The 72,089-nt window shown below is 39.7% G+C and overlaps 1 protein-coding gene across 2 annotated transcripts; it reads left to right on the top strand.

Moving 5' to 3' along the window:
* The first annotated feature begins 29,522 nt into the window (after positions 1-29,522).
* Positions 29,523-70,463, top strand: LOC150076155 (uncharacterized). 2 transcript variants are annotated; one of them, XM_090387630.1, is made up of 8 exons: positions 29,523-29,682; positions 30,447-30,608; positions 31,003-31,061; positions 33,561-33,650; positions 42,993-43,019; positions 61,484-61,528; positions 67,443-67,551; positions 70,306-70,463. In XM_090387630.1, the coding sequence occupies exons 2-7, from the start codon at positions 30,464-30,466 to the stop codon at positions 67,521-67,523; spliced, it is 447 nt and encodes a 148-aa protein (XP_090243756.1). In that variant the 5' UTR covers positions 29,523-29,682; positions 30,447-30,463; the 3' UTR covers positions 67,524-67,551; positions 70,306-70,463. The 2 variants fall into 2 exon arrangements, with proteins under 2 accessions (XP_090243756.1, XP_090243757.1); XM_090387631.1 differs by lacking the exon at positions 33,561-33,650.
* The last annotated feature ends 1,626 nt before the right edge of the window (positions 70,464-72,089 follow it).

Genomic DNA, 72,089 nt, shown 5'->3' with positions numbered 1-72,089 from the left:
CCAAAGCTCACAATAATTGTAAAACATTTATTAATCAGTCCAAACTAGATTTTGAACAGGCTAAGAGTAGAAAACTTGCTTCTTGTCCGAATGGTAGCGAAGCTTTCTGGTCTCTTGAAAAAGCTATTGGCCCCAAATTTTGCCGTCTCTATTCCCACCTGTGTCAAAACCAGATGGTTCTATTGCCACTTCAGCTAATGATAAAGCTGACCTGCTAGCATCCTAGTTAAAATTTAATGATCTCGGTAAACCGCCTCCCACCATTCCCAGAACGCTCCATTCAATGCCTCCTGTGGTCATCTATCAAAAGGATGTCAGAAGGATTTTAAACAGTCTTGATGCGAAGAAAGCTGCAGGTCCTGATGGTATTTCTCCACTTGTTCTCAAAACCTGTGCTCCTGAACTTACTCCTGTTCTGTGTCGCGTTTTTTCACTTTTTTATTCCAAAGGTGTTTTTCGTTCTGCTTTGAAACTTGCTCATATCCAGCCAGTTCCTAAAAAGTGTGACAAATGACTCCCATCCAATTATCGTCCCATACAGTTACGTCAACTCTTTCTAAAGTAATGGAAAAATCAATTCACAACCAACTCTTAAACAATCTAGAAATTTTCAATCTCATCTACGATTGTCGGCATGCATTCCGTCAGCATCAATCCACTGATATTTTAGCTTATGTTACCCATCCATGGACAAATTCAATGGAAACGTTGGGTGAAACTCAAGCAGTTGCTCTTAACATTTCAAAGCCTTTTGATCATATTTGGCATAAAGTTCTTAGGCTTCCGTCGTATGGTTGGGCAGCTGTTTTTTGTAATTGGGCAGCTAGTTTTCTCCGTCTTCTAACTCTCCACTAATGCTGGTGTTCCCCAAGGTTCATTCTTTTTTCTCTTGTACATTCATTACCTTCTTACATTGACTGGAAATCCTATCCACAGTTTTGCTGAAGCTAGTACATTGCATTCCACCTTCCAGTTTAACAAATGAGAAGTTGAAGCTGGTCGAACAGCTGCTTCAACTTCTCGAATATCCATTACAAATTCCTAATTCTCCAGTGGAACAAAGATAACTTAAATGATTTCAATCCTTCTAAAACTCAGCCCTGTCTTATATTTCGCAACAGGATTCTTCTACTCCTATTCTTATCTTCAATGACACTCAGATTTCTAGGGAAGATGATATGTCTCTATTGGGGATTACCCTGAGTTCTAATCTCTCTTGGAATAAGCACATTATAAATATTGCTTCCTCTGCATCTAAAAAACTTGGTTTTCTTTTTCGCTCTCGGCGTTACTTTTCTTCCGAACAACTATTTACTCTGTGCAAATCGCAAATCCGTCCTACCATGGAATATTGTTCCCACATTTGGTGCGGCGCCTCAAAACCTCTCTCAGACTTCTATATTCCATTCAGAAGAGGGCAGTTAGGTTAATTAAGGACTCGTCTCTAACAGAGTCTGTCCACTATCTGTGTCTGCGCGGGTAACGCAGTGGTATCGTAGCTGTCCTCCTCACACCGAGTAGAGAAGGCCCGGGTTCGAATGCCGTCGATGACGCGCGGAACTTTAATGGGCTTTTTTCACTCCATGGCTGAGTTAGTCGGTCTAGGCGAAGATAGCAAGGTTTTTTTCTCCAGAACTGTGGTTTTTCGTCCAGTAAAACAGGCAAATCGACCAGAGAACACACGAATTTTACCCACAAAAAATTTACACACAAAAAACACATGGGTAGATGAAATCAATTACGGGTGACCCTAATAAATATATATATATATTACGTTTCTTATTCTTCATTTATTCCCTCAACTCGGGTTTTATCGAACAACCTTCCTTTATGTACATATTTCTTGAAAATTACAATCTACAGAAGTTCAAATCTAATGTCAACAAATATCTTCTTTCATCTTCTGAACCTCCAATCAACTCATGCACAGTCCTAAGTAGTATAGGTTCTAATACCTCTCATGTTTTGGTTTTCCATAAAAAAAAAAAAAAATACCGCGTATGATCCCTCCAACGGACCAACAGGCTTAACAGTAGTGAACATGCTCGATATAAGGTTCTGGGTAACAGATATAGATGTTATGTCTATAAGGTGCTGGGCAATAAATACCATTCTGCCACCAGCGAAGAACTTAGATCACCAAGTAACCGAGAAGTTAATTATCGGCGTGCAATTCGGCTCCAAAAGGCGTCCCACACATGTTCAATTGGATTTAAGACTGATGATCGTGCTGGCCGTGGCAGTCATTGGATATCTTCAGTTTCAAGATATCCAACGACTTGAGATTCCACGTGCTCTGACGTTGTTATGCATGAAAGTATAATCTCAGCCAGCAGCATCCCTGAAAAGTCGCACGTAGAGTTCGAGGATCTGTTCTCGGCACCTCTGCTCAGTTACGGTACCCGTATCAAAAACAGAAAGTGGTATACAGCCATTGATCATTATTCCATCCCACACGAGAACACCGCCTTCACCGTAAATATCCCTTTTACTGATGTTGGGGGGATGGTACAGTATTCCTCGTTGTATCCAGATAAAATAACGTCTGTATTCTGTTCGTACGCTAAAACGGAACTCATCAGAGAAAGAATTGTACCCCATTTGTCAGGGAATTAAGTCAGATGTTCATGGCACCAGTTTCGACGAGCCCTTCGGTGGTTTGGGGTTAATGTCATACAAACCACCAGCTTTCTTCTTAACACAGTCCGGTTGAAAATGTTTTCATCTGTGACCGCAGCAACCTCAAGAGATAGTTGATGACAGGAAATCGCAGGATTCTCTCTTGCTATTACAGCCAGATAGAGGTCTCTTCTGGTTGAGGTAACATTCGGGCGATCTTGGCCAGCTGTTTTTCTAATAGTTCCTTTCTCCTAAAACTGCTTCCATTGTGCCGAGACGGCACTGCGTGACACATTAAGCCAATGTACCACCTCTGCATGCTACTGCCCGGTTTCAAATAGTCCAATGGCTTGCCATCTCAAAGAATCATCTTAACTACGATGACTTTGCCACCGATGACTTTGAGTACTGGAGATGTGGCTGTTTCACTGAGCAAGCCAAAAACCGGGAATGAAGTTATTTGGTCGCAACCCGTGTTTTTATAGGCATGAATAATTTACGTAAGGTGCGGCTCTGTAAGGTGGTAGATCGATTTCTATTGGTTACTCGAAATTTGCATGCTAGGATGCCTATTACATCAAATATTCGCCTTAGGCGATACTGTTCACAATAAAATACTCATGAAAAACATTTTGTAACTAGGGAAGATATATGTAATGTATGAACCATATGTAGAGAACCATAAATATATGAACCATATGTAGAATTGAAAAAAGATGTTCTGCTGTGCTCTATAGATTATGACGACTCCTTCGACAGGATCAACCATGGGAACCTAATAAAGTGTCTACAAGACATAGGAATAAGTGGAAAACATCTATTCATCCCACAGCGCCAGTTCTGCTTACCAAAAGTGGCCCATTGGGCACTCACATCCTTTCGTCTGGGCTTCGAGTCAAGCAAGCCAGACTTCTCACCCATTTAAAGTTTGAGAATAGGTTGATGTCGTTTCTGCCCCAAGGTCTCTAATCATTCTCTTTACCGGATGAGACTGATTTCCTCGAGCGCCAGCTATCCTGAGGGAAACTTCGGAGGGAACCATCTACTAGATGGTTCGATTAGTCTTATAATTTATAAGATAAGAAGTTCGATTTTGTAATTGTAATCTAAATTTTGTAAAAACATTTAGAAATTATTCTTGCATTGCCTCATAATTTATTCATTGTTATTGAGCAAATCATTGTATTCCATTTTCTGATTTCTTTCAAGTGCGCAATACATAGAATTATGTCAACAAATAACGAATTTGTGATAAGGCACATTTTGTTTATGCGTTTTATTTATTTTTAGAATTTAAGTCAAAAGTTCACAGTAGATGATTATGCAGCCTCCACACTCCGTGATTTCGCACTCGGTCTTCAGTTGAAGGTTGTTGTCTGGCTGAAACTTGCTGTTTTGCAGATTCATATTTAACAGTATAAAAGCAGAACTAAAACTTTCACATCCAACAAATCGATCCACGGACAAGATGAATTCCTCTAAGAAAACAATTTTTTGCCTGCTTTCTGCACTTCTCTTCACTTTCGCCGTACCTAATTCCGAAGCAGCAGCATTCAGCGGGGAAAGAGACAAAAGGGACACTTTGGGAATTTTGACAGAATATAGCAATCTGTGTGGTAAGTTTTATTTTCTTTCTGCAAGATCCACACATAATGAGAAGTGAATGAGTCGGGTAATCAGATATTGTGCGACTGGTTAGGAAACTCTACTAAAGATAATCAAGTATTTCATTAACTTAGATAATCGAGTATTTGATTAACTTAGTAGGAACTGATGATCGCTATGATTGATAATTGATAAATTGATAACAATATATTTGATATCGCAATAGAATTTTATTTTGGTCATATTGTAAACTGACCTGGCTTTTTAACTACAGCCGAAGTGAACATGTTAATACTGTATTGATGATATCTTACGGTAATTTTAAGTAATAAAATTGCAATACTTGCAATCCATTTTACTTTTACAGTCATTGGCTTACTTCAAAACAATTTCGAACGATTGGTATGTGTGGAGGACAGGATTTCTGCTGAGGTAATTATTTTTATCTTTATTTATAATTACAATATGCAAAACACACAGCTAGTTTCCAATAATTATGAATCTTAATATGAAAATATTTATTTATTTGCATAACACATCACAGGGTTCCCAATCAAAACAGCAAACTGTGGAAGGTGAAATGTCTATGAGTTAAATGACAGCAAATAAGGAACAGTCAAGATTGTAATGAAGTATGTATTACACCTCAGATATAGTTATCTTTGCATTTTAAAGACATCGGAGCTTGTTGCTCATGTCCCTATAGTGGATTTCGTTTATAGACGGGGTGTATTTAAGGCCGAATTGCCTGTTGAGCAAACTGAAAATCCTATCTCTATCCTCGCTGAAGAGGACTTTAGAAGTTCCTTCGATTCATCAACGGAATCGAACTCAACGTCTCCAAAAGAGAGACAGAGGACCATCTATCGAGGCGACTGAACTGTCGCGAACATTTGTGGTAGAAGTCATCAAGGTTCAGCTAATCAATACGGTGATATATACTGAGTGTGAAAACACAAATATTTATCAAACTTACGGATGTTTAATTCGCAGGCTGAAACGTTTCCAAATTTGGAAACACATTGGCAAAAAACAAAAAAAATACTAACCTTTGTATTAAGACAGTCACAAACAGAATAAATACAAATAAATGCAAAGATGTGCACAAAAAAAACTGTGATGTGGGGTGATAAGGTTTTGTTGCGTGTTGTTTATTATAAAAACTGCACAAGCTGTTCGACTGCAGTAATCTGAAGCCACAATGAGGAAAACGTGGTTGGTTCTTTAAAATCTCAAAGGCATAAATTTAGCAAAAAAAAAAAAAAAAAAATACTTCAAGAGCGAAGCCGTCGTACGCTTAGGAGAACTGTACGGAAAAATAGGACATCTAGTGTGAGGCAAATAACATCTGAACAAGCCTGTAAAACTGCCATATTTCAATGTGGCACTTCTCTGCACCACAACCAGCGGTGCCGAGAACGTCATGACTTGACAGTGGGACAATGGAAGAAAGTCATGTGGCGAGAGGAATCACGATACGCTTTGTTTTTCACTGGTGATAGGCAGAGAGTGTGCCGAAAACCTCATGAAGCGATGGACCCTGCTTGCCTTGTTAAGATAACCAGAATCTAAAGATGGAATCATGGTACGGGAAATGTTTTGTTGGCACAGACTGGATCCGTTGATATCGGCGGAATGTCGAATTTCGTCCAGGGAATGCATAAATTTTGTAGAAGATCTACTGCATCCTGCAGTGTAATACTTTTTCCTGAAGATGGTGACCAATTTGTGGATAACAATGCAACAGCTCATCGCGCCAGAATCGTACAAGAATGGTTCAGAACACATGGCACGGATTTTCACTATCTGTACTCTGGCTCCGCATTTACCTGATCTCAATCATACTGAGAATGTGTCAGATATGCTGGAGGGAGCTACTCTGCAATGAAGTCCTTTTTTTAGAATAATTAAAAATGCTCGCATTTATAGATCGGAATTAAATGGAATTGTTTGAGCTCAAATGCGTAAAATTCATTGGGTAAATAGAGTGCACAAATCTGAATGCGGAAAGAAATAAGCAAACCACCTTGTTTCTTACAGAAAGGTAGTGGTTAGCCGTCTGTACCAAGAGCAATCGATTCACTGAAGTTTCGAATTGCCCTGTAAGTTTCACTTTGGTCCGAATCAGGGAAAGAGAGAACAAAATAGAATTTATGATTGATTTAAAAATATTGTTGAGACGTTTGCAAATAAATTAGCCTTGGCATACAGCGAATTGACTGGGTGATCACTGCAGTGTAATAAAGATAGAATATTGTATTTTATTTTATTTATGTCACACATAGTTTTATCCATTTGTAATGTCTGAGGCAAGTATCATTACAGTTAAATACAAATATATTATTTAAAATGTGAACTAATGGGTTTTCAATTTAAAATACAGTAATTACAATTTTATAAAAATTCATTAGAAAAAAGCTAATGATTGGAAATAATATTAATAAATATATTAAAAGGGTTAAAAATTATAACCATATTCGTTTAAAAGATTTAATAAATAAAATATCTGATTATCTATAGCCAGTTCAACTCTTTAGCAGCAAAGTTTCGTTTTTTATTTCTGTAATTAGAAATAGGGATATAAAAATAGATTTACAATTTACTGTTAATGATTTTATACGTATAAACTTCAGTTGTCCAAGTTGCTATCGTTAATAAATTATTGTTAAATATTCTTCATGATTTGCACTATGATACCAAGCTTTCCAAGTCTAAATAAATATTTAACCGTTTTAATTTGAAAGTTTTTGGTAAAACGAGAGATATAATAATGAGACCAAGCGTGAAACCATTATCAATAAGATTCATTATGGTACTTGCCGAAGGACGCGATCAACTTTTGATAAACACCTTTGTTAATGGGAAATACAGAATGAATTATTTTTTTATGCGTTAGCAAGAAGGCAAATATTTAATTTCCATTATTAATGACATATTTTTTAAATTATAAAACTGAATGGAGAGAAAACATCTTCTGCTTTTCAAATATATTACTTTTCTTTCCTCTTATTTTTCTCCATTTTATTTCTGAAATACATCCAATCAATGTACGTGTTTATAAACATTTACATTTTATTATAAACATGTTATTTTTGAATAATCAGCACTGTTCCGATAAATTTCTTTATAATTAATCTGTTTTGTTTTCAGCTACGAGATGCTCGACAGGCATGCAGAAATCAAATGGTGCAAAACAGCAATATCACCACAGAATATCTTAACCAATTTTGTTCCAACAGCACTTTCAGGAACAACGTAGGTTTCAATATAATATTATATTGATAGAAATTCACAAATTTTATTGTGACAGTACATGAAAATTATAGTAATTTATTTTGTATATAAAAATAAATAAATTAGCTAAGCTAAACGGTAAACTTTAATGATAAGCTACCTATAAAACTAACTAACAAGTGGGATAATGATATTTTAACACGTTTTTTTTTTTTCTGAAAAACAAAGTATCCAATAAAGCTCTTTCCGATACAAGGGCAACTATCACGGTTTTTCTTATCAATTATTTCTTATTTTGAAGTGTTGAAGTGATATTCAAATTTTAGGGTTAATAATCAAATAAACATATAAAGATTTTTTTTTCTTATCAAGAATTAAAACGGGTATTTTTATTTTATAGTTTGACAGCTGTGTTGCGGATTATATGGTAAGTATGGTTTTTAACCATTTCTCTTAAACTACATGATGTTTCTCAAATGAAAATAATTTATAATAATTTATTAACTATTTGGGCAGATCTCCTGCCCAATCTAGAGTACCTCAACGATTGATGTGCTTTTTATACATTTATTAAACTGCTGTTTTTCCTGCATAAAAAAAAATTATCACATATCTAGCTCTATTAGAAAAAAAAAGAAAAAACCCTGGTTGCCTTACCACCAAATGATTATTAATGCTGTAGAATAGATCTGTGGAAATATAACTACAGCCAGACAGTAATTCATTGGTGGGATAAGCTTCCACCTGGTGTTGTAGAAATACATGTAGATAATCTGAATAAATTTTAAAAAAAGAGGATTTATCAAATTATTAGAAGTAAAACGTTTATGTTCATCTGCTTTGGATTGTCCTCTGAATTTCTGTGGACTGACTTATGGACAATTTCTGAATTATAAAATTCACTTGAATTTATTTAAATTGAAACTAAATTATTACCAGACGTTAGTCCAGCTGTTTACCCAATCCATGTACTATTCTCTATCTTGTATATTGTCATCTCTTAGATTCTGCTCCCTCTACTGATTGGCTATACAAAGACGGTACTATATTTAGTTCAATACGATTAAATAAATGAAACTATAATTCAGTAGAACCTGACACCTCATAGAATGTCTTTCTAATTGCAATTACTACGTTCTTGTTCTTGCAAAAGGCTATATAATTTTAACGGATGGTGGAAAGGTGGCTAAACCCATAACTTTCGAGTCAACTGTTAACTTCTTTAGTGTTTTACTTTAATGGGCAGAAATATGTCACTCTAAAACGCAAATACAATTCAAAACAAATAATGCAATTCATCAAAACACGAAGTTAATTATTATTTTGTTGTTATTTTTTTCAGAGGTCTGCAAATCAGTCCACCACCGGGATTCCTCCACCAGAAAACATCCAGCCCTTTATATGGACAGTAAGTAGAACGCATTTTTCTATCAAAATTGTCAACAGACCAGAAGTTTTCCATTTTTATACTACAGCCGGTTGGGGCGGTTTTTTCAGCGATTTAGTTAAAATTCATACTCTTTCTTCGTACCAAACGGATCCCTTCCAAGTTACGAGTCTGGATACGGATCCCGTCTTTTGCTTCACAAAAATCTTCTTTCAATTAACTCGGCACAGCAATTGTAACGGCTGATCTTGAATGTTCCTGTTCTTCCATAATGTCAGGAAATTGTATTGTCAAAGTGAAGTCGATCTTAAGTGGTGATCTTAAAATTAGGAGTGTTCGGAAATCAGTAAGATATTAAAACCTTTTTGGCTAGTCTATTGGGGATGAGGAAGAAAGTTAAGGATACGGCTAATTTTGAATTAATTGATTTCTAGTTTTAATCTACTTCTATAAGTGAAAAATTTTGGAATCGAAATGGTTTACACAGCGTGCCTTTTATTGTTTATGAATGCGTATTTTCTGAATTATCCTTTTACCGCCTGTGAATGCGTATTGTAACCATATGGGCAAATTAGACAAGGACTACTGTGCACGGTTCAACGTTGTTGTTGTTGTTGTTGTTGTTGTTGCAGTTGGGCTTTTTGGAGCTACAGCGACTAAGGCCATATTGCTCCGTATATATTGTTTGTAAATTGCGTGTGTTCTGAGGTCGATTTTCTGATAGCTGGACGAAAATCCCGAGTTTTGGAGAAGAAAGCATGCTACCCTGGCCAGAGACCGACTAACTCATCCACGTTGTTAAAAGGCCCATAAAACTTCCCCACGACGTCGACGGACTCAAATTCAGGTCTTGTCTGCCTGGTGTCGGGAAGGACGACATCCCTACCAACTGTGTTACCCACAAGGGTGATTGGGACAAAAGTTGAGACGATGAATGAAGTTACTTATTGACATTGTAAGAGAATTTCTGCAGATTGCATTTTTCACGAAATAGGTGTAAAGGAAATTTGTTCCAGAGAACGGAAGTTGAAGGAATAAATGAGAAAGAAGAAAAGGTTGGTTACGTGAGTGGGAACGTGGAGAATAAAAGGATACTGACTGGCTGTAGCACTAATTCGGACTAGTTTGGAAGAGAGAAGGAAATTTTAAAAGTCAGTTCAAAACAGTGTCGATGGAAGTAGCTACAGTAAAGGCAGGCTACAGAGAAAGAGAGATGGGTAAATAATTAATCTAACCGCCCTGTTTTGAAAGGAGTTTAGAAGCTTGGAGAGGTTATGGGAGCATCAATCCAGATGTAGGAATTATATTCCACTGTAGGACGAATTTGAGATTTGAACAGGGTGAGTAGTTGTTTAGAAGAAGAGTAAGTTCGACAGCGAAAGAGAAAACACACTTTTTTTAGATGCAGAAGGAACAATATTTGTGACGTGCATATACCAAGAGAGCATAGAAGCCGTGGTAATCCCAATACAGATATATGATCTTGTCTAGAAATCTGAGCCTCGTTGACGATACGCATAGGAACAGAAGAATCGTTTTTACCAGAGATAAGACAAGACTCGGTTTTTGAGCAGGACTGAAATTAATAAATTAGCTTTCCGCCATTGAGGAATTACCTGGAGATCAGCATTTAAGAAATAATTGTTAGCAGATATTCGAGAAGTTGAAGCTGTTTGTGAAGGGCAAGGTTTCTCAAAGTAGAAGGTGGAACTCAATGTGCTATCACCCCCAAAACTATGGTCGGGAATTCTAGACAATGGAAGAAAGTCATTAATATACTAGAGTTAAAGAGTGATAGAAATAAATGGACCATGGGGGACGCCATTATTAGTAGAGAAGTTGGAAGACACTGAGCCGTATGCCATCACCCACTGTGAGTGATAAGAGAAAAACCTGGATACCCAGTTACAAAAAACAGTTGGGAAACCATAAGATGGAAACTTATTTCGAAAAGCTTTTTGTCAAACACTATCAAAAGCCATTGAAATGTCGAAAGCAACTGCTTCAGTTTCACCAAATGTTTCCATCGAATTCGTCAATGGATGGTAACATAAGCCAGTATATCACTAGTGGATCGACGCTGACGGAATCTAAATTGGGGATCATTGATCAGAAGAAAGGTTTCTAGATAGTTAGGAGCTGGCAATTAGTGGAATTCTCCATTACTTTAGAAAGAGTAGCAGTAAATGCAATGGGAAGATTATTTGATGGGAAGGATTTGTTACCTTTTTAGGAACTGGCTAGATATGAGCATGTTTAAGAGCAGAAGGACTAAAAGAGTGTAAAAAGGCGACAAAGAATAGGGGTAAGCTCAGGAGTACAGGATTTGAGAACATTAGAACCTGGCGGCGCTTTCTTGGCATCAAGACTGTTCAAAGTTTCTGACATTTATATGAAGGAAGAACACAGGAGGTATTGGATGGAGTGTACTGGGAATGGTAGGAGGTTGTTTACCAAGGATATCCATACAAGAGTTAGAAGAAAAGTAGGATGCTAGCAGGTCGGCTTTAACTTTACCTGAGCTGACATTGGAACCATCAGGTTTTAACAGAAGTGGAAGTACAGATGGCAAAAGTTGCGGCTAATAGCTTTGGAAAGAGACCAAAATGCTCGACTACCACTTGGACAAGAAGTAAGTTTTCTACTCTTAGCCTGTTCAAAATATAGTTTGTTCTGACTAATAACTACTTTACACTTGTTGCGTGTTTTGGTGTAGGCAGAAAATGAAGTTGGAAATTGGGATGAAACTAATTGCAGTACCAAGCTACGATTGACCTATTTTGGTCATGTAATGCGATCCAATTCATTGGAAAAAATCGATAATTCTAGGAAAGGTCAGTGGAACAAGTAGAAGAGGTCGGCAAAGAACACGCTGGCTCGACACCATCAAGAGCGACACTGGCATGGGCATTAAGAACATGAAAGAAGCTGTTGAAGCCCGGACAGCATGGAGGCAGCTCGCCCATAAAGTCTCCGAAATCCGGTTGCGACTGAACGGAAGAAAACAACAACAGTTGCGGTATTTGACATTCGTATCTAGTTTATGGCCTTCATTCTTAGTTTAGTTTAGTGTCTAAGTTTAGTATCTCAATTTAGTGTCTTTGTTTAGTATTTTAGCTTAGTGCCTTCGAAACTTCAAGAAAGATTGACAATTTGGAATTTCCAAGGTTTCTTGAAACCGATTCCCAAAACTTTATGTGTTGTCTTTTGGGACTGTACGTCACCAATAAGATGCGTCGGCGACAGGGTCGATTAACGAAACGGCCGCACGACTCAATTTGTATGTTCTCAAATTATATTCGTTGGAGAGCTCGTTAGTTTACATTTGCACGTCAGTTCATGAACGTGTGTTGCCAATGAGGCCACGATGGATATAAATGGAGTAGATTTTCCAATATATTATATAGTAATCCTCTAATTTTTTTAGCAGTGCAGATGAAGTGCCCATCTATGAGGATATACTATATTTTTCTTCGAATTTACAAAACACAGAGGTATTCTGGGTTATTGAAACCACCGTTGTCCTGTCTGTACATCTTCTTATTGTAATCAAGTCAATGTATGCATATTAAAATATGCACATATTTTGTACGTGCATACAAATACCTCTGTTTGCAAATTTTAAAAATTTATATGTTTCTAGGAAAGAAATAAAGAAAGAACTGTTATTTTTTATGCAATTCAACGTAATTGGTCTTCTATTTATTCACTTTCGATTCTAGAGTAATCTAATATGTCTACTTAATGTACCTGGCTAAAAGAAAAAACATCAAAAACATTTATCTTACATGGGCACGTAAGTGGTTTGTGAGTTGTTTAAGTTACCTTAACTTTCTTTCTTTGCATGGCGAAAAGTCAAATAATTGCTCGGCTGTTGAGTTGAGGTATATTATTTCATATGGCATTTTATGCTGGTGTTTCATTATTCCTTGGCTTTCTTGTCATCGTCCACCACAGTTCCTTTTTTGCTTCTTTTCTTATTAATTTTTTCTCTGTCACTGTGGAAAACCAGTCTCAGTCCAAATGGGGTTGCAGTTCCTCAGCGTCTTTGAAACTCATTGGAATATCATTGACTTCATTAGCTACTGAACTGGACTACGTAGATCTATGTGCTAAATACAACGATTGATGTGTATTGAGGGATTTATGTATTGTATAAGTGGATTCATGCATCTGTGCCTTTAAGTACGTATTGTATAATATGGAGGGGATGCCAGTTTTTGACAGGGAACGCCTAGTAAGATAAATAAATAAAAAATATATGATGATCTCGTATCCTTATTTGCATTATCATGATGTGCTTAAATTTATATTCAAATTGAGAATCTGAAATTAATTCTAATTTGAAATCATTCACTTTATTCTGTAAATTCTTATTTCTTTAATCATTAATGAAAAATATTTAGCTTTAAGAAGGTAAAGTTAAATATGTAAATGACAGTTATTATGAATGGTGATTTATTATATTTGTTGCATTTCTAGCTATGCCTGATACAATTTCCAAGAATTGAGATTCCTACATTACCCCAATTTACATTACCTCCAGTAACTCTTCCTCAATTTACGTTGCCTAGAATTTCTTTGCCGTGGTGGGGCTAGATGTGATAATGTGGCAAGTAAGTGTCTGGTTTTAAATTATATAACTATCAATCATTTAAAATATAATTATTTTAATTATGTTGGCCTTACATCGTATTCAGGAGGACAGCAATCTATTTGACAACAAGAAATCTCCGGATAGTTTGTCGTGTTGTTTAGGAAAAAAAAACAATATTCAAGTTCCGACAATCATCCTAAAGGTCTGCGAGCGTAAGATTAACGGTTGTTAGTGCGCATGCTGTTAACTGTGTTGCATGAAAAGTTCCATGGAGAGTTGTCATCATCAAACCTATCAAGAAGTAATCTAATGCACAGGGTGCGCCGACCGGACTAGCCGGGTGGGTAAAGTGCCTGCCTGGCAACCCAAAGGTCGTTGGGTTCGAATCCCGCCTCGGGCTTGGATCAGAGTAGAAAATACAAAAACCTTGGGAGGTGCAATATGGCCACAGAAGCCGATGAGCCAACAAATAACAAAAAAAAAAAAAAAAAGAAAAAAAAAAAGCACAGGGTGCAATAGCTTCATGCTGGGATGATCTTGCCGCTGAGGAGAGGGGGATGAATGCTGGTGTAGTTAAATCTTGATAAACGTTGCGCTCATCATTGGGTGTGGTGCAAATCATGAGAATGTTTTGAATGGGAGCGTGCATGGTCCATTGTGAAGATGGCAGATGGAAGAATGATGGCAGGCTAATGATGGCAGACTATCCTTTCATGGTTGTGATGGACTAATGGGTTTGGTGAACTGCTGAAGCTTGCGGAAGAGGTGTTACTATACCATTAATAACACTCTTCCAGCAACACTGATGAAACAAATGAGGCATAATTATGCATTTTAATTATAAAAATTATTGTTCGCAAAGTTCTGGTAATTTGCATGTTTTATGTACTATGATATTGATGGGGCAGTTCTCTTATAGCGCTGCTATGAGTCCGTAGACTCTGAAAGCATTGGAAAGGTCTGTGAAAACCGTTCATGGCGATTAATATCACTTCTTTGGTTTAAAAGTTTGCTGCTCCAGAAATGGAAACTTATGACCTTTCGGCACTTCTAATTGGTGTAATGCTTCAAAGGGATACAGGCTTAATTAAGTCAAAAGAGGTCCTGTGTTATACACACACACTGGCCGAAAATTACGAACATTTCTATTAAGAAGTCACAGACAGAAGAAATGCAAATACATGCAAAGAAAACTGTGATGGGGTGATGACGTGTTGCCTCGTTGAATATAAAGACTGCACAGTCTTTATACCTGTCTGATAGACGCGTGATTTATTAGGCTTGGAAAAAAGGACTTAGAGTGGATGCACGATCAGCAAGAGCCAAGGTTCAAGAACCGAAAGGCAACCTTCTCAGAAGCATCCATCACAAATGTTTAATGTCTGGAAAGCAAGCGGTTCTTCCACATCTCGAAAATGCGTAAATGGGGCAGAAAAACGATCTTCCAGAGCGAATTCGTCGTACTCTAATGAGGACAGCACTGAAAAGTAGGACATCTACTGTTCAGCAAATAACATCTGAATTCAACCAACCCCAGCACTGCCCTATATCAACCCGTATCATGCGCAGGGACTTGAAGAAATTAAGTATTGGCAGTCGCTTGGCTATTCGGAAGCCACTTGTTTCAGAGAAAAGCAGAAAAATCGGCTTGAAATTGTGTCGATAAATTCGTGGTTGGACAGTGAAACAATGGAAAGAAGTCATGCGGTCAGACGAATCACGATACACTTTGTTTTGCACTGATGGTAGGCAGAGTGTGGAGAGAACCTCACAAAGCGATGGACCCTGCTTGTCTTGGTAAGACAAACGAAGTGCCTAAAGGTTGTATCATGATATGGGAAATGTTTTGTTGGCTTGAACTGGGTTCAGTGATACCGGTAGAAGGTCAAATGCCATCCGGAGAGTACCTGAATTTTGCATCAGATATACTGTAGCCTGCAATGTTACACTTTATATCCCTAATGCAATAGCCACTTTATGTATGACAGCCTGTGCAACACAGCATCCTTCCGGAATCGTGGAGAAGTTGGAAGAATATGACACGGATTTCCGCCGTTTTTCATGGCCTCTCCATTCACCTGATCTCAATCCTATTGAGAATGTGTGGGATACGCTGGAGACAGCTATTCAACAACGAAGTCCACTTTCTTCAACGTTGTCGCAGCTGCACGATCTTTTGCTGGAAGAATGTTTACTAGGCCAAAATCACTAAAACACCTTATAGAATCCATGCTGCAGCACACACTAATGTAGCTGTTATTCGAAATAAAGGCGGCCTTTTCGATACTGAGTAAAGGTTCATATCGAACAGGGTATTTTTAGGTACTTAGTATTAACATAATGTAGATTATTGTTATTTTTATTTTACCAATTAAAAAAAAAAAAATATATATATATATATATACGTATAAATGTCACTTTTTGCGAAGGTCATTTTCATTTGCCTTTGTATTCTACTTCGATCTGCGCCTTATTTCATAGTATTATTGTTTCTTGTATGCTTCTAATCAACATACACTGAAGTAGTCACTTTATTAAGCACGCAACCTAATAGAGAGTCGATGTTCCCTTTAACCCTCAGAACAGCCTGGATTTATCATAAAATCAACTCAATGAGATGTTCGAATGTGTGTGTGTGTGTGTGTCACAGAAATGCCAGTGCATGTTGGCTCAACTGCTTTCAATAGTGGGTCCAAATTGAATGATTGAATATCTCTACACCCCGAAGATCTCATTATACCTTATTGACAAGTGCTCATTTGGATTCAGATTTGGTTATTGGAGAGATTACAATAATTTGGTCATTGAGAATGTAACGTGTTGCATCCATATGAGAGTAAAATCAACGGCTGCATTCGCTTTCATGACAATTTCATGAAAACGCTTCTGACAATTCTGGCCTTATGATATGGCGCATCGTCATAATATCATAAAATAAAGCAAACTACCTATTCATAACGGTGCTATCCATTGTTGCCAACCGACAGGATGGTCCATGGACCCATACTGTTTTTCTGATATTTTGGGTCACCCAAAAGCGCAGAACTATAGAAGAACTCGTAGTAGATCCGTGAAATAGCTGACAGTAGTAGAACTATTTCATCCATGTTCTGATATATACCCCATCTCTGACAGGTTATGACCAGTTGTGCGTTTTGAAATGAGTCTTTGGTTACCAACGTGGTATTGTATTGTTATTGTTACTAAAAATTAAACTGAAAAGAACGGTGTTCTTTTCAGTTTAATTTTTCGGTTGAATCTTATTCAGTACTTAACGTACTGCATATCGCCGCATAAATTTTGATTTAACCACTTGGTCGTACGTAAGGAGATTAAAAACATACCTTAGACTATTAAGAATATTCATAAACGTACTCCGGAGAGAAGCAGAATGGTTGGATCGCTGTTCTTCCAAAACAGGTGTAAAGGATAGGTATGATTCCCGTCAGTAGTGAAGAATTTTCATTGACTTTCACCGTGGCCAAGTTAGCCGGTATTGAATACTGTGTATCCTGATTCTCTGAGAAGGGGAGCCAATGTTTACCATGGCGACATTCGAGACAGTATGATTCTCAATAGCTTTCTTCTACATGGTAATAAGATTCAACCTATACATTTCAACCATTCAGTTCCACATTAGTGTGATTTAGCCTGCTAATAAGGAGCCTGTTATATTACAGGCTCATTCGCAGGCTAGATTACAAAAAAGATGAGAAGTAGATGTTTTAGATTAGTTTTGGAAATTTGTCAGATTTTCCCCGGTTAGATAACCACAGTTCCTAAGAAGCCGGGTTTCTTAAACTTAATTATCTCTGCGAACAGATCAATATTAAGTTTGATAAAGAACTTAGTATTGACTCATGTGGTTTAGAATTTTGGTTTTAGAAGCAATGAATTCATAAGCCTCTCTCAGAATAAATTTATTCTTATGCCGCCCAACAGGCTTGTAAAATTTCTCTCGGAACCGATCAGCCATTGGATATCTCTCAGTTAAAATAGGACTTTGAAAATTATTTATTTTAAATAGTAAACTATTGATATAAATAAGTACGTAATCCATAATAAAATATTTGTGTCTACTATTTTTCAGAAATGTCGAGAGAATTCATACATGCAGAACAGTCACTATCAAATCGACTTTTCCAAATTTTTATTATGACTCAAACTATAAATTAGATTTTGGAGTTCTCTTATACAGAACGGTATTATTTTATATTAGAAACAGTAGGAGAAGAAGAAGAAGAAGAAGAAGAAATGTCTGTACGTTTTAAACTATTTGAATAAATCCAGAAATTAATTATTCGGGTATTTTGAATAAAGATCATTTCCAAAAAAAAAATTAAAGTATGTCTCTGTCTTTTTTTTTTCTGAATGATAGAGGGTATCTCAAGGTCCGTGGCTAGAACTGCGATATTCGTGCTTTTCCATAAAGGAAAATTTAATATTATTATTAACAATGAACCCAGTTATTTCTCTCACCCTAGAACAACCCAAATGGGCTACTCGCTGCCCGAAGAAAATGTTTGACCCACAGCAGACAGAGACCAGACAGATTAAACATAGCAAGTTTAGCACGAAGAGAGCCGTGGCCAGTTAGAAGAAAAAGTGTGTGGAGATTCGGACTGAACCATTTTAGAACAGACGTTTGTAAGGAAAAGAACAAGATGGAATAAACTTCCTTGTGACCATTCCTTTGGAAAAAGAAGTCCACCGATCTTGCCAGAGTTGAACCAGGTGGTTCCAACAACGAATTTTTTTTCGGTATTAGAATCGCAGTGGATATTAACAGTTAAGTATAAAAGGCTAACAGGAATGACATGTCTAAGATAATAACCAAACCCTCTATAAGCGATTTGGAGGTCCGGAGGTAGGCAATCGTTTAAAACCTGTAGTTGAGCTGTTGAGACAGTGCGACAGGAACGACTTGTCCTTGTCTTCAGTAGAAGGGCCATACATCCAGAAGTCAGTGTTTGCACGATTAGTACTCCATCAGTCAATTCTTCTCGAAGATCTCGGTATTCATGGCACCTATACAGAAAATGTACCTAGTCTTTTTCTCCACAAATACATGATCAACGTACATAGATCATTTAATTTTCCAAAGAAAGACCCGTGTCCTGTAAACAGGAACGTTAAATAGAGATTTGGTTGAAATAAACCTAACATACCCTTCCTAAAATGTTTAATGCTTAGAAGAAACTTTTTGGTTATTAAACCCTTGGTTCAGTTGTTCAATATCTTTTGCCACCGGTCAATAAGAAGAGGCCACAATCGTTTCCTCTCCTCGTTATAACCATCGTCACAACGAATTTCAATTGATATCAGCTCATATAGCTGTCTACGCCGCAGATAGAAGCACATTGACTTCTAAGACGAGACCCAGCGGCAGACGTCCTGTTATCACCTACAAGGCGTCAGTTGACACAGTCCTACAGGCCATATGTGGCTAGATTGTGCGTTGAAAAAGGCAAACATACAATCGAGTCAGATATGTGTCCCATAGCTCGCAATTGGCAAGACGATACAGCCATAAAATAGATTCGATGCCTTGCCTTTTATCCCCCACTCCTTCCTAGTTACACGCCCAGTCATAGGAACAAATTTACGAATCTTCTCAGCGATTCAGTTGTTCGAAAGTTCTTGTGAAGTTACACCTTTCTGGGGCTATTATTTCCAGGTAAGGGAAGGAACGTTTTGATAACCCCTCGTACATGGCTCAGCATGGCCTAAACTGCTGAGAAGCCTAAAACCCTATAAACCAAAAAACAATAATAATAACCAAAACACTTATGCATTGGTCAAATCGTCTAACAAATTATAGATCTTCCTGCGTGAAAAGTCGTTCAACTATTGTCGTTTTACGAAGAGAAATTCCAAGAATACGATCGTTATTAGTGGCGGACATCATTCTTAAAGCTTTTGATGGAAAACAGGACATGTCGCACTTGCGAGGAATTGCAAAGCATAAACAATCTTCTTTTATTTACGATGTACGGGCCAGTGATTGTAATCCATCAACGGTGAATAATTACATGTCTTATTTAAAAAAGGGAAAACATCCGTTCTTCAATTCATTGTGTAGGACGTGATGTACTATAAACTGATGGATATCCGAATAATAATGTTAGGCTATAAATATATTTACACGCGCTCTGCCCTCCAACACAAGTAAACATCCATATATTGTGAAAGCGGAAATCCGATGTACACTCTCAGGTTTGTAGATGGCACGGTGGACAAAGAAATGAAAACTTGGCCTCTCTTAATATTGAAAATAATTTCCCTCTAATATACCCTCACATATATGATGCATTCAAAATTGCATTCCGTAACATTTGAATTGGAAACAGAATTCTCCCATAATTATCAGAGAATGCTGAACTCATCAGTAGACGATTATAATCGGATTTATTTATTCTTACTAATTATAATTAATCGCGGCATCGCAGAACAACAAGTAAATATCTGATAACAATATAGTTATTAAGTATTCCCTAGAGAAACACCCAATTTCGAGATTACTGGTATCGTAAGGAGTTCTACTGATTAAAACCACTTATATTCCACCCAGTCACTTTCCGATACCATCTAAAATTACCCAATCTTTTATTCTCAAAATGTCTTACAAAACGAAAATTCATCTTCATCTCAACTCACTGAACTGTTGGAATGCCATTCATTTCATTCTACAGGGTGTCTCAAAATATTGGTACAAACGACTAGGGGAGGCAGGTAACATCTAAAGGAATGTGAATCGCATAGGAATCCATAACCGGAAACGACACCGTAAGTCGGTACACGGCGCCGCTCATCATTTCGCGACAGAGAAAATTTCTGGATTACTCATTCAAGCAGTAGTCGCCGCTCAACGTCGATATACGAACTGTGAGCTGGAGACATGCACCTAGTGTATGGATTAGCAGAGGTCAATGGACGAGCCGCTCAACGAATTTATGGAGAACGCTTCCCAGACAGACATGTACCGGACCACCGTTTATTTGCGCGTGTGCATCAATATTTATGCGATTATGGGTCATTTAGACGTGACAGGAGTAGTGCTGGCAGCCCACGTTCGATGCGAACTCCCGCCATGGAAAAAAGTGTGTTGAATGCCGTGCAGAATAATCCTACTACCAGCACACGTGCCGTTGCCTCTGCTTTAGGAGTGTCTCGTTGTAGTGTACAGAGTGTCTGGCACGACTATTCCTTACACCCCTTTCATCTCCAAAGGGTTCAGTTACTGCTCCCCCAAGATCATCCTGCACGTGTGGCTTTTGCGCAGTGGTTTCTCCAAGAAAGTGTTCAAGACTTGAATTTTCCAGCCTATGTTTTGTTCACGGATAAGGCTTATTTCACTCGGGAAGGCTTATTCCATCAGCACAATGCTCATGTATGGGCTCACGACAACCCACACGGTGTACGCCCCCATGCGACACAACATCGCTTTGCAATAAATGTGTGGGAAGGTATGGTCGGTGGCTGCTTGGTCGGCCCATACCATCCCGCATGAACTCCGCTGAATATCGGATCTTTCTTGAACAAGTTCTACCAGGGTTACTTGACGATGTTCCAGCAAATGTGAGACGCAACATTTGGTTTCAACATGACGGGGCGCCTGCCCATTATGGAAGGTGTGTTCGTGACCATTTGAGCAGGCGTTTTAGGCGTCGATGTATTGGCCGTGGTGGACCCGTTGCCTGGCCCCCACGCTCACCTGATTTATCTAGCCTTGATTTCTCTCTGTGGGGGACCCTCAAATCTATCGTGTATGAATCGCCTGTGGAGACGGAAATGGATCTCGTGGCGAGACTCGTCTGAGCTGTTGCTACTGTCAAAGAAACTCCAGATGTATTCGATCGTGTCCGCCAATCTATGCTGCGTCGGTGTCATTGCATCTCCTGGTGGAACCTTCGAGCATCTATTGTAACATCATGAAATGCATTCATTTGGAGGGAATGGTGTGATTTTTTTTTTTTTTTTTTTGGCTGATGCTGCATAAGCTCATACACTTGCTTTCTTGCATACTACTACTACTATCACATCATTGATAGTAATAGTAGTAGTAGTGCCACTACTACTACTATCTCGTGCTCCATTGTTAATATTATGTCAAATAAATGTTTGCCACTAATGACTGTCTCGTGTCATTTCTGCTTGTTGTGCCTCTGCTACTACTTTCCCGTGACGTTTCCGGTTATGGGTTCCTATGCGATTCACATTCTTTTAGATGTTACCTACCTCCCCTAAACGTTTGTACCAATATTTTTGAGACACCCTGTATAGAACCCAGTTTATAAGCTATGATCGTGTAACGACTTTTGTGATGAACTTCATTATTAACAATTTTATGGAGTTCTTGTTCCTTAATGGGGATTTCCTCAACATTTACCATTCTTCATTTATTTGCCACACATTTTCAACTAAAATTGAAACTGAATATGTTAAAAACATTCAACCTAAACCGAAATTCCTGCACTACCATTTCCCTCGAAGATAGTTACGATTGCTATTCAGCGCGAGGTAGAAAACATCTGTGTTCGAGTCCAATGGAAACTAGGAACTTCGGTGGGCTTTCTACACGAACTGGCCAAGATGTTTGGCATGGAGCGAAAGTTGCATGGGTTTTGTTGGTTTTTCATTCCTGACAAGAACAAAGCATTAACCACATGTTCCATTATGTGGACATGTGTATATGTAATGGGCGGCACCTAGAACGTTTGTTCAACTCCGCCTCGTGTCTCTGTGAAGAACAGTATCACTACAGATGGGCCAGATATGTGTGTGACGTAGGTGTGTGTGTGTGTATTCTGTGGGTGTTCTGTTGTTATGTTCTGGCCAGTTGGCTACCCAGAAGCATCAGTCACCTGGACAGATGATTCTGGATACTCGTCCACACCACGGGAAGGTGGGCCAGTTCCAGTACAGCACGTAATGCCTCAAAAGAGATTCTGACCCACCTGATGTTGCCAAAAGGTGGGCCAGATTCCTCCGGGGGCCCATTCCAGAGGAAAAGAAAGGAGCGAGAGAGAAGAAAATAAATAAATAAAAATAATAATAATAAAAACAAGGAAAAAAGAAAATAATAATAAGAAGAAAAAAAGAAAAAAGAAAATAATAATAATAAAAAAAATAATAATAATGATAATAATAAAATAAACACAACCCGTGGTGCTGGTTAAAAAAAAATCATTAGCGAGAAAAAAAAAAAAAGACACGTTGGGATAAAAAAATAAATAAATAAATAAAAAAATAAAATAATAATAAACGAATAGTAAAAAAAAAAAAAAGAAGAAGATTCTGGGACTGATAAGAAAAAAAAAGAGGTAGTTTTCAATAAATACTCCTGTATCCAGAATAATTCAGAGGTGGAACTGGTGACCTTTTAGGATCAGTGCAATGACAATTCATGCAGATATGAACCATAGAAGAAAATAAATCAGTGAAGCAAACTATTGTCCCGCTTACACAATTGTATTTGTTGGATTGTTTTGGCGCGCTAATCTAGCGTTGATTCTTTTTCTGCGAGCAAACACCTCGGAGGCAAAGTTCTGAAGAGCTGAAAGATGATTCTTATTATGCAGAAGCATTTCCTCTTTCCCCGGAGAGGGATCTGGAACATCAGTTTGGAGCTTCACCCTAAGATCGTCGTAGATTGCACAGTTAAAGAGCACGTGACTCCAATCTGTATTCCCGCAGTTGCAGAGATCGGTGTGATGCAAGCGAAACTGAAAGAGTTTTTGATTGAGAGAGCCATGTCCTGTTATCAGAAAGGAAGTTTGCATAGTTAAAGAGCACCAGGTTTTAACCGATTTAGAGAGTAAGAAGGTCACATCAGGCAGGAGTTTTCTTGTCGTTGCTCCAAGTGCGGTGGTGTCATATCTGGTCTGCCAGATGCTAATTAGCTCGTTAAACCATCTGGATTTCTCTTTTTTAGGATCTTCATATAAATTTAGCTGGATACCAATTAATTCTGAAGGTATTTGTTTTTTGTGTCGAAAGCAGATGCCACGATAGATGACAAATAGATCCAATGGGAGGGACCCCGCAATAACTTGCACTGCAGGGGTGGAAACTGTTCTACAGACTCTGAGAATAGAGAGTAGCATGCTCCGCTGAATGGAATTCAGTTTTAACCTCATTTTGGAATTGGTGGCCCGATGAAACCAAGCTCCTGCTGCATAGGTGACTATGGGCAGGAAAACAGCATTATAGTAGAGAAAGAGTGACTTCCTAGAGAGAGAGACTCCACTCCCCTCTGGATATTCGAATAATTGACCCTGTGAACTTTGTGATTTTAGTACTTATGTAAATCAGATGAGGAAAGAAGGAAAGCTTATGGTCACTAATGACCCCAAGGAGATTTGCCTCAGTGAGTATAGGAAGCCGCTTGCCAAAAAGTTTGACTTGGGGAGGCCGCCTGAGATCCAATTTGGATTTAAAAAGCATCATTTTTGTTTTCACTGGATTAATTAATTTTAAGTTTGTTAGCCAATGACCAGGTGGAAAGGTCAGTTAAAATCAGGTTGGCATTCACCTCCAACACAGCACGAGAACTGCCTGACACCACAATTGTCAGGTCATCGGCGAAAGCAAAACTTTTGCAATTCTGGAGATAGCGGCCCAGCCAGTCTTGAAGCACAATGTTCCAGATAACGGGCCCCAGGACTGAACCTTGGGGGCACCCTCGAAAAACCTTCCTAGAGACTTGGAGGAATTTTGATTTGACAATTATTGAGCGGTCAGAGAAATAGTTTTGAAATAATTTGTACATATGAAAGGCGCATCTGGCAGACTGGAGACGTTCAAGGGCGCTGTCCCACCAGACAGTGTCGAAGTCGACCATAATAGCTAATAGTTCGAACTTGGATTTAGAATTTATAATGTGCCAGACAAAGTCAGACAAGGCCTCCTCGCAAGAATGACCTGGAGTGAAGCCATATTGACAGGGAGAAAAGATATTTTGTTGTTGAAACAGAGCTGTTAGTCGAAGAGCCATAAGCCGCTACAAGATCTTCCCTAGATTAGCAAACAGCGCAATTGGTCTTAGGCACGTGGATTTGAGGCAGGCTTATCTGGCTTTTTGATAAGACGGAGCAAAGAAACCTTCCAAACCGAGGGAAAGATGCCGTCCATGAGGCATTTATTGAAGAGCAAGAGCAAGTAGAGAGGTCTTAATTTTAACAGCCAGAGAATGAACACATATTCAATCATATCCATTCCTGGACACTTCTTCACATTGATCTTCTTGCCCACCGCGGTAAGTTCCTCTAAAGTAAATGGCTCGGGTACGTTCCTCAATGGTGTGCTTGTTATTTGCGTCCCGAATTGCCATATGCTCTGGAGAATCTTCAGAAGGATTACCCATAGGTAAGTTGTCAAGAATTTGGTTGATAGAGTCTGACCAGCCAGAGGTTTCATGAGTCTCAATGGTAACAGTACCAATGATATCAGAGGTAAATGTTCTCTCCCGAGCTATCTTGTACATGAGGCCCCCATGGGTTTTTGCTGTTGGATTCTTTTACAAAGATGGTCCAGGTTTCTCTTTTTCTCGTTGCAATTGCTTTACTGAAGGCATTTTTTTTGCAATGTAGTCATTATATAATAGCATAACGTCGTCAGCAGGCCAGTTGCGGTGTCGCTGATATAACCGTCGAGCGCGGTGAACTGATTTGCGAAGAGTAATAAGGTCCTGGGACCACCAGCAGCGGATTTTAGAGCGGATGGTCTTCTTCTTTGCTGATTTATAGGAGGTTTTTATAAGAGATTGTTGAATAAGTTGGGCTAGAATTTCTGCAGAAGTTAAGCTTAAGCTGTCTGGAGGGTTTGATGGAAAGTCATTAGTGATGGAGGCATCAAAAGAGTTCCAGTCAACAGTTTTTGTGCAGAACCAGACGAAGTCTGGTGTTCTAGGTGAGTTGCGGCTGTTAGGTGCATCGACAGAGATGTGGAACACAATGGCTCTGTGATCACTGAGTGTCCAATCTGGAATTGTAACCCAGTCACTGATGCGTGAATTTAACTCACTGCTGGTGAGTGTAACGTCAATGTTCGACTCCCCAGTTGAGCTGCAATAGGTGGAGCGCTAGCCTGGTCGATTATGGACTGCTAGGTTGTGACTTATAATAAAGTCCTCAAGAAGAAGACCTCGGACGTCAGAAACAGCACTGAACCAGAAATGGGACTTTGCATTGACATCCGAAGTAATCAGGATATTCCTAGAGCCAAGGAAGTTGAGTGCGAACTCCAAGAAGTTTAATGAGCCGTTTAAGCCTGCAGAAGGGGACAGTAGATTGACAGAAGACAGAAGGAGAGAGATGAGAATGTGATTTGCACATAAGTTGCCAGTTTGTCACAGAGACCATGAACAACAACAACATCTAAATCTCTGTTTAAATGATGATGTATGTTTTAGGGTCTTGGGGCACAGGTTGTACCACTCGAGCATAAATGGTAAAGCCCATAATCTTAGAGATATGCCCAAACTGACCCTTCGAGAAGTATGGCTCCTAGATAGAGATCACGTCCACAGCGTTTTGCTCTGTAGCCAGCCGAATCTCATCCGCGACGATTCGTGACCTATGTCCATTGATTTGAAGAGCTTTAAGTTTAAGGTTTTGTGGGGTGCTGGGGAAACAATGAGAGTGAACATCATCAGGAGACGTTTTATTTTGATTCACCTGAAATTCAGAGTTGTTCGGTTTACTCTCCATCAGCACTTCTGAGCCGTATCATTTCCAGGACACGTTGGTATTCAGGGCAGGTTGTATTGTAAGAACCATTCTTACATGTAATTAGGAATTTAAAATTTACCATATTTTTGGAAAATATCTAATGTTTAAAACAAAGAAGCACTCAGCAGATTTGCTTGCGCTGTGTACTTTTCAAAAGGGACCGGTTTAGCTTAGCAGCAGGAGGGACGCTGACCAATAGGTAATACAATGGGTAGGCCAGTTTTGAAGCTGTACTTGTTTACAGAAAAAGGTCTGTGGCAAACTTACAGTAGTAAGGGATAATAGAACGCCCACATCCTAGAATGGTTTCGGACTCCATCAGAAAGGGAAGACCCGAGATCAGAGAACACACCGTGTTGGAGTGATAAACAAAGTACAAACGGGCCGGCTCGGAAGTCACTCCAACAATTTCAGGGGCGGTGTCTCGAAAGGAAGTGTGACTAAAAGGTAAGTTAGTGGACAGTTCCAGATAAAATTCTAGTGATGATGTAGTGCCCGGATACTCTCATCACAAAGAAGGGAGCTCGACCTACCAAACGCGGGTCGGGCCGATGTAGAAAAAAAAAATGAGCGAATGAAATTAAGGAGAGATGGAGGACTACCAAATGATTGAATGAAAAAATAAGGGAGTGAAGGGGGGGCGCCTCCGTAGCCAGGTGGGAAGGAGCAGCAGTGCATAGCACACGCTTCTTGATTAGACCGGGGTTCGATCCCATCACCACAAAATACGGAGGATGTGGAAAGGTCAGGGAATGACCACCGCATATTCCCGGAGCAATATGGCCTTAGTTGCTAATGTTCCTAAAAACCAAACAACGAACGAACGGAGTGAAGGGAAACAAAAAGGTCATGCAGAGAGAAGGGAGCCCAAGAGTCAGAGTCCCGAAACCCGATAGGAAAGGATCCGGAGGAGAATCTCAGGGAGAGGCGCGAGAGAGTGGCGGAAAGAAATTTAGGGAGTGCGGGAAACACGTACAGAAAGTCCGATCATGATAGTTTAGTAGGTAAAGATAATAGCGAAAGGCAGAATGACCTGGAGAAAGTCCTGAGCGTGGGAAGATCGACGTGGAGGCAGAAAAGAGCCATAAGCCAAGCAGATCAGCTGATCTGCTAGGCTTAATAAAAATAAGAATATATAAAAATATAGCTGAGATAATAGCTAATAAAAAGATTAAATATATAAACAAGAAAAAAAAACGAGGGAATAATTTATCTTCTTTACCCCCCCCACAGTATCTTTCACCGAGTGCTGTGAAGCCCTCTTGCGCCTCTTACAGTTAATGCAGACAGGATGTTCCTCTTTGTGTGGACAGTCTCCAACGACGTGCCCACTACGGGCACAGTGACTGCAGGTTGGAGAGCTGTGAGTGCAATTTTGTGTGGTGTGCCCATAGCCTAGGCAAAGAAAGCATTTGGTTACTATCGTAAATGCTTTAAACTTATGGGAGCCACAGCCAAGGAACACTCGTTCACGGGATAGTACTTCTTTATAAATCTTTGGTGTAAAGCTGATCACCATATGATTAGTCGAGGATGAGTTTGATTTGGTGTTGAACCGGAACGTAGTGCCCTCCTTTATTTCATCGTATGAGAACCCTAAATCAATGAGGTTCTTAAAGTAAAGGTCCTCTAAGAAGTCCTTATTTGCATAGTTTTTGGGAACGCCATAGAATATAATGGTAGGATCTGATCTTTTTGGAGCAGAAGTGGCGACGCGAGCAGCAGAGAGTGACGCAGAGGAGGAGATAATATTGAGATCTTGCTTGGACGCGGTTTCCACGATGACTCCGCAATTTCTTATCGCTCTGAGGGATTTTACTTTAACCATCTTGAAATCGCTTTTGAGCGTTTTGGATACAAATTCCTTCACCTCATGTCTAGTTTTCAGTTCGCAGGTGTCATTGGCTCTCAGGATTAGGACATTCTGTGGTGGTTGGGTTTTGGGACCAAGTTGAAGACTGTTTGGAGCCGAGGATGGGGAAGGTTTGTTGGAACCAGAAGAAGGTGGGGAGATGCCCTTCCTCAGAGCTTCTGCAAATGATGGAGTGGGATCTGGGATATATGAAGATGTAGGTGGGTTTATAATGAAAGTGTCAAAGACTTTTTCGAGGATGATCGCTCTGGATCGTAGCTCATCGTTGACGGCGCGTAGCTTCTCGTTGTCGATTAGCAGCTCCGTGACAATTATCTCCAGGCTTGACCACAGGTCATGGATGTAGTTCGCTGCTGTTTCTGTGCATCCGTTTGCATTGCAATTAGTAAAAGATATCAGTTCTTTATGCAGCCTAGAGATGATTTGGTGACGCTGTGGAGCATCTTCAAGACTTATTTTCTGCAATTCCAGAATAGGAAGGAATCCCCAGCCTGGAGGAAGAACTGGGGCCAGAAGCAAATGTGCGGTTGAAAACAGATGCCCAACAAGAGTAGCTGGAGGGGGATCCTTGGAAGCAACAAGGTTGATACCAGGAGAGTCAGCATCAGGGCGTCCAGGAGTACTTTCCACTGCCTCTAAAGACTTTAGCTTAACTTGTTCATCTGCAGAAGGAGCAGTCTCACACCGGGACAAGAGGAGCTTCAGTAAGTCTAGTTCTGGGCTGTACCTTGTCTAAAAAATTCCACACATATTTCGGAATATCGACTGCTTATTTTCTGAAAACACTCAGTTAATGGCACACACGAGTTATTTTATTTATTATTATTATTATTATTTCCCTCTTTTACGTCGAGAAAGCAGTATCCGGTGAAGAGAAGAGGCAGGGAGTAACAGTCTTGAAGCAATTAGTCAGATTAGAGCATGATGCGCAGGCCAGTCTCCTAAGCCAGACTGGTGTGAGAAATAGGTCAGAATTGTAAAATTTACATATTTGAAGTGATTAATTGGCGACAAACACACAACGTGGTGACACTGCTTGACCTTGTGATATAGCCCGGAGGCAGTGGGGGAGTTGGCGAGCAGTGAAGGCCAGCAAATGCGAAAGTAAAAATTCGGGCCTTCAAACAAGCAAAGACGGTAAATATGAATACTGGATATGTAAGAAACAGATCATAATTACCTAAAGGTTTAGGGACACAATCTTCCACAGGAGGTGCACAGTATAATCAGTCAGGTCACTATACAAAAAAGTCGGTCTAACTCGCATAATAAACACATGAAAACACTGTATATTTGGTGTTGAACCGGACCTTGGGGACCACAAGATAAGGCAGCCTTCACTCTCCGGGAAATGCTCCATTACACCTCTACCATGGTTTTCGTAATCAACATCCTGTTTGCCTCTTTCAGTTTATTAACGTTATTGGAAATTCTACTCAACAACTGTACCGTTCATACACACCAATAATACTTGCTTCCGTGTACGTGTATGATGTATATTATTTGTTGACGCCCAATGAATTCGTACCTGTCTCAGTCACCGTAAATGAGAACTGTGCACAGACCCTTTCGAGAAGAGTGGCATATTACACAACGAAGTAGGTTAGCTCTGTTCAAATCCTAAGGAAAATATTAGGTAAGCAATACATCAAAAATGCTTATTTGGGATATCTTTCTTTTTATTGGTAGTAAGAATAATTCTGTAGCATATTTAATTTTCTTCTGGGTATGGACCACTTTACAAACGCATGCACATTAATAATAACCTTATTTTATATTATTAATTCGTTTATTTCTTTTTAAAAGATCAATTTCTTGTTTAATCAGTTTATTCTGAATTGAATTTTTTTCTTGTTTTATTAAATAACTAAGCATTTTTAATTCGTCATCTTTCAAATATTTTAAAAATCCTTTTCAAAAACTTGGTTTTAAAAATTCGGTGTATTCAAGAGATTTCTTTTCATCTAAGCTGTAAGGAGAAATTACATTTTTCTATCGTTTAATATGTTCTCCTTAAAGATTCGAATCTAAATGATTATTATTTTTTAATATTTATAAACTTTTATTTACCTGCAATGAATTTAACAAGATTGTTCTAATTAAAATGTTTCAGACCTGCGTAAAAATGTAACTTAATAAAAACAATTATATATATAAAAAAAAAAAAAAACAGACCTGAATCTTGAAAAAACTACCAAATATAAGAAATCTGTTTCTAGGCAATGATATAATAAAAATGCCACACTCTTACTCTCACAATTCTTCCGTTCAGATTTCATTAATTTGTAAACATTTCTACATTTATGGCTCTCTATTTCGAGTATTTCACACGTAAATTCGCTGTATGCTGTTTTATTTTATTTTATTTATTTATTTTGTATTTTTTTGCACCTCCAACAGATAAATATAACGACAAGATGAAATCCTGTAAGGAAAGTGTTGCCGTGGTTATTTTTGCACTTCTGTTCATATTTAACGTTACCGCTTCCGAAGGAAAAGACAACCATAAAAGATACAAACGGCAGGGGCCAAGGGATTCGCATGAATATGTCCTTCTGTGCTGTAAGTTTAATTTCTCTCCCCAAAACTTAAAGATAATTCAGAGTCAATAAATCTCTTTTTCACGTAATGCTGGTTCTTCTACATTCCATTGTTCTCTCATCTTAATGTTAAGCAGTTTTAATTCAGAGCTGTTTTTCGCTGACATTATTTATTATTTAGTAAAAATAACTGTTTGAATATTAATATCTATTATCATTTTAATATTATTTATTTAAAAAGGTTGTCAAATCCACGAACTCGAATAACAGAAATCTTTCCATTAAAAGATAAATTTAAAACAAAAAAAATTGAAATAATAAAATTTCAATCATTTTATTCGGTAAAATGTATTCACGCTGTGTTGCAGCAAAGTTATTCAACTCTCTAATTAGGTGAAACCACCCTTTCTTTGCAGTTGCGGTCAGGAATCGGCTCGAAGGACTGCAATGTGTGGAGAACAGAACTGCTCCTGAGGTAAAATTTCTCATGTGGTATTTTCTTATTTATTTAGGTTAAATCATTAATGTGTACACTCTGTTCGGATACGATTGTGTATTTGTAAAAACCCACACATATTCACAGAACAAAGAAATGATTCATAAAATTAATAATGTTATTGCATTACTGTTATATATAGTTTATTCATTCATACCTGTTTGGTCATAAATAAAATAATACACTGCTCGACAAAATTAACAGAACACTGAAAACCTGGTGGGTTTGTTTTTTTTTTTTTTTTGTTCTTTCGTAGTACGATTTTTGGAGCATCAGCTGCTAAGCCATGTTGCTCTCCGTGTATAATGTCCGAAAAGTGCATGTGTTCTGAGGTCCACTTTCCGTTTGCTGGAAAACAAAACAATCCCGAATTTCGGGGAGAAAATACCATGCTGTCCTCGACTGAGACCGAATAACTCAGCCACATTGTGAAACAGGCACATAAAAATTCCACGGATGGCGCTGGAACTTTGTTGAGGCCGGGCAGCAATAAGGAACACAATAGGGCGAAAAAAACGTGGAGTAACTAGTGCAGCTTGCGCTGAAGAATTTGTGTGGTCGTATACACTGAACGGACTGAATTCATAGGATAACTGGTTCCTGGGCAACGCGACGCTGCCAACCCTCTTCCTAGTGAATGAGCCCACCGCTTGGCAGGTATATAGGTACACTGCATCACTGCATTCACGTAGAAGGTAATTCAATCTCAGTATGGATAAACGTCCTGCGTTAATCAACTTTGAAAGAGGGTTGATAGCGGGGCTCCCACGCATGGGGCACTCTATCGTGAAGGTGGTACAGAAATTGCACTCTCCCCGTTCGATAGTATCAAGGGTGTGTCGGGAATACGCCATTTCCGGAATAACATATCTTCGTGGTCAGCCAACTGGAGAGCGAGTGGCAAAAACCACTGTCGACTTCAACTAAGGAGCTACGAGAAAGGTCTTCCCCAAGGCCATCAGGCGATCATTAGCCGCAATAGGTTATGGGAGCCGCCGACCAACCAGAGTCCAATTGCTAACAACGCAACGACACAGGGCTTTAAGCCTCAAATGGGCGAAAGACATCGGCACTGGCCCTTGGAGGTTCGAGATGGGCCTCCTGGACCAATGAGTCCCGTTTCTAGTTATTTCGAACGGATGGCAGGGTGTGTATCTTGCGGAAACCGTACGAAGTTATTCACCCGCCATGTCAATAAGGAACTGTTCATGTAGGTGGACGGTCGGTAATGGACTGGGGCTTGTTCAACTGGCACACGTTGCCACTTCTGGTAAGTCTAGACGCATCTCTGAACAGTCCAGGTTACGTGTCCTCCCTTGTAGCCCATCTGCATTCCTTCATGGTCATCGTGCCCCCACAGGGCAATGCCCCTCTCCACTGACCTTTTGATTATTATAACTTGTTTCAAGAGCATTCCGCAGATTCCACGTTCATCGGAAATCAACCCTGTGGAGTATCTTTGGGATGTTATGGAAAGGTCCGTTCGAGCTTTGGATCTTCCACCCAGAAATGAGATGGAATTATAGACAGCGCTCCAGCAAACATGGTTGAAACGCTTTTGTGAACTGGTGAACTCAGTGCCTTGCCGTGTGACTGCCCTTCTCCGGGCGAAAGGTGGGCCTTCCCGTTACTAGGTAGATATCCTATAATTTTGTCTGCTCAGTGTACACCTCAATTAGATCATCTTGCAGGTGCTTAGTCTCCAGACACTGTAATTTTCAGAATTTAATCCTTTGTTGGTAAGAGCAACTCATTGCTCCACTCACCAATCTCGTTGCCCTTCCCTGTACTCGTTCCAGCAACTCTACATCTTTCCTAAAATGAGGCCTCCAGACCTGTATGCAGTACTCCAGAGGTGTCCTGACCCTTGCCGTATACTAGGGGATATCATCTCCTTATCACTGTTAGAAAAATTCCTGTATATCATTGACAAGACACCATGAGATACACTTGCGGCCCGTTTGCACTGCTTAGAAACTGCTACCCATAATTCTTGTAAGAAACGCGCAACTGACGGCTGCTCTGCTCAGTTCTGCTTAGGTATAAACAGAACTGAGCAGAGTTTATGGGATGCAAAAAGAAAAATTTCGACTATTCAAAGCGCTTGAAATTCAATCAAGCATTTTTAAAACGTTATTCCTATTGGAGGTTTTCATGAGATTGTTGCTGTTTGAGTTTATCAAGAGATTCGACCAATCGACTTTTCAGCTATTTAGTGTACTGTAATTAAGAAAAATTTGTTTTAAATATCGTGAGAAAACCGTAAGCAGGAAAGTGCAATTAATTCGACAAAAACATAATTCACTGAGAAAAACATATTGCACGTAAATTTAAATTAATCCTAAAGCACAACTTCCCTGTCTTCTCTTTTCAGTCTGCAATTTGCATTTAGTATTCAGAAAATTAATGAAATTTGTTTTATCATTAAATATTCTGGAAGTTCATCTGAAATTTCTAAAATTTTTACTATCCTTCTAGCTGCAGAAGGCTCGTGAGGAATGCCGCAATAATATTTCGCAAGAAGATTACCTTCAGAAATTTTGTTCCGATGAGGATTTTAGGGAAAAGGTCGGACTTTTAAGAATTTTAGAATTTTTGTTGTCTCTAAATGCTGAAGTAATAAAATTTATATCAACATTCCTCACAAAATCTATCTCTCATCAACTATTCTCCATTTACAAATTATTAACATCAGTCTGTATCAGTTGTATCTTACTTAATTTGAATCCTCGATGATTACTCAATCATTCTCTTACATTACAAATTTTCTTTTCACTTACATCGGTAAAACTCATTTGAACTCTTATTACTCTTTTTCGATATTTGTTTCTAGCCTTTAAAACGTGAAATGTATTACCACTGGTATCCTCTTACCTCAGTAATGTTCACTATAAATCCCTCATTCAACCTTAATTACACTCTAGTTACCATCTTAGTCATCCCTCTTTAGTCTTGAGGTTTCTCTAAAAATAAAACTTCTTTCTCTTTACACCTCATCCGATATGTTATCTGGTGTTGGCACCTGGCCTAATTGAATGATATAGGTTAACATATCCTTACAGTACTACCCCTATAAATATAATTTCTTTTCTAATTCCTTTATACTATAACTTTCTTTTTATTACCACTCTACCTCCCTTGCATTATTTCATAACAAATTGTCTCAACCTTAGTAACTAACTTGTCTAATACAACAGGAATGTTCTTTTTTTTTAAAAAGACTATCACTCAATTTCTTACAAAGGTTTTATGAATCCTTGAGTTCAGGATTCGAGAAAAAAAAACAGGAACAGACTTTCGGTCCGCTACTTCCAATTTCCTTTACGTTCAAGCTTCCTTCATGGCAAACAGGCTTTCTTCCATTTCTTGGGGACTCTGCTTTCCTTAGTGGCGGACAGACTTTCATTCTTTTCTTGACTCACATATCCGCACAACTGGCCATTATCAATGCCTTCCGATGCCGGACCAGGCTTTCTTTCTCTTCTTGGCTCACTTATCTGCACAACTTTCAACGCACATGTTCCCACTCTTCCATACCTCCAAAAAACCATCATCACTTTCGGTCCACAGTTACTCGCGTCCTCTACGCGTCACTACCTATTTCTCTCACGTTTGTGTCATTTTCTTTTTCTTCTTCATCTTGCTACCACGAGACGTGAACTGTGACCACCAAAAAAATCTAATCCCACGTCAACCCGCAAACTCACGACACTTTCGATCACAGAGAAGTCAGATACAGAATTGAGACTTGCTGAAATTACTTCCCCGAACTTTACCCTTTCCCTCAAGTTTGGAACACCTCCCCCAAGGACTCCAACCATTACTTTTAGCTATTTTACATAATTTGTACATAAAATAAATATAAACTTACTAGCTCTATCTATGCATCCAGTCGAAAGATAGGCGAGTAATTTCGTACAAATTGCTTACACAAATAGTATATATAATATATACACTGAGTGATCACTGAATTATGACCACCCCTATGAAAACTGAATCCGCTATCGTCAATTGCTTGCTGACTGTGTACACCCCGCTATGTTACACTTTTTTTCCCGAATGGCGATGGTATCTTCCAAGATGACGATGACCACGCGCCGAGCCATCGGGCACTTGTTGTGAAGGAATGGTTTGAGGAACACAGTTCTCACTTCCAGCATATCGATTGGCCTCCGAACTCCACCGATATCAATCCCATAGAGCACTTGTGGGGCACTATGGAAAGGCATATCAGGCGTCTATGATAAGAGGATTCTACTGAGACTATTGGCTGGGAGGATTCAGTATGGATTTGAACGGACGTTCTAGGAGCCACCCTACCTATACACACACATGTCCACATGTCCACATGTCCACTTCCAGCATATCGATTGGCCTCCGAACTCCACCGATATCAATCCCATAGAGCACTTGTGGGACACTATGGAAAGGCATATCAGGCGTCTATGATAAGAGGATTCTACTGAGACTATCGGCTGGGAGGATTCATTAGATGCAATATTAACCAGGCTGTTCCCGGTTGACGATCCCATCTTAGACTCACAGTGCCAATTCGAACTGCGGAGAAAAAATCAGTATTATGTAGCTAGAGGTAATACCATGGCGTTTACAATAGATGAACTGGCAGGGGTGTTAAAGAAACTTAATTTTGCAAAATGTCCGGGAATAGATTTGATTGAGAATGCATTTATAGTGAGGTTTTTTAAGTTGATACCTAACATGTTACTTTTGTTATATAATAAGTGCTTAGAGGAAGGACTGTTTCCATCGAAATGGAAGATTGCTTTATTGAGGCTAATTAGGAAGCCTGGGAAACATTTAATTGAGCCTAAGTCGTACCGTCCAATTGCTTTGTTGGCTAATCTGGGGAAAGTGTTAGAGAGGTTAATGGCAATACGTTTACAAGAATTGTTAGAACGCCATGACATGATTACACCTAATCAGTATGGTTTTACACCGGGGAAATCGTGCGAGGATGCTCTTCTGGACTTTCATAAATACATTTCAAACTCTGATTAAAAATATGAACTTGCTATATATATAGATTTTGAAGGTGCGTTCGACTCAGTATGGTGGGAGGCAGCTCTTTCTCAACTGTGTCGTGCTGAGTGTTCTAAGCAGTTATACAGTCTGTTCAGGAGTTATTTTTCTGAGAGATATGTGACTGTAAGGTCTAAACATTTTCTCCTTCAAAGACAAATCACGCGAAGTTGCCCTCAGGGCTCTGTATTAGGTCCTTCCATTTGGAATTTGGTGCTACAGAACTGGCTGGTTCGATCACAAGTAAATTGTCACGTGATAGCTTTTGCTGATGATGTCACATTAATTGTGGCAGGTCGATCACGACACGATTTGGAGCAAAATGCAAACCGTGTAATAAATGATATTAATACCTGGGCACCAGGATTTAAGCTTACCATTAGCCCCCAAAAGACCAAAATGATGCTTTTTAAAACAAAACTTGATTTGGGACGACCGCCGTAAATAAAATTAAATGGGAGACAGTTGACTATGGTTTCTGAAACTAAATACTTGGGGCTCATTATTGATCACAAGTTGTCTTATTATGCGCATATAACACATCTACATAGCAAGATCAGGAAATTTGCCGGATATATTATAAGAGTATCAAGAGGAGATTGGGGTGTGTCCAATAAAACTTTATTTTTATATTATAAGATGGTGTTTCTGCCTATGGTTACGTATGCAGCGGGAGTTTGGTCTCACAGAGTGGCTCTTGTTAGATTTCAGGCTAAATTAAACTCAATACAAAGAACAATGCTTCTTAGTATATTAAGGATATGTAGAACTGTAGCTACGACTGCACTTCAAGTGATGGCTGGGGCAGTCCCCTTGGATTTGTTCGTGGCTTATCGAGGGCTGTGCTATGGCATTAAGAAGAAAATATCTACTAGACTTGTTGGCATAGAAGTTGACATAAATTCTGACATTAAGAGGGAGAAGAGAAGATGTTTAAACGAGATTGTTAACTTGTGGCAAACAAGATGGGACACTGTATCTTCTGGTCGAGTGACAAAGAAATTTATTCCTGATGTTACCTTTTTAAGTGACAGAACAGTTCGAAGCTGGTTTACACCAAGTTTACAAAACATCATTTTTAGTAACAGGTCACGGCTCGATGAAAGCGAAATTATTTCAGTTGGGACTTTCGGATACAGATCTCTGTTTTTGTGGTGAGGTTGAAAGTTGGCACCATATATTATATGTGTGTACAATTTACGATAATGTCAGGGAAATAATCAGGGAAATCATTGCTGAAAATGAGTTAGGTCGGGAAGAGGTGTTCTAATAGGAGTGTATTTCAATTATTCCAGGATTTTGCAAAGGGAGCCTTTGAACTGAGGAAACGCCTGTTAAACAGTTGAACCAAAATAGTGTGTTGAAAACATTACTGAAGTGTGTCCAGAATGCCCAAGAGACTAATGGTGATGATGAGGAGGATTTTTTTTTATTATTATTATTTAATTTTTTTTATTATTATTTTTTTTATTATTTTTTTTATTTTTTTTTTTTATTATTTTTTATTTATTTATTTATTTTTTTTTTTATTATTATTTTTTTATTATTATTTTTTATTATATTATTTTTTTATTATTATTTTTTTTATTTATTTATTTTCTTTTTATATATATATATATATATATATATATATATATTTTTTTTTTTTTTTTTTTTAGCTCTGGATTGGGCCCCCAGAGAATTTTTTTTTTTTTTTTTTTTAAGTGTTGTTGTCTCATAACCTGAGACCTTATGCGTCCCATCTACTAGAACTGACCCACCTTCCCGTGGTGTGGACGAGTATCTAGAAGCAGCCTTCCTGAGGTCAGCATAACACAACAACATAACATGCATTAAACTACACGAACATTGCACTATTATACGCTAGCCTGTTTTGCAGAGTCTGTTCAACGTACAAAGAAACGAAGTGGATTTGAACGGACGTTCTAGGAGCCACCCTACCTATACACACACACACATGTCCACTTCCAGCATATCGATTGGCCTCCGAACTCCACCGATATCAATCCCATAGAGCACTTGTGGGACACTATGGAAAGGCATATCAAGCGTCTGGCTACACCAATCCCCTCCATACCTGCATTGCTGACAGCATTTAAAGTTCCGTTGATTCAACAAAATGTTGAATCAATGCTACATCGGATAGCTACTGTACTCAGGACAAAAGGAGGACCTACGAAGTATTAGGTAGGTGGTCATAATTCAGTGATCATAAGTGTATATATATCATTTAAAAATGTATGTTATATGATAGTTATTATGATAATATAACTATGAACAAAATTACAATTCATAAAACAAATTATATATACTTATATAATAATTTTATTCTTTATATAGCGATACTAAATAAACATCTATACAGACCACCACAAAATTAAACCGATAGCGTACAATGGATACTGTAAACCGTTTAAAATTAAATAAATACATAAATATAAAAAAAAATCAGTTTAAGTAACTTAAACCCAAATTACATGTCACCCCTGGAACGTCGTTGGGGCACCCCGGTTGAAAATCATTGGGCTAAATAGTCAGAAAACAAACTAACATGATACTACACCACATTTCACTCCTCACACACTATTAAATCTCAGGCCTCCACAGAGTACTGTGATACACAAATAGGGTACACAACGCGGACATGGGGGGAACCCCTGGTGCTGTCAGACATCTAACACACTTTACTTATCAAGTTGGTGTTGTTCATTGAGCTGGACCGATAGGTGGGCATTTTTTCTCAAAGGTAAAACATTTCTGTATTTCATCTTCAATATCAGGCTAGTTCCAAGTGCTGAGCTTACGTTTCTGAATTTGAAATAGACGCTAGATTTGATTCACAATCTTAACCTTGGACTATATTGTGGATAGTAGCAGGTAGTCTACCTACAATGAACAGTAACGTTTTGGTTCCTCCTCCATTGAGGAAGACTTCGGGATTTTGTTGTTTAATGGCACGAGGGCTGCTAAAGCCATATTGTGCCTTCTTCGTGATGTATATTCTTACTCCACTCATCTTAAAGACCGATCATTTAAAACAAATAACCAAATCCAAAAACTCACTCTACAGACACGTTCACAATTTCATTGCTCAACATTGTAACTTCAATACACACGGTGGGGTTGCAATATTACGGCTCTTCACAGATTTCACACACAAGAATTAAAAAAGGAATACGCCGCGTGTGCACATCCTGAAAACTCTAGACTTCATTAAAGAATTGTCCATCCGGTCCTAACAGCCGAAATTGTGAACTGTTCCACAATTGGTCTCTCTTTTTGATGAGAATTAAGGCTCTTTTGAATCGACAACCGGCCTGCATTCCAACTCCTGCAGGCCTATAAGGTTTAGGCCAACCTCACGCAATAAACATCAACAACAAAAAAGCTGAGGACAGGCATAAAACTAAAATCATCAGCAATTTTATTACAGGGGACAATGTGTACTAACCACATCCATGTCCATTTATACATTCGGAAACTGCTCAAAAAAGGCAGAAATCAGAGGCAGAACATTGCAGCCTTGTTTTTTCAAGGCTAAAGTGTCCCTTCCGTTATTTCTAAAAAAACAGCTGAAAAATTTAAAACAAAACAGGTATTTATTTTTTTTTATGAAAACCCCAAATACTAGAGGTATTAGAACGTATAGTATTTTGTACCGTGGAGGGTATTTAGTACGGTTGGAGGTTGAGAAGACGAAAGAAGATATTTGTTGACGTTAGACTTGAACTTCTGTAGACTGTAATTTTCAGGAAATACGTGTGAAGGAAGGTTGCTCCAGGAAAACGGCAGTGGAATGAATAAAGGAGGAAGATGAAAAGTTGGTTCTGTGAGTTTGAAGTTGGACAGTAAATGGATGTTGGCTGGTGGCGGCACGTGTTCGGACTATTTTGAAAGAGAGAACGGGAATTATAGAAGCCAATTCAGAAGAACAGTGCCCATGGAAGTATCTGTAGAAGAGGCATGCAGCAGAAACAGTACGTCTATGAGACAGCGAGTGCAGAGGCAGAACATTGCAGCCTTGTTTTTTCTTCTCTGCGAAAAGATCTAAACCCCCCCAAACACTTCCTAATTCATTTGTGAAATGAATTAGGAAGTGTTTGGGGGGTTTAGATCTTTTCGCAGATAAGCTTGCTCTTTTAGATTGATAATTCATCGTGTATAAAATAGTAAGAAAAAGTGGAGGGGACATGCTGTATGAAGTAATGAAATTTTTGGATAGGGCGTACGCATGATAAGAATATACCCAGATACTTGACATAACGTGGCCTCGACAATGACCCCCGCATACACACTACTCGGACTCCATTCGGTCACTATCTGGCAAAGTAGAGGTAGAAGATTATACACTAGCTGAGCCGGAATCCTCCTGGAGAGTTACCAATAGATTCGGTCCAGTGTACTAACAAGCGGCAGGCCTACGAACACTGTTTTAGAGCTGTACTCTCGAAATGTAAGGATGATTGGATCTCGCCATGATGTCTATCCTAACCTCAAAAGTCATCAGTCATACTGCATGATGGAAGACATGGGGGACGGGTTGACCGGAACTTAACTCTCGAGACTAAACATGGGTTCCACCAATTCAAGCCTCCAAAAAGCAAAGTGGTGGTATTGCACCGCTTGATGAGAGTCATCTACTACCTAGTATTGTCTGGTAACACAGAGTGGCGGCATTGCTCCATGTGGTATGGGCGCCACACCTGGGTGGTCACCCACAGTGTGCTTTTGCATGGGGGTTATACCCAGGATTACTAACATTCCCACTGTAAGATGTAGATCTGACAAATTAAAGTACAAATATTTGTTTTGCTAAAATAAATAAATCCAAGAAGGGCGATGGAAAGTGAGGATTAGCATTAATGCCAGAGTATTAAGTTAAAGATAATAAGTAGTAAGATTGGATATTTATTTTTAATGTAAATAAGGTTAAAGTTGGAAGAACACTGGATTCAGTAATCGATAGTAAACAGGGACAGCAAGACTAGGTAGAGGATGCCATTTTAGAACAGGCGTGAAAGGGTCGCTGGGGGCAAGAACAATAGCACCGTGAAATGGGATTACGAAGTGTCTCTTTTGATCTAAGCCATTGTTAAAAAGTAAACAGGAAATGAGTGGACGTGCAGTGTTCGCGTCAAAATAAATCGACATCTGGGTGACTGAATGTTGAATAAGGTGGTCATATTTAGCAGAAGTGGGAACAGGAAAAATGAGTGTTTTGGAGGTGATCCGGCAAACATGAAAAGGTCATACTGCCGTGTGAAAAAGAAATAAGAAATTTCTAGAGAAGGTTTGGTTTGTGCGCTAGGTAGACGTTTGGGGTGAGTTGCTTTAGCAAATAGGAAGGAATGAAAAAAATTAAACAGTATGGGGATTGGTCTGCGTCCTTGGAGGAGGCGTTCCAAACTTGAGGGAAATAGTAAAGTTCGGGGGGAGTAATTTGAGAAAGTGTACATTCTATATCTGACGTCTGTGTTGTCAAGGGCAGAAAGTCGTGAGTTGCGGGTTGAAGTAGAAGTAGATTTTTTGGTGGTCAGAGTTCAGATCTCGTGGTAGCAGGTTGAAGAAGAAAAGGGGGGAAAAGTGAGAGGAAGAAAGCCTGGTCCGGCATCGGAAGGCAGTGATAGGCCGTGAAGGCTGTGGTTCAGTTTAAGGTTAATGTAAACGTGCAAGAAAGAAAGCCTGGTCTGGCACAGACCAGGCTTTCTTTCATTGGCATATCTTTCATTATCATTGGCAGTGATAATGAAAGAAAGTAAATGTGAAAGGTAAATGTGCAAGAGAAAGAAATTCTGGTCCGGCATCGAAAGGCAGTGTGCCCAAGAAATGGAAGTAACCTTGCCTGCAACGAAGGAAGCCTGAACGTAAGGAAATTGGAAGTAGCGGCTATTGTAGTAAAGAGGGAGGAATAAGATGGTAACTAGAGAGTAACTAAAGTGGAATGAGCGTTTTGTAGTAATTATTACTGGTTGTAAGAGGATACCAGTTGTGATGAAATTCATGGGTTAAAAGCTAAGAGATATAACAAAATATATAGAAAGAGTAATAAGAGTTGAAATGAGATTTACTGATATAAGAGATAAAAATTGGTAGTGTAAGAGAAGAATTGTGTAATCATCGAGGATTGATATTTAGTAAGATACAACTGATGTTAATAATTCGTAAATGGAGAATAGTTGATGAGAGAGAGGTAGTGTAGTGTACTGTAGTATCGTTCAAATATATGGAAATTGGTATGCTTGTATGTAATTATTTTTTATGTATATAATGTTCATTAAAGGTTACATTTTTTTGTAAATAAATGTGTGTCTTTAATGTTCTGCTAACACCCGCTTTACACACCCTAGAATCAAGAATTTTCTGTGAATTGCAGTCAGGTTTGCGTTTGTGGGAGGGGACTGTGACTATAGTACGGTGGAAATCCAAATTAAATCAGTTAATAACATAAAAAATCTCCCCCCCACACACACCCGCAATTATGAAGGTGCAAGCAGAGGATTTGGCTGTCACAGACCGTCCGGACTTCGCCGAAATTGGGTCCACTTGACTTAAGTGTCACCCGAATATCAGTTCCATCAGCGTTTTTGACTCCCAGGTAAAAAGTACAGCTTGTCTGGCCTATCTGAGAGAATGCCTGTGACAACCTCAAGGACCATATAATGATGCGCTTTCGTGTAAAAAAGATTATAATCGAATGTAATAAAAACTGACTTCTTTAAATGTTATCTTTTTTCTTTTATTTGTCTGAGAAGATTATATAATTAAAATTCAAGCCTTAATAATGAAATTATTTAGAATTAATAATTAACTTTATAAACATGAAAATGTTTCATTTATCACAAATTAAAACCGACATTTTTATTTTTTCAGTTCGAGAATTGTGTTGCAGCAGCCATGGTAAGTATTCAACGCTTCTGTTAATCTACGATATTTGTTATCCATTATTAACGAATTCCTTAGTATCAATTTAAAAAACACCGACTGCTAGGGGATATTTTAAATCTTACATCACTGTTGTTGCTTTTGTTTTAGGATCTTGGCAGCGTCAGCGACTAAGGCTGTGTACTGCGTGCATACGCTCTGTAAATTGTGTTCTTGATAATTTGATTTTGATGATTTATTTATCTCTATTTTGTGTTTCAATTGTTGGGAGATAACAGCAAGAAATTAAAGAGAACTCATAAGCTTTTAGGGGCTGTTCCCTTTGAAAAAGATAACAATGAAACAATGTGTTCAGTTAGGAGCTCCTTTAACCGGTTTAGGTCAAATCACATATCTAGCAAATCAACTACTATTTTCACCTCTCATCAATAGGCTTATTACAACCTCACCCTCAAGCATCTTTGTTACTTCCCTGTTCTGATACAGGGTAGGGTTTTCCCCCTTTCTCTCCAAGGTATCTTAATAAAAATTATTTTTTCTTCCTTTTACACATAAACGCTTTACCTCTATTCTTATTTATTATATTATAATCTGTTAACACCTTGTCTAGAATAATAATATAGGTTATCACATTCTCATCCTACTACGCCTATGATTTATTCTATTAATAATTCCTTATATAATTTTTTTTCTTTTTTACTCCTTTAATATCCTTATGTCATTTCATGGTCAATAATTTTATCTATAATCTAACCTAACTTAATAACTTAATTGTGCATTTCAAAGAGCCCTCGAAGAAGGACTCTCCTTCCACATAGATTCTCGACACATATCTGCAAACTTGGCTACCTCTCCAGACCCAGACGCATGTGTAGCTTCCTACACAATTTTAACTTCAGAAATACAATATGCTAATACGTTACTGGGCGTGCCGACCACGTGCCGACGACTGGACTCCCTCTTTCCACACATCTGCATACCGCTCATTCCCGACAGACCGGATCTAGACACTTCTTAGATCTCTCACACTTCTCTGTATTCCGAATTCCGAAATCGCACTCGAACCCCAATCCAGTCGTACAGGAAACCGAAACTCTCCATGTCTTGACCTCCTCTTCACCTCACTACTTTTTTTTTTCTTTTACTTCTTCATCTTACTCCCACGATTTTCAAACTCCGAACTCCAGACTCTAAAAACTCCAACTCCGACACACACACGCATTCCACAAATATCGATAGGATTGATTTCCAGTGAATTTGGCAACAGCTGGAAGCACACAAAATACTCGAACATGATGCTCGAACCATTCTACACAATGCAGACTCTATAAACGGTCCTTTGTCCAGTAGAAAGTGTACAGTGCCATCTGGATACAATAATCTCCATATAGTTCAGAAAATTATTAACTAATTACCCTGATTCCAAAACAGGCTAGTAGTAATAACCATATAAGCTATCGTCCAATTGCTGTATCGTCAATAATCGCTAAAATTATTGATAAGATCATGCTGCCATATCTTCAGGATGCCATCTTCGCCAATGCACCCGTCAACATGCAGTTTGGTCCTAGAGGGCGTTCCACAACAAAACGCCTTGCTGACACCATTGTGCACATCCAAACTGCGTTTCAGGATAAAGCACAGTGCGATGTCTTTTACTTAGACATCAAAAGTGCTTTCGACAACATTGATCACAAGAAAGCCATTGAAGTACTAAAAAATCATTTCCTCGTTGACACAATGGTTATATCCTATCTACAGTACAGCCTAAATCACAGAAACCTCATTTTCCCCACTAATACTGATAATATTCTCGTCACAACCACAACAGGCATTCCTCAAGGAGGTGTTCTCTCGAGTACTATATTTTCAGCATCTCTACAACCACTTCTACAAGAAAATCCAAATCTTCTGGCTTATGCCGATGATTTAAAGTTGTTTATTATTTCCAAATCCTGTGATGACATTTCCAAGGCTAGCCATGATGCGATTTACAGATGTGCGAAATCATCAAGTATCTGAAGAATCTCAATCTGACTATAAATGCAAACAGATCTGCTCAAATAACTTATTCCTTACAGAAACAAAAAAACCACATAGAAATTAAAATTGCAGATGTTTCAATTCCAAACGTATATGCTCACAAAGACCTTGGAGTTGTTTTTGACAGAAATCTTTCATTTAATTCTCACTATGTATATGTTGTCAAAAAAATTCAAAAATCAAAATGACTGATCAAACAAGAAACAGCAGCGATTCAAGATAGGAAAACAGCCATAAACCATGTTCAGAGATGCATTTTTCCCATTTGTCTTATGCCTCCGAAATCTGGTCTGGTGCTCCTCAAGTTACCGTAAAAAAATTCCTTGCGCTAGAGTATTGGGTTCTTAGATGGCTGAACAATAAACTTCGTTTTCCCCGTGCAATATGCAGGCAACAGCGTTATAAAAAACTTAAAAACAAAGCCTCTGCTACAGATGATCAACGAGTCTGGAGTCAAGCTTCTTGCAAAGTTAATTACTTCTGCAACCAATTCACCAAACCTAGCCAACATAATAGCTCCCACCAACAGAGAAAATTCAAGAAACCAAAAACAATTCAAAACCAAACTCTCCAAACTAAAACAAATGGACAAAATGTTCTCCAATGCATCGCTTCACCTCATAAACTACCACAGCATTGATTGTAAGAGGTTCCTCAACTCTAAAGCCTACAGGAGTCTCATTTCCAATCAAATTATGAGAAATACAAACAGCTGCCTGCCTGCAACCCAGTAACTGCATCCGAGAGCCAAATGAGTTGTTCTGCAATATATATTTTTGATCATTATAATTCATATTCGTTGTTAACGTATATATAGAATATGCTATGTATTTGTTTTTATATATTTGTCCCCTTTGAACTGAATTTATGCTCCTAGCCTAGTGCTGTGTGGGCTTGCTGTAGTTGCAATAAATGAATATTTATTTATTTATTAGACAAAATTTGTTCCGAAACGAAATCAGTCCAAATCATTCCTCCTTCAGATTCAGTCAGATTACGAGCTTCGTGCGAAAAAAAACTATTATTTTTGTGTCTCCCGGATAATTAAAATTCATCTGCCGTGCCGCGTGTCTTATGTCTGTTAATTGGGTGCGTTCTATGGTCGATTTGTCTGTTTTTCTGGACGAAAAACCCCAGTTTCTGGAGGGAAAACCTTGCTATCTCCGCAAAAGAACGACTAACTCAGCCACGGAGTGCAAAAAAGGCGATTAAAGTTCCTCGAATCATCGATGGGATTCGAACCGGGGTCCTTTCCACCCCGTGTGGGGAGGATAGTGACAATGCCATTGTGCTACACGAGCAGGCACGATCTTCGATTTTTTTTTTTTTTTTTTTTTGGTACTGAAGAACTGACAGGCACTACCTGTGCTTCTATGTATCCTGCCCCGGTCTGTGATATCACTTCGAGGTGCTCTATTTGCGCCCTTAGTAGAGACAGGGGTATTCAAAACGTTTTCTCTCATGACTTTATATTAGCAATTTAGGCTTTACGGCAGATAAAGGTGTTTGTCTCTAACGAACAACTTTATTGAAGTTGTTTGTCTTGGGCAAAAGACGAAGCTTAAGCAATTTTTGGAGCAAATATAATGCCTATCGTGATGGGTCTAACGCAATAATATGCTTTAAATCAGTCTATTCACATCATCCATTTATATTCCCCGGAACTCTGTATAACAATGACAGTTACACTGATGAGCCAAAACATTATGACCACCTACCTAATATGATTTTGGTCCCCCACAGGCAGCCAAAACAGCTCGTGCCCGGCGAGGCATGGCTACTTAAAGGTTTCTAAATGTGTCTTGTGGTATCTGGTACCAACACGTAACCAGCAGATCCTTTAACTCCTGTAAGGTCCGTGGTTGAGGAGCCGCAGATGGGTGTTGCCGTTCCAACACAAACCACAGATGCTCGATAGGATTGATGTCTGGGAATTTGTAGGGCAGAGCAATACCTGGAAGTCTTCCTCGTGTTCCGCGAACCACTCTCGGACAATCCGGGTGGTGTGGTATGGCGCATTATTCTGCTGAAAGATAGCACCGCCATGGGGGAAGACCGTTGCCATGAAAGGGTGGACCTGGTTAGCAACGGTATTTAGATTGTTTGTTTGCGTTTGGGTTGCCTGAGCGGAGCCTGGAGTCTCCCCCATTATCTGCTTCATATCTTCTTCTTTATAGGACTTCTTTCTTCGTTCTAATCGGCAACTTAGCGAGCGGAGGAAGAGACATGAGGTATCCGCCTCCCCACTTCCCACCCCTGCAACGAGAAGGCGTGCCGGGTTCTACTATCATCTGGCTGAGTGTCCCAGAGAGATCCAGGGACACTCAATTTAGGGGAAAGTAAAGAATTGTAGTAGAAAGGCGGAAAATCCATGGTAGGACCGCCCTAATATTGATCCCTAACAACGCCCAAATCGTTGAGTATATGGTTAGTAGTTTCAGGCTCGCCGCAGTGACATTTTGTACAAAGTGTGTTGAGGGTCAAACGGCACCAGGGATTTCTCCCACCTCCGCGAGTTTTCGCTGTATCGAGGGACAGTACTCTGTCAAGATAACAGATTTAAAAGTGTGTGGATCATGTGTTGTGTAATATGTTGTACCCCTTGCTCTTCTGGTCTATTGACCCTCGGGCCCCTGATGGGACCCAGCGTTGTCCGTACTATGCCATTGAGGAGGCTGGCCAGGTGTACCTTGTAATTTATTGTACTCTAGCAGGTCACGTCGCGTAATCACCTGGGATATCTGCGGCTGGGTCCTAAAAAATTGTTAATCTCGGTGGTATTATTGCAAGATCACTATTAAGAGACAGTATATGGGGTTTGTTCGCTGAAATGATTGGCGGTTGTACGCAAAGATTACAAGTTCTAGAGGCCTAACGGGGCGAGCAATAATTTTGGTGTTAATTCAAATTTGGATGTGTGGGGCTTTCGCGGTGTCAAGAGAAGGATAGGGAAACTGAAGGCTGGGGAAAGAAAGATTAGTAAGGGGCCAATAGGGTAGATGGTCCCTGCAATCAGTGGCGCATACCGATGCTCCACCAGAGGGAAAGAGGAGGTGGCAGGAGGGGGAGAAGACAGCGAGCCGTTCCCCCTCCCCCCGCCAAAGAATAGGAGTGAAAGCAGACTGGTCAGGTTTCCAGCCCAGATCGCCATATGGCTAGGTGGCAGCAATGTGCTGCAGTCTTGCAGCACTTTTGATTCTTGTTGTCTTGATCAAGTTGTCAAATGCCTGTGCTGGATGAGGTTGTCACAGTATGATTTTTTTTTTAGTTGATCACATCCAGATCACGTTCATGTGTTGAATGAGATATTGTCACGTCAGGTGGATACCTGTGGGTTGTCTTAGAGATTGTCACTTCAGGCAGACTCGATTGTGATGTTTAATTCCTTGGTTGTTTCACTCTGGTCATGTCCAGTTCATCATCTGGGTAGGTTTCCGTAGTTGTGTAGACTCTCTGCTGTTGTGCACGACATGGTTGTTTACTGCAGTGGCTGAAGCTGTGGGAGCGTCCTTCTTCTTGTGAAGAGGTCCTGGACCAGCTGCGCGAACGCCTTGTATCTGTCGACTTCAGTTATGGCGAGGTCTTCTTGATTACGAAGGTTAAGATGTGTTCTAGTTATGAACCTGCAGTAGAGGTCCTCATATAGTGGGCAACTGTACATTAGATGCTCCCACGTTCCACGTTCACCAAAGAGGCAAAACGGCGTATCACTCAGTCCAAATCCTTGTAGTTTGTCTCTAATGGCCCCGTGTTCCGTCAACAGGTAGGTGGTGTAGAGTCCTGGTGAGAGCCAAGGTGGATAATCCGGATATACCAGCCGTTTGTTGGGTAGAAATTTTCTAGTTATTGCACCTTTGCAGGAGGTCTCCCAGCGGGCCTGCCAAGTTTGTTGGAGGGCGGAGAGGCGGTTCCTTTCTACTTTGGAATCATTTAACATTTCTATGGTGTAGTTGAAGCATGTTGCCGTTCTGCTTTGGGTCATGCTGAACCATGTTCAGCTGGTAGCCCATGCTGAATAATCTCCAGGTCCAGAGGGAGGGATCTGGTTAGGGCCTGGAGTGCGTGGGTACTTATAGTGTTACATGTTCTCGAGATGGTCATGAGTATATGCCGCTGCCTAGCCTCCAGTTTTTTTCGGTCCACTGCAGTGGTCACCTTGCGATACCATATTCCAGCAGCATATGTAATCGCTGGCAGGAAAATAGCTTTATAATAGAGGCAGAGGATTTTTCCCCTCAAACCCCATTCCTTGCGTGTGATTCGCACTAAAAGCGCAGAATATCCTCTAATTTTCTCCCGTAAATGCACTGTATGTGGTGTAAAGCTCAGGTTCTTGCCTAGTACGACTCCAAGGTGCTTTAATTCGTTGGTAAGCTTAACTGTGTTACCTTGTATCTTGATTTTAGGGGGTCGTCTGGTATCTAGGATTACTTTTAATAATATAGATCTTGTGTTCGAGGAAGAGATCTTCAAGTTATTGCTATTAGCCCAGCCCTCTAGAGTTTCTATTGCTTTGTCTGTGTTTGCGGTGTTCTCCAGTTGCATCCTATTCTCCCCCCCCCCAAGAAACATCAGAACCAAATCATCTGCGTAGGCTAGGGGAACGACGTCGCCGTGTTCCAGGTTCAAAAAGCCTTCTAAAACCAGGTTCCATAGGAGCGGACCCAGGATTGAGCCATGTCGGCATCCTCTGAATACTTCTCTTGTTTCTGAAGAATACGGTGCTCTGACTGTAACGAACCTATTCAACAGGTAGGATTTTATCGTGTGATACAGATTTTACGGTAGGTTGGCTTCCGGAGTCGGACCAGGAGGCTTGGTCACCATAAAATGTCAAAAGCCCCGGCAAAGTTCATTGCTATGACCATAAAGTACACTGGGGTGCAAAATTTAAGGATCAGTCAGGTTTTCACCTGTAGCTTCTCATAGCAGTGGCCTGGTTTTCGGAAAAGCATAAAAAAGGTGCCTCGTGAGGTACAGAAATGATGAAGGAAACAACACCGACACAACAACGGAAACAAAACGATACAGAGGGACTTTATTCAAAAATGGCAACACTGGCTGCCATGATACAGATGCATCACTGCCAAAGATGGAACAAAGGGAACAGATGTTCCTCAGTAGAAAATATGGCCACCCTTAATGTCGATGCAGGCCTTGCCTGTCCATACTTAGAACAATGTTGATAAGTCCTTGCGGTAACATCGTCCATTCCTCTGTCAGCGCCATCTTCAGCTGGTGATCATTTTCTGGTGAGTGTGGACATGCCGCTAGGCATCTCCCCAGAGCGTCCCATATGTGTTCGATGGGATTTAGATCGAACCGAACGGGCAGTCCAATCCATACAAACAATGTCCTCACTTTCCAAAAACATATCACAGCTGCAGTGCGATGGGATGTGGCGTTATCGTCCATAAACACGAACTCGGGGCCAACGGCACCTCGGAACAGACGCACGTGGGGAAGGATTACCACAGTACAGTAGCATGCACCGGTTACAGTACCGCCTTCCAGTATCTGGAGTTATGTCCGTCCATCCAAGATAACGCCTCCAAAGATGAAAACACCTCGACCCCAATATCGATCCCTTTCAGTGATGTGTGCGGGGTAATACCGTGTGCCATCCTCTCGCTAGATTAGCTGATGTCCAGAATCGCTGCTGAGACTGAATCTACTCCCATCAGTAAAGAATACCTTAGTTTCATCATTAATATTTTCCAGGACATCCAGGGATGAGCATCCCTTCCTAAATCCATATTCTGTTTCTTAATAGTTGCTCAGGACTGATAAGAGTGCTATGGTCTGCACAACCCCGGAAGGTCCGTTTTCTGTTGGGACCTTTGGGGATAAGGCACAAGTTTGCAGTTTTCTAGGCCTGGAGCAACAGGCCTTCTTTGAGGCAGTGGTTGTGCAGGTTAAGAAGCACCGCTGGAATGGTTTCGACAGCTTTCTTGACAATCTCTGGCTCCAAAAGATCAAAGCCAGGTGACTTCTTGTTTCTAGTCCTCATGGCAGCTGTTCCCAATTCAAGTTTGGTGAAAGGTTCTTCTGTTGCAATCGTGCAGTAGGTTTCATTGTCCGCACAGGGAGTTATCTGCTCTGGGGCAATGGGGACAATATGGTCTTGAAACATCGTATCCATGATGTTAGTAATTGTTTCCTGCCAGGTTCGAGTGTCAGTACCCTACCGTGTCCTCGTCATTGGTATGGTGCCTCCCCTGGGGGGTTTGTTTGTGGTTACTCTGTATACCACACACCAGGGGTTATCATTCCCAGTGGTAGAAACAAGGTGTTCCCAACTGCCCATCTTACGTTGGCGCATGGTTGCACAGTTCTGTCTTAGTGCCTCCACTTCCGCTGCTGGCCGGGAACGCCTTGCCTTCTGGAAGAGTTTCCCTCTCCTGTGCACATCCTGCCTAAGGCTCTCTAGCTTTGAAGTCCACCAGGGTACAGCCCTGTGGTTGGGTTTTTCTTTTTAATAGAGGTGTTGGTGGCTTCAGTGATGATACGACCGACCGTCATCTGGTGCTGATCCGGTCTGAGTCTAATGATGTTCAGAGATTAGGCTGCTGTGGTCAGAGTGGCTTGGAAGAGTGGCCAATCCGCCGTCTCTATGACATATCTTGGCTGTACCTGCCTCACTGTTTGGGGTCGGCTAAGACAGAGTTGGAGCTCAAACATATTGGAGGTTATACTGTTTCGAACCTCTCCAAAGGTCCGAACAGCCTCATAGAAGCAAGTCAGCGACAAGAACACCTGCCACCAAATGCTGAGGGACATATGAAGATTAAAGTGAGGATTACCTCCAGGAAGATCAAAGCCGATATTCGAAGGCCACCAGAGATCCAACAAGGACATACAAAATTTGTACATCAAGACTTCTATGATGTGCGCTATTTTCTACCAAAACGCTAGAAGCCTGAGAAATAAGCTTCAGAGAATGGAAATTCTTCTCCTATCAAGGTTGTATGGCATGATTTGCATTACAGAGACTTTGCATTACAAATCCAGTAACTCCCCTAACTATGAAGCAATCCTCGTTACGTTAAGATACAACTTCGTGACGTTTGACCTCTGTGTGGTGTACATACCTCCAACGCCTTCCCCGCAAATCATCCTGGAAGTTTCCAACTGGATAATCAATCAGCTGCATCCCACAGCTTCTCATGTAGTTTGTGGTGATTTCAATTTACCTCCTCAGCTATCTAATATGAAAAAGGATCTTCTGGCACACTTGAGATGTGCTGATCTACAACTTATTAATGAAGCTCCAACCAGGGGGAATAACCTCTTAGATCTAGTTCTAGCCTCTATCCCTTGCACCCTTGATTACATTGCAGAAACGTCATTCGACTCTGATCATGTCCCAATACATGTGACTGTATATCTGCCAGCCCCCAAATTAGAAACCAGAAGGACAACAAAAAAGGTTGACATCACTAGCCCCAACTTACTTGACGTAGATAAGTGCATCAGAGCCGCCTCTCTCATTCCCTGGGTGGCCTTAGAGACTTGTGACCCAGAAATAGCTGTGAACATTCTCACAAACTGGATCAACACGGTTGCCAAATATGCCGCCTCTAAAAAAATCACAATCAGTCCATATACAAGACTTTGGTGGAATTCAGAACTCAAAATGAGTTTCCAGCTGAAGCAACAGCTCCATCGCACATGGAAACAGTCGCAAAATGTCAATGATCGCATCGTTTATTCTAGGGCACGGGCTCAATTTAATCGCATGAAATCTGAGGCAATCAAATTATACGTTAACCGAGATCTGGCTAAAGGAAAAATTCCATACAAGAAAGTGAACCATCATTTTCCTCTGCAACTTGATCCTGAATTGTGGCTCGATTTCGTCACAAGATTTAATCGTAATCCCATGCCAAACTCAGATCTGGCTCTACTAACAGAGCCCACCCAGCAAGAAGTGTTGAACACCATTCAGATCACAAAACAACAGCTGATCGTCGCCATCAATTCTCTACCTGCCTCGTCAACCACTGGTGATGATGGAGTTCCCCAATTCATGCTCAAATGCCTAAGTCCGTACATTATTCAGCCACTTTTAATTATCTTCAACCAGTTACTCTCGAACCAGATTTTCCCACAGCAATGGGAAAACTATCTTATCAAACCTTTAGCCAAAGTTCAGTCGCCATCGAAACCTAAACATTTTCGACCCATCTCCAACTCCTCCAGCCTGCTGAAGCTCCTGGAGAAGACCTTACTCCCGATCCTCACCAAGCAGATCATGCCCAGTAATCCAGCCCAAATTCACTATTCCCTTCCAAACAGATCAACGATCACAAATCTGCTAGCCACAACGAATACTATCTTGTCAGCATTCGAGAAAAGGCACGAACTAGCTGTTACTTACTTAGACATTGAGGTTGCATTTGATGCCGTCCAAGTAAACCAACTACTCACTCTCCTGGAATGCCACTTCCAGATCACAGGGAACATATTATGCTTTCTCTCCTCTCTTCTGAATAACAGAGTTATAAAGCTTCAGACAGGAGATCGCACCCTTACTAGATCCGTCACCGCAGGAGTCCCACAAGGAGGGGTCCTTTCCGGCCTTCTGTTCTCATCTATTATCTTCCCACTGGTTGCACATTCTCGATGTCTACTGAGCTATGCAGATGATATCAAGATACTTACTCCCATCATTCCTGGTCAAGACCTTGATCTGGTAAAAACGGAAATTAACAACACTCTCACTGCAGTCACATCTTACCTCTGCCAGTTCGGGCTCAAGATCAATCCTGCTAAGTCCGAATTCATGGTGTATTCATTGAAGCAACCTCCTTCTTCTCTCCAGCCTTCGGTCGGCAACACCCTCATCCCAATTGCATCCAGCCATCGTGATCTGGGCGTTGTATTCGACTCCAAACTTCGATTCAACGCCCACATAGACATGCTCCTCACACGTGCTTCAAGACTCCGGTGGATAGCAAAACAGCATCTCCTTCATATCAGAGATAAAAAGACAACCGTGAGGTACATAAGAGCAATCATCTTTCCACCTTTACTCTATGCTGCTGAAATTTGGGCGTCAGCGGCACCATCAATAAAGAAACCACTCTTTGCCACAGAATTCTGGCTCCTAAAGTGGGCCAACAGGAAGCACAACCTTCCAGTTCTGATTCATACCACGCAGCTCGCCAACTCTCTCGGGATTCCACGGCTTCCCACCTTAGTCGAAGACCAACGCCTCCTAGCAACAGTCAAGATGATAACAGGCATAATCGCAACACCTTCATTCTGGGATACCTGTGGCTGGAGGATCCCCCCTGCTGCCCTTAGGGCCAATCCCGAGCTCTACTCGCATTCAGCGCGACTCCATCTCTCGGACAGGTTCCTCCCTCAGCAGATGTTCAAGCAAACCCAGGCACTTGACGCCGACCTGAACAAATTCGCTGTTGACCGGACTTACAGGAAAAAAATTATGTCTAGTAGGACTAATAAGCATTGACATGTGTACCTTACATCTGTTCCTGTCTGATTGAGCTGGTGCTCTTATCTCGATGTTAAGTCAGCTCAATCAGACCTAACTCTCGTAAGGAGTTCTCTCCTTTGTATAAAATATGTTTTCTTTTGTAAAATTAACTGTTTTTGTAAATTAATTGTTCTATTTTCCCGGAAGTTTCGGGAGGTTGTAAAAATGTAAACCCCTGGCTTTTTGGCCGTGAAGGGCATTAAAGATTATCTCTCTCTCTCTCTCTCTCTCTCTCTCTCTCTCACTTGGCCCTCCCCTAATGAAGAGGACTTCGCCTTCTCTCAACCTGCTTGTTTCTCTGGCATTTTTGCCTCAAGAGAGCGGAGTTCTGAAGGCGGTGTAGGCATTCTCTTCAACACAGAAATTCACACTGATTAGTTCAGCCACTTTCAAGACATAACCGTTTCAGGCTGCAAGAGTCTCACTCAGTGTCCAAGACAACAGATTTGATGTGTGCACAGTCTATATCCCCCCACTCTTAGTTAAGAACACTATACAAGAATGCTCTAACTGGATCATTAATCAATGCCACCCCAAAGCAACCTTACTTGTGTATGGAGATTTCAATATTAGCTCAGACCAACACAGTCTTTGCAGATTGTTATCCTCTAATCAGTCTGCAGTAGCACTGACCCTCCAGAACTTTGCCCTACTAGAGGCACTAACCTGTTAGACCTAACCTTTGCAACAGCACCCTCAAATTAGACAGCCGGCCTGAAACAGCCTTCATGTCAGACCACTTACCAGTAGCCCTCTGTCTCCTAATTGCATCCAAGTCACCATGGCAACATGAGATACCAGTTAGGAAAACTGTGATTAGTCCTTCACTCCTCGATCCACAGAAATGCTGCTTTGCTGCATCCATCTTTCCTTGCGATGCCCTAAACCAATGTCATCCATAGCTCGGGCTGCACTTTCTTACCTGCTGGCTGAATTCCATTGCTCTATCTGCAGCGTCAAATACAGTGTCAATTTCTCGCCTGAGCAAAGCGTGGTAGAACCAACAGCTCAGCCCCGAATTTCAGAATTAGTAAAGGCTTCATGCAAAATGGAAAGCCACATCAGACCCAATAGATAGGATAGCATACTCACGAACCCGTGCTCGGTTTAACAGAAATAAATCTAAAGCCAGGAAAGCCTACATTGGAAAAAAAACTTTGATAGGGAAGACACCGTTTAAGGCAGGACATGATGATTTCTCTCATCAAATTAATCCGATCGAATGGTTTGACTACATTACAAGATTTGTGATATTATAATATTTGTATTATTATAAATGTTGGTGGGATACTATTGATGGCTTATCCAAGCCATCAATAGTATTCCACCAACGTCATGTGCTGGATTTGATGGATCCCACAATTTATCCTTGAGAGCATAAGTGTTTTCATCACAGATGCGCTTCTAGGAATCTTAAATGAAATTCTCACAACTCAAAGTTTCCCAATATTCTGGAACCAATATATAGTTCGGATAATTCCAAAAACACGTGAAGCTACTTCAGTATCAGAGTTCAGGCCAATTATGAAAGCGTCATGCATCCTCAAAATTATGGAGAAGTGCCCTTTTCCCATCTTAACGAACCAGGTTCTCCCACTATGCACTGAAACGCTGGTCCACCATCACCAACCTGCTGGTAACCAACATCACCAACCTGCTGGCAACCACTAACACCATTCTGGAGGCTCTACAAGACAGGGAGCTCTATAAGACAGATGGCAATTGTATATACAGCCTGCCTTCGACTGCATTGACGTCAAGCTCCTCCTTCAGCTATGTGAGGAGGGATACCAGATTAAAGGAAATATCCCTGAATTCTTAAAGTCACTTCTTTGAAGTCCACCAGGGTACAGCCCTGTGGTTGGGTTTTTCTTTTTAATAGAGGTGTTGGTGGCTTCAGTGATGAGACGACCGACCGTCATCTGGTGCTGATCTGGGCTGAGTCTAACAAAGACTCTAACGGGCTGAGTCTAAACTTCTTACAACCAGGGTTCTGGTTGTAAGAAGTTTCTTTACCTGATGGTGAATAAAAAATCCTTCAGTAGGAAAGTCAGTATAGGTATTCCCCAGGGAGGAGATTTCTTTCTGGGCTCCTCTTTACTGCTGCCATCCACCCATTCCTGTGTCAGGAAATGGATTTTTCGCAGCTACTCAGATGATTTCAAACTCCTCTATCGGATCCATGTGAACTGACCAACCCGAGACTGCTTCCTGCACTATCAACAACAGCCTAAACACTCCAGTTACATACTTAGCACAGTTCTCTCTCCAGATTAACCCAAATAAATTTGCACAAATGGTGTTCTCACTCAAATCACACCCAACTCACCTAAACCTGAAAATCCATGGAACTCCATCCTTCCAATAACGAAGCACAGAGATCTCGGGTTCATCTTTGACCCTAAGCTCAGCTTTTAACACCATGTCGCAGATATTCACAACAATGTCTGCCGATCCAGATGGCTTGCCAAACAACACTTCCTTCATGTCACAGAGTCTCAGTACACCCTTCAATATATTTATCGGTTTCTTCAGCCAGTGATTACCTACGGATCTGAAATCTGGACGTTGGCAGCAAAAATCACGCTAAAAACCATCTCATCTGATGAGTACTGCCTTCTTCGGTGGGTGTTTTCAAGCACATTCTTCCACTCCTCACACATACTTCAGAAAAAACCAAACTCCTAAACTACAGAAAAGTCTCAGAACGGATCTTCACCCTCCACTTACTCGTCACCATTAAAATGATAGCGGGTGAAATCAATGCGCCAAGTTTTTGGCAGATTTGTAATTGGAGAATTCCGCCGAAACCCCCAAGGGCTCTCCCTTCTTTACAGTCCGTGGCTTGAGGCTCAGGAAGGGTGACAGATTCTTGCCAGTGGAGATGCTCCAAAACGTCCAAGATATGGATGCTGACTACTAGAAATTCATTGAGGACAAAGCCTACAGAAGATGAATCATCAAGAAGCAGCACGCCTCCGTAGCCAGGTGGGCAGGAGTAGCCGTGCGTAGCACACGCGACCACCAAATACGGAGGAAAGTAAGGGAATGACCACCGCATATCCCCGGAGCTATATGGCCTTAGTTGTCAATGTTTCTAAAAATCAAAATGATTTTTAGAAATTTTCTATATTTTCTATAAGCGAGGGATATATTTTCTATCCCTGGCTTATTCCTCTTTCATCCCTGGGTATTTCTTTCCCCCTTTTACCTTGGAACCACAAAGGCTGTTGTTATTTCTTTATTCCTTTAAACAGGGGGGTCCTCACTTCGCTTCCAAGGCCCACATGCTACCTGCTGCATAATATATTATTTCCATTAATTTTATCCTGTTTGTTCATCAGAAGATCCAAGTACTGAGGACTTTATTTTATTATTTTTGTCTTTATTCTAGCTTCCCTAGCTTGGATAGTTCGTACTACTAATTATAGCTCTGAGGTGTCATTCTATTAAGACGAAACAAGGGGTATTAACATAACAAGGATTTATTTACCATTTGTACAACAATTATTTACACATTCTAAATTATTCATGATTATCATAATCTTACAACACAGTAATTATTATTATACATGAAATGGTGTCCTCCCTTAATCACCCTTCTTAAACAATTCATAAACTTCCACTATGTTTTCAATACAAAATCTTAAATATTCTATCTTATACACCTTTATATGGTTATATATATCCTTTCCAACATAAACTGAATAATTCCAATAATTTTTCACTCTCTCTTACATACTCTGTGGAGAAAATTTCTACTGAATACAATTCACTCCGTTAATAGCAATTAGACAATTCAGGAAATCAATTCTTACTTTTAACACGTTTCTTTAAGGTTCTTATCAATATCTCTAATCACAGATGAGTAACGTTCACTCACTCTCTTTCTCTCTCTCTATTTCTATTATATCTTATTCCTATCCTTACAATATAATAGTCGTCACATTACAATACTTCTCAAACTGTCCTCTCCAATTTTCTCCCATGGATTTCTTTACAACACCGTTCTCGTTAGTAAAATTCACTAAACTGACTTACTTGGTATCTTTTTTCTACCACCTTGGTGAGTTTCCGATCCTTCAGGTCTTCCTCCGATTTCTTCCGTGATCTGCTAGGCTTACGGCTCTTTTCTGCCTCCACGTCGATCTTCCCACACTTAGGACTTTCTCCAGGTCATTCTGCCTTTCGCTATTACCTTTATCCACTAAACTATCATGATCGGACTTTCCGTACGCGTTTCCCGCACTCCCGAAATATCCTTCCGCCACTCTCATGCGCCTCTCCCCGGGATTCTCCTCCGGATCCTTTCCTTTCAGGTTTTCGGACTCTGACTCTTGGGCTTCATCTCCTCTCTGCATCACCTTTTTGTTTCCATTCTCTCCCTTATTTTTCGTCCAATCATTTGGTAGTCCTCCATCACTCTCTTCTTTTTCATTCGCTCATTTCTTATTCCTTTGTTTTAACCAGATTCTGGTAGGTCAAACTGCCTTCTTTGTAATGAGAGCATCCGGGCGCTACATCATCACTAGAATTTATCTGGGATGCCCGCTACCACTTACCTATTCTGTCACGCTTCCTTTCAAGTTACCGCCCTTGAAATTATTGAGTGCCTTCCATGTCGGCCTGTTTGTACTTTGTATACCGCTCGAACACGGTGCGCTTGCTGATCTGGAGTCTTCTTTTTCTGATGGAGTCCGAAACCGTTCTAGGGTGTGGGCGTTCTTTTGTCCCCTGCTGCCGTGAGTTGGCCACAGCCCCTTTTCTATCAACAAGAACCGCATCAAAACTGGGCTACCCATTGTATTACAGTTCGGTCAGCGCCCCTCCTGCTGCTACGCTAATCCAGTCCCTTTTGAATGTACACAGCGCGAGCAAATCTGCTGAGTGCTTGTCTGTTTTAAACATTAGATATTTTTCAAAAAATGGTAAATTTTAAAATCCTAATATATATGCGAGAATAGTTCTTACACCTTATCACGAAAATCCATTACCTCCCCAAAGGATTTGTACATCAGTTTATTGATGTGGAAGATGAGTACCGAGTGCTTTCCCAGTACGCACGGAACCTCTTCACAAGGAGAAAGGTGTTAATTGTCTTTAAAAGGGAGAAGAAGAGGCTTTGGAAGGAATTTACTGTTGTCTGGGAAAAAAGATGGGATGAGAGCGAATTTGGGCTTGTAACAAGAAAGTATATTGCGCAAGTGGAATTCTCAAACCCCTGGAGTTATTTCATGGTTTAGACCTTCTATGACAACTTCTTATCTGCTAACAGAGCATGGGTCCCTCCGGACTAAGTTATTTGAGCGTGGTCTGGAGCCTGATCCGTTCTGCACATGTGGGGAATATGAAACGTGAATTCATGTACTTCTGAACTGTCAATTGTACTCTCAAATTAGAACGGATTTCATGTATGCGGTTCCAAACTTATTGGAGAACAATGTAAATATCTTACTTGAAGATGATAATAACTTTACTGCTCTGCAAACCTTCTCAAGATCAGTTTTCATATTGAGGACTCAGCTAATAACTTCAGCCTCTTCTGGGAATTGACTTCACAAATGACCAAAAGAGAAAAGGTATAAGTATAAACAGAAGATTTTAAGTTAATTGTTATTGTGTTGACTTATATGGATTGCTATTGTGTTGATTTATTTAATGTTGCATTGATTTATGTTAATTTATTTAATGTTGCATTGATTTATGTTGATTTATTTAATGTTGCATTGATTTATGTTAATTAATGTTGTTGCATTTATTTGTGTTAATTAATGTTGTTGCATTGATTTGTGTTAATTAATGTTGCATTCATTTGGGTCAATTGTTATTGTAGAGATGTATGTTATATATTGTTTTCTTGGTTCTCAGTAATACAGTGACTCAGAGCATATTTTAAAAAAATGTATTGTATATATCTGTTTAATATAATAATTAGTGGACGTAACTGAGGATAATTTGTGGAGCGGCCTGTGGCTTTTCAGCACCACTTTCAGCAGGGTTTAATGTACTGTGAGTTGTGACACAATACACCCATCACTAGCATTCCATTTACCGGCGAGTTGCGCCACAATCGCCCTTCTGTTGCCACGTACCATCCAGAAGAGCCTTCGCTCACTTCGAGCATCGATGAGTCATGGTCGTCCAACACCTCGCCGGCGATTCGTGGGTTTTCCCTTCTCGGACCACTTTCGGTAGGTACTAACCACGGCTGACCGTGAGCATCCCACCAGCCTTGCCGTGTCGGATATGCTCTGAACTCCGTGGGTGAGTTAGTCAGTCTCAGGCAATGATAAAAAGGTTTTTTACTTCAGTAAAGGGGTTTTTTCGTTCAGCAAACAGGAAAATCGACCAGAGAACACACGCACTTTACAGACGAAATAAATATGGGTAGATGTAATCATTTAGAGAGGACCCTAATATAATAATTGGGTATTGCTCTGACCCAATCGTCTGGCGATTACAATTTTGCCTTTGTCAAATTCGCTTAATCCTCTACCTTTCCAATCTGAAAAACAAGAGTAACACTGATTAACGGAGCTCAGTATCACGTGTTTTTATACCGTGTCCCGACCGGCGCACACGCTGTGGTTCATCTGCAGTTGCTTCGATTTGCATAACGGCTCACTGGTCATAATGTTTTGGCTCGTTGGTGTATATTCTTGGATTCGTGTGTTTGCTTCGAAAATCCTGTCACTAAGCTTTTAATCATCACTACCCAACTATATTTACTAGCAAGCTTAGCTTACTCTTAACACTTTAAATTGATCTTAACTCTTTAATATTCTTAAAATGTCAATACTATGCGATTTGCTCAACTTGTTCAATGATCATCTAACTTCTCTAGTTTGACTTTATCCAGTGAAACCTTCACATAGGAGAATGGACTTAACAATTTATGGCCGCGTTACTCATTATTCTGCTTTAATCCTTTCAGAAACCTGCAGGTCAATCAGGAGGCATACCGCAAAAGATTGTAACTGTAAGTAGATGCATGTTTTGGTGAATCTGTTCTTAGATGACAATTTTCTAATTTGTTCGCAACAGGCATTTAATCGGATTTAAACGTGTTACAATGCTCTCGCGCGAGATTAGCAAACACTGCATTTCAGAAATATTTACAGCAGGAACTCTCAGGAACTGCTGTGGCACATGCATTAATTTTAACGTGACATCCAAATAGGTTAAGCGAGGAACAACTGAAGCGGATATGACGACATATCCTCTTCATTTTCAAAAAACTGTACTTCGTAAAATAATAAGAGACGTTTACCTCAATGTAATACGTAGAACACTTCCGTATGATACTCTCCAGCAATTAAAACGAAAAATTAACACAAATCTTACGTTACCGTAAAACATAAAAAATATAATTAAAACTCAATTGAACACAATTACAAATCAAATGAGACTCAATTTAAGATCAATCTAACGTAAATAAAAATTAAATTAATGAAACGAAATTTAAGGGAAAAAAATTCCAAAAAAAACGATTTTCCTTCCTTAAGCTGACAGTGCTTTTCGATTGCATGTCGTGATAACAGGAACGAAAACTACCGAACAGGGGTGAGCATAACACTTAAATAGGGATTATTTGTTTTCGCGCATGCGCGTAAAAGCCAACGAACCGGAGATTAGAAATGGCCGGCGAACATTAACAGAATTCTCATGTAATTTAATCTCGACAGTTTCTGCAATTAATAATCTGGTATAATTACGTTGGACACTGAGTATTTTGGCCTCGTTAAATAAAAAAGTATGTTTTTCGTTGACGGCATGGAAGGCTAATTTTGACGCTGCTGAACGAGAAGCACGAACTGAGACCGCATGTTGATTTACACAAAAATTCAGAGGAAACGCGTAGAACCTTGGTATGACGAGTTGCAGTCCCCTCAAGATATGTTGTATACCAGGTCATTTATTTGTGTTGCGAACGAGGAAAGGACTGAGCGAATTTTCAGTATAGTGTGTAGTTTCCGTTTGGCCTGGCCACAATTTTAAATTCGGTATCTTTAAAGAATCTGTTAAGCTGTTTGTGCCACTGTTCAACATATGGGACTAAAATAAAGTATTGTTTAATATTACGATTGATGATGGTTGGTGAGTATTTTTTATCCTATCCCTAGCTTGTACCCTAATTCAGTAGATTGTGGCAAGGGGATAACCCCTGTTTAAGAATCTGCTGGTTAGTATTTGTACTTCTGAGCACAAAGCAGATTCCATCGTTGAATATTTATAGGCATTTATAAATTGATTAAAGATAATCGATCTTTTGTAGGAGAACGGGTGATAGCCGTTATAGCCGTTATAGCCGTTATAATGCAGAAGCATTTCGGTGTTTGTAGGTTTTCGATAGATGCTAAATTGGATTTTATTCGAGTCTCGAGTAAGCGTGAAATTTAAAAAATTTAATGACTTTGTATCCGTACCCTCCCTTTCCAATGTAAATTTCAGTCTAGAATGAATCTTATTTAACGAATGTAAAATGTCTTGGATAGTACTACTATCGGTAATAACTAGAACATCGTCTAAATACCTCCCATAGTATGTGATACAGAGTCGAAAAAGCGTCAAATATATATGTTCAATCGTTGAGAGATATATACCTCCGATATTAAGCCGCTCAAGCTCAATGCCATCGGCAACCCAAAAATTTGTTTGTACTCCTTGTCTCGAAAGGTGATGTAGTTAGCCTCAACTAACAGTTTAATTAAGCGAAAAATTTCTTTACTAGGAAGCTTCGTATGATTAATCTGTATCGAGATATTATTTAACATATCCCAAAGAATATCTAATGTGTATTCAACGTTTACATTCGTATATAATGAGGTAACATCTAGTGAGAATAAATTATCATTAGCGCCAAGTCTACAGTCCTTAAGATTATTAAATAGTGTACCGTAGTTCTTAATCCCAAATTGTATAACCTGCCTAAAGGGTTTTATAATGTTACATACATGTTCTGGCCTTCAATTCCTTTAGGCGCCTCCGTAGCCAGGTGGGAAGGAGCACCAGTGCGTAGCACATGCTTCTTGATTAGACCGGGGTTCGAGCCCGTCACCACCAAATACGGAGGATGCGGAAAGGTCAGGGAATGACCACCGCATATCCCGGAGCAATATGGCCTTAGTTGCTAATGCTCCTAAAAAACCAAATAACAACAACAACAATTCCTTTAACTGAGCCATAGTAATGTAATCGTTTTTTCGATAGGTGGTTAACGTTTTATTGTATTGATTGACCAAATTGTTAAACAGTGCCGGATCTACTTCAAGGTAAGTGCAGGAATCTGAAACAACCGAATCTAACTTATTAATATAATAGTGTTTATCGAGTATTACAACTGCCTTGAAATCGAAGTGTCACCAAAGATAAGCATAGGAGCAGAAGAATCCTTTTTGCGAGATATAAGACAAGAGTGAGTTTTAGAAATTACTGTAGTCGTTTTTTCGATACGTGATTAAGGTTTTATTGTATTGATTAACCAAACTGGTAAACTGTGCCGGGTCTACATCAAGATAAGTTAAGGAATCTGAAACAACCGAATCTTGAGAATTACCTGGAGATCGGCATTTAAGGAATTGGTAGCAGATTTTCGAGAAGTTGAAGCTGATTGAGCAGGGCAAGGTTTCTCAAAATGGAAAGTTGAATGCAATGTGCTATCATCGGCAAAACTATGGATAGGATGTCCAGTCAATGGAAGAAGATCATTAATATACAAGAGCAAAAGAGTGGGGGAAAGAACTGAACTTTCGGGGACACCAGCATTAGTGGAGAAGTTAGAAGACAGAGAGCCATCTACCATTACTCTCAGTTAGCGATCAGAGAGAAAACTGGATAACCAATTACAAAAAACAGTTGGCAAACCATAAGATGGAAGCTTGTTTAGAAGACCTTTATGCCAAACACGATCGAAAGCCTTTTGGATGTCAAGAGCAACTGCTTCTGTTTCACCAAAGTTTTCCCTTGAATTAGTCCATAAATGGGTAATATAAGCGAGAATATCACCGGTGGATCTCAACATTGATGGAATCTATACTGCCGATCGTTCATCAGACGAAACGTTTCTAGGTAGTTGAAGAGTTGGTGGTTAATCGATTTGTCCATTACGTTAGAAAGAGTATAAGTAATTTCAATGGTATGATGATTGGATGGGAGGGATTTGTCACCATTTTTAGGAATTGGCTGGATATGAGCAAATTTCCAAGCAGAAGGAAAAACAACTTTGGAATAAAAAGTGAAAAATGGCGGCAAAGAACAGCAGTAAGTTCAAGAGCACAGGTATTGAGAACAAGTGGAGAAATATCATCGGAACCTCGAGCTTTCTTGGAATCAAGATTCGTCAAAATCCTTCTGATATCCTTTTGACGGAAGACCACAGGAGGTGTTGAATGGAGCGTGTTGAGAATGGTGGGAGCTGTTATACCAAGATCATTAACACATGATTTGGACGTAAAATGGGATGCTAGCAGGTCAGCTTTATCCTTGTCTGAAGTGATAACAGAACCATCTGGTTTGGACAGAGGTGGGAGCAAAGATGGGCAAAAGTTGCTGCCAACAGCTTTGGCAAGAGACCAGAATGCTCGGCTATTATTAGGGCAAGAAGAAAGTTTTCTAATCTTATACTGTTCAAACTTGAGTCTGGGCTGATTAATAACTGCTTTACAATTGTTTTGAGCTTTGGTGTAGGCAGAAAATGAAACTGAAGAATTGGAAACAAGCCAATTACGATATGCAACATTCTTCTCTTGAACAGCCTTAGCACATTTATTAGAAAACCAAGGTTTAAAAAAAGGATGAGATTTTAAATTGGAGTGTGGGACAATGGATTCCATTCCTGAAAGAATAATTTCACTGACAGGATCTGAGCAAACATTGAAATCAGAAGTTTCGAAAACAGTAATCCAACAAAGGAAAAGAAAAAAAGAAATCTCGCAGGTCATCCCATTTTGCATTCTAGTAATGTCAAACAACACGAGGTTGGGAATAACAATGAGATAGATAAAGGCTCCATTGGAGAAGAGACAATCACCATGTGGTGATCTGACGTGCCTAAAGGATCTCTTACTTCGACTGTGTACTTAGAACGGTTGTACTTGATTTTAACTTGTGTTGATTTTTATCCTTTTTCTCTTAACAGTTTAACCTTTTGTGTTTTTGTAGTGAACCCTGTAAATCTTGTGCTAAAAAAATCTTTTTCTTTGCTACTAGAGAAATAGCTTTTTAAATTTTACAATTAATCAATAGCTTTAAAATCTTAAACAGCTTTGGAAAATTACTTTTTATAATGTAAAATCATTATATTTCAATATAGAGAAAAAAATTTTCATTTTCAGCTTCCAAAAGGACCGACAGATGGAGTCTCAATTCATAGCCTAACTTATTGGTAAAAATAAATTTACACATTAAACAATATAAAACACAAAAAAAAATCTTTAGTTTTCAGGTTTTCAATGGTAAAGTGGACTAATAACAGCACAGTACAGGGTGATTCGCTACCAGTGCGACAAATTTGCAGGAGATGTAGGAGGCACAAATACGAATCTGAATCACATAGCACTGCAGGGTTCGAAATGACTTCGTCATGCGGTAGAGGATGTTGAACGGGAGATCGCGTGAACAGCGATCCTGCTGGAAGGCAGCGTTTCCAAACCAGTTCCCAAGGCAGTAGGATAGACGAGTGTTCAAACGTTGAACTGGCCGACATGCACCTCGCGTATGGAGCTGCGGACTGTAACGGGCGCACTGCTCTGCACTTGTACCAGGAATGTTTCCCGCACAGGCGTTCTCCTCATCATACGATTTTCGCATGTGTACACAGAAGGTTACGTGAGACTGGTTGTTTCAGGAGAGGTACCATGAATCGAGAGCGAATGACGAGGACGCCAGACAATGAAGAGAATGTCCTACGTCTTGCCGAAGGCAATCCGACTACGAGTACTCGAGCGATAGGCCAACGATTGGGTATTTCCCAATCCACTGTATGGAGGATACTGTCAACAAACCAAATGAGTTCATACCATCTGCAACGCGTCCAATCATTGGAGCCTGTGGATTATCCACTCCGGAGGACTTTTGCTACTTGGTTTCTTCAACAGAAACGGTTCGCAAATGCTGACTTCCAGCGGGATTACTGTTCATGCGGTCTCCCGTTCGACATCCTCTACCGCATGACGAAGGCATTTCGGACCCTGCAATGATTTATGTGATTCCGATTCGTCTTTGTGCCCCCTACACCTCCTGCAAGTATGTCGCACTGGTAATGAATCACCCTGTATATATTTCCAATAGAATCAACACAAAAAATAAAAAAAAAATTGTTATTACCTTCCAAAAAAACGTTCGGCACTACTTCTGTGAAGCAAAGCCTCCCCCGGGCCACAATTTATTGCAGAATACAGATCTCTTGATGGCACACTCGCACACTGACCTATATCAGCCACATTGCACTCATACACTCAACTTAAATAGTAACCAAGTGGATAAGTGCCAGACTGCCCCCACGGAAGACATCGATTTGAACCTCAGCAGAAAATTAATATTAAGAAAAGGAAGGCGGTGGCGCCATCTAGTGAGCAGAATAATAACTAAAATAATTTTCCCCCTGCATTCAACAACCAATCACAGAGCCAGCCGCAACCAATCATAGAGAGGAGCAAGGACAGCACAACAGCCAATCAGCAGGCAGCTACAATGAAGCCACACTCACCTATTTTGCATATTTCAGACACCAATCTTAACTACTGACATTCATAATCAGATTTAAGCTGACAACCATTTTATACTCAAAAAGTTGGATAATCATCACTGTTTCTACTGAGAATTTCTAACTGAGTACACGCCCTAGTAAGTTTTAATATTACCTCTTATTCATTACTAATTTATCTAATTTCTAGGAATGTTGGCTGATGTTTGGAGAAATTATAATTCAACCTCCGCCGGTTAATATTATAATCCCTGGGCCTATCATCGGCTAGGCATCAGTATGCTTGATAAATATTTCAAGTAAGTAGCAATTTGTGTATTTATTTTAGAATATTCTAGCCAACAAAATGATACTATTTTTTTTCATAAGTTTTACACTGAGTGGACAGAAATCATGGCATACCTATCTACTAACGGGTAGGCCCACCCTTCGCCCTGATAAGGGCAGTCACACGGCGATGCAATGAGTCCACTAATTCGGGAAAGCATTCCACAAGTATTTCCACCCATGTTTGCTGCACCGCTATCCACCGTCTCATTCCTCGGTAGAGAATCCAAAGCTCGAATGGACCTTTCTACAGCATCCCAAATATCTTCCACAGGGTTCATGTCTGTGAATGGGGAGGCCATTCCATGGTGGTAAAATCTGCAGAATGCTCTTCGAACCATGTTCTAGTCACCACTGCTCTGGGTGGAGGCGACTTTTCCTGCTCAAAGAGTCCATTGCCCTGTGTGTGTACGATGACATGAAGAGATGCAGATGGTCTGCTAGGATGAACACATAACCTGGACTATTCAGAGAGGTGACTAGATGCACCAGAGATCCAAACGTTTGTCAGCTGAACACACCCCAGACCATTACTGACCGTCGTCCACCTGCCTGAACAATTCCTTGTTGACATGACGGGTTCATATAACCTGGTTGTTTGGTTAAGACTATTTCAATACAAAACACATCAGTGTATATGCTTACACTCATTAGTATATTTATAATTTAAACCCTAGATATTTTACACATACAGTTAAAGTAATACAGAGCACTCGTGTACAAAAGATATGTGCAATTTAAAAATATTGTGCGGATGATTTCCTTTGGTAAGCTTTGTCTTGAATGTCGCACTAAAATATCCAGTAGGAATCTTTGAACATACGGTCATTACAGAAACGTTCGTAGCGATTTCTATTGACTTATTCCTCATATCCTCTTGCAAGATCATCAATATTTCATTGACTTCTGGGTCACCACGATGATCCACAGAAGAGTGCTGCATTTAATGATTCATTCGCACAATTGCTTTCTGATCCAAGTTTTTTTTTTTTTTTTTTTTAATGTCTAAATCAGAATCTAAATAAATTAATTTTCAAAGGCGTGCACCCCAATTCAATTTTCTGAATTACATCTTTATATGTGGGACACCTCAGGTTATTAAAAGTATTCTCACAACTATTTGAAAGACTGCCATGCTTTCACTAGAAACAAGGTTAGGCATTTTTCAAAGATTCCAACCTGCAGAAAATATCTAATTTGTGGTCCCTCAAAGATTTCTTCTTTCACTTTCGTGGTACTCTTCTTTAGATATTTCGCACTTAAATAACACATATATTCTCTTAAATCCATCTTACCAAAAACGTTTAAAAATTCTCCATTAGACAGGTTTAATATCGTAAAAAAATCATTTACAAGAAATTATGCATTGGGTCTCTAATGGAACATACTACACCTTTCTTGTTCCTGGCTCGTATATGATAATTTGAGGCCATCTGCGTCTGATAAATAGTGTGTGGTAAAAATGCTGTCCCATAGGCATTGGAAACAACAGTATTTTGCATATCCTCTTGCATGATCATTAATATGCCATTGACTTCTGGATCACCAAAGATGTTCCATAGATGACTGCTGCATTGAATTTCTACTATGGCTATACATACTATGGCTACCTGGCTTCATTAAGGCGGATCGATTCCTCAGACTAGGAGGCCAATTTCCTACAAATTAATCTTCAGAACTGCAACATGTAATATTGACTTGGATTTCTGATCAAAACCAACCGATAGCCGACCGACACACTAAAATTCGGAGCATATCTTCTTTCCGTAACCCACACTTTCCATCCAAACACTTTGCTTCTTGCCACTCTTGCCGCCCTCTCTCACTTTGTCCTCTCCACAACCTCCAAAACTCCACTTATACATAGCAATACATTTAATTCAATTTTTTTCTATTTTCTTAAATTTATTTAAAAATTTTCTTTAACGCGCCGAAACCGTGTGCGTATTGTCCCCACTCCACAAAAGGAACCACTCATGAAATAGTGTAGGGTCGTTCAGGTGGTGACTGCCTCGTTTTCTACAATGATCACATCAACTCTATTTTCAGTCTATTTCCGTCTCTGCATTTTCCTGGTTCCAAGTTTCGTTAGGCATTTCAGCACGAGTTTGGGTCGCATCAGGTGATGGTCGCCTACCTTCAGCCCTACCGTATTTACTATTTGCTTCAGCTTAAGGCATTTCTACCCATTTCGTTTCAACAACTGAATGTACTGAAGAAAATATTTTTTCTTCTCATGTGGATTTGCTTCCATTGCCCAGTATAACCCCCGACCTGTTACATTTGTTATTTCTAATTCAATAATATTAAAAATTCCCAATTTCTAAATGTTTCTCTAAATAGTTTCTTTCGTATAATAATAATACATAACCTAAATTATATGTACCTTTTTATGCACGACTATGTAATTCATCTGACACGTAACATCATTATCATATATATATATATATATATATATATATATACTTTTACTAAATATATATATATATATATATATATATATATATATATATATTTAGTAAACGTGTACCCTTACAGAACTTTTTTATCCTTTAAATGTTTTAAATTCACTCGATAACTGCGAATTCCATTTTTGTATAAAGAAAACTCTTACCTTCATGTTTTTTGTTCAAAGTGATCTACAAAAATTTTTATTCTCCTGAACTAAAATATTTTTATTTACGCTGGAATTCTTTGTATTAACCCATGAAATATATCTGTTTCAGATGCGATACCAACCTTTGGAAAACTGGTGGATATTCACTGATTCCTAAACACCGAATTCTGAATCCTGACAAATTTATTTAGCTCTCAGTATTATGAAAATCTCAATGAATGTACTGGATAAATAAATTGAATTAAAACTTATTCAATGTTTCTTAGCAATGCAAGAAAATTTGTAGGATATAAATTTGCCCTCTGCACATATCAGTACACAGGGGAGAATTAAAAGAAAAAACATGCTCCAAGTTGTTTATTATTGCCTTTTCTATATTTTAACAGAGATAAAAAAGAACCTTCCATTTTTCTTCTACTCTTTGTATTTTTTGTATCGTCACACCGTTCACATATCCATGTGCTTCTTGTCGGCATGCTTCTCCTATTATTCAACCGAGTACTAATTCCCATAAACTGTATCTCATTACCCTTCCTTAAATTGTACAAACATCCTCTGTATAAAATATATAATCTAGGGGTAATATTCCTGCTATTGGCGCCACAGTAGCCAGGAACAGCAGTGCGTAGCACACGCTTCTTGATTAGACCGGGGTTCGAACCCGTGACCACCAAATACGGAGGATGCGGTAAGGTCAGGGAATGACCATCGCATATCCCCGGAGCAATATGGCCTTAGTTGCTAATGCTCCTGAAAACCAAAAAATAACAACAGCTCCTGCTATTATATGTAGATACAGTTCTATATACTCTGCTTATTCTTGAAAGCATGGCACGCTGAATCGAATATAATTCGTTCTTAACCTTGTTTAATACTGTAGTACATATTATTAAAAAAAAAAAGATTATACTATGTTGTATTAGTAGAATTGCTAACTATTTTTCATATTGCTACAAATTGTCCGACTCCTTATTATTTCTAGGAGCTAAAAATATCAACGTCCCTGTTACAAAAGGTAATCAAGCGCTTGATCTTGTTTATTCTAATCTTCAACTTCAAGTAAAACGTAGCAGCAACATTACATTTAGATCTGACCACAAAAGTAGACAACTGCAAACAGCAATTTGCTGTGGGAATCCTCGCTCCACTCTGGAAATCACCAGAAGAATATCATCAATTAAATTCCTTCAGAAAGAACAGTTTTTATAACTCTTGAAATATTACTCGTGGGAGTCTCTCAAAAATATACCTATTCAGGACGCCACGTTTCTACTAATAAAATGGTTGAATCAATTAAGAACAGAGTCGGCATCCAAACTCGTAAGGCTTTCTTTTCTATCCAAAACCTGGTTCAAATCCCATCTAAAATCATACTTTAAAAGGAAACAAAAATGCCACAGGCAGTGGAAGAAGTACTGCACTTCATCAACAAACATAAAGTATAAAAAGAGCAGAGCATTGTTTCAGTTCAAAAAAATTCAGGCGTACAAAAATTCAAGCATAAGCATAATATAAGGGCACTTTCTTCAAAAACAAGAGCTACCTTGCAGCATGACCAGACTTTGGAATGGATAAAATTCAATATGGAAACATTCAATTTTGACATCTGCACTGAAGACATGCAAAGCAGATTTAAAGAATTCAATTCTTATAAACACACAAATCGCGTTCAACATGAAATGCTTCCTAGTCAAGCCCTACTAATCAACAAACTTATAAACCAGAATACAGTTCAGAAAATCATTAACCAATTACGAATTGATAGTTCGTAGCCACCCTATTTCTTCCCTCTGGTGGGGCATGGGTATGCCCCACTGTAAACTTGAGTTGCCTTCCATATTTCTGTCTATCTCCCCCCAGTCTTCAGCCTTCATCCCGCTCTATCTCACAGCA

This window comes from Mastigoproctus giganteus, chromosome 13 (genome assembly GCF_048544385.1).
Source record: "Mastigoproctus giganteus isolate SK-2022 chromosome 13, ASM4854438v1, whole genome shotgun sequence".
Classification (NCBI taxonomy): domain Eukaryota; kingdom Metazoa; phylum Arthropoda; class Arachnida; order Uropygi; family Thelyphonidae; genus Mastigoproctus; species Mastigoproctus giganteus.
Note: the sequence above shows the minus strand (reverse complement) of the source record. Positions and strands in the feature narration are given on the sequence as shown.

Excerpts from the sequence above, each read along its gene's own strand:
- LOC150076155 (XM_090387630.1), top strand. The coding sequence starts at position 30,464 with ATGAAATCCTGTAAGGAAAGTGTTGCCGTGGTTATTTTTGCACTTCTG. Across the intron at positions 31,062-33,560 it reads AGAACAGAACTGCTCCTGAG|CTGCAGAAGGCTCGTGAGGA; the intron begins GTAAAATTTCTC and ends CTATCCTTCTAG. Across the intron at positions 43,020-61,483 it reads ATTGTGTTGCAGCAGCCATG|AAACCTGCAGGTCAATCAGG; the intron begins GTAAGTATTCAA and ends TAATCCTTTCAG.